A 72089-nucleotide genomic window follows, 5' to 3' on the forward strand; every position below is an offset into this window, starting at 1 on the left:
GGCGACAAAGGAAAAAGTCAAAAAGAGCAGAAGAGCAAGGCAAGTTGGAAATTGGCAAAGATAATTTACATAACAAAAGGCCCTTGGCCAGCATTCAACAGAGTTTGAATAAACCCCGAGCAGGTGGAACTGCACAAATCTAACAAGTCTGTTCCAAAGAAATTACAAAATAGGAAGAAAAAGATAACTTGGCCACCTAGGCCAGAGGAGCAGAAGCCAGATCGGAGGGGTCGGCGGAGGTCGAGGATCCGGGTGGTGGAGCGGCCGCCTGGTCGATCTCGGCCTGGTCAACACTAGCGGCAGTCGGCTCATCGGCATGTCGCCCATTGGTCGAGACTTGGTCAAGATGAGGCTGGCTGTCGCCTCCATCATCCGACACATCGTCTCCGCCGTCCTCGTCCTCCTCTTCTTCGCCTTCATCGCTGGAGGCGATCTCCTCCACCGAGTCCTCGCCGCCTTCAGGGTTCAGCCCAAACCAGTTGGGCGGCGCCTCGGCACCCTCCTCATTCAGCTCGGGGAGGAAGATGCTGGTTTCCGTGTACTCGGCTATCGCCGTGGCATGATGATAGGGGTCGGGTGCCACCACCGCTAGCTCTTCGACGGCTTCAGCACGGAGGGTGACTAGTTGGTCCAGGTTCAGCCCAGGGTACCACCCCTTGACGGACTCCAGGGCCTACCGTGCGACTGCCTAGGCTGCGGAGCCCTTCCATGCCTCGAAGCGGCCAATGGCCACCTCTAACTAGTCGGAGGTCTGACTGGGGGTGCGTAGAATCGGAGTACCTGGCCACAGGGCAGAAACCACCTGAGCTCCGGTGCACTGCAGACGGTGGAGCGCTCGGTGGGCCGGCTGAAGGCGAGCTTGAATGGCAAGCAGCTGCTTCGCGAGGGTCCGAGGGGTGTTGGGTGCAATTTCTGCAACAGCCAGCCTTCGCTCGTCACAGCGGGCCTCGATGGCTTGGCTGGCGGCGACGGCGTGACCAGGAAAATACTCTACACAAGAAGAAAAAGAAGCATGAAGTCGGAGGTCTGGTTTGAACAAGAAGTGGGCAGACGGAAGAAAGGGAAGAATGGCTTACCATCAAGCATGTCCTCAATCTCGCCATAGCCGTCGATTAGAGCCTTCTCCTTATCGACCCAGCTCGAGCGCTAGGTCTCGAACTCAGCCTCGAGCGCCTTCTCCATGTCTTGGAGCTTCTGCAACTCCACCTGGTGCTGGTCCGCCTGGTCAGCCAATTTCTTGGCCAGGCGGTCGCGCTCTTGCTCCATCCGGCTGCGCTCCTCCTCCTTGGCACACAACGTGGTTTGCGCCTTGCCCAGCCGGTGCTGCAAGTTGGCATTGGCTCCTGCGGAAGACAAAAAAGAAAAGACAGTCAGCAAGATAGAAAAAGAAAAAGAGTAGTCACTGGAAGATCCAGCCTGACTGCTCAATAGTCAGCTTGAATCTCGGGGGCTACTCCCCGCGGGTGCGCTGGCGCGCCCCTGCGTGAATAAGGAAGAAGCACTTACGCCGGCTATCGGTCAGTTCAGTAGTCCGCTTGGCCAGCTCCCGGACGTGAGAGTTGAAGGCGGACGCATGGATGTTGTGATAATCCTGCAACCAAGACAAGAGAAGAAAGAAGAAGATGTTAGCACTCGGAACTTGCCTTAAGTTCTGAGCTACCTGCTCAGCAGTCGGCCCGGAACTTGGGGGCTACACCCATTGGGTGTGTTGGTGCGCCCCCTCGTAAGATTTCAAGAAAAATACAAGGCTCGGGAGACATACCCGGATGGCGGCCCGCATTGCCAAGAACTCTTTGGTGTATTGTTGGAGGGCAGAGCTTTGGGCCTGGAGAAGGGCCTGGGCGTCGATAGTGGCACAGTTCAGCACATTTGTCCTGCTTCCGGGAGTACATTCTGACGAAGCAGTGCTGCTGGCTTCAGCGTTGGGGGCCGATGAGCTCGCGGCCCCAACTTCCAGCGGCCTTGGCGCCGACACTGCTTTCTCCGGGCGACGACGCCCCTGAGTGCGGACCACCGGGGCAGAGGCCACCACCAACTCATCGCTAGCTGGTGGCGCCGGCGACTCCTCTGGACGACTGCTAGGCGCGTATGCAGTCGGCGCTTGCGGAGGCTCCTCCGCCCCCAAGATGATGGCGTCGCCTCCTCCGCCTTCTGCGACTGGCTGGTCATTGTTGGCTCCTCCAGTCGGCGCCTCAACCCCTGGCGCCGGTGGGCTAGCGCGTAGGGGATGATTAGTTGCGGTGCTTGGACGGACGTGGCTTCTCTACCCGTGCTTTGGCGACCGCGTCCACTCGTTCCCTGGCTGTGATGTCGGCCTGGGCCTTGGTGGCTGCGTTGGCCTCGTCCTGCGCCGCCTTGGCTGCCACCGCCTTCTGCCACTCGGCCTCTTCCCGCTCCTCACATGCCTCCCGTGTGTCCCTCTCTGTTGCCGCCTAGAGCTTGGCGCACGGGTCTATGCGGCGGGTGTTGACAGAGCTCTCCATCCCCCCGATGATGGAAGCAAAGGCCAACTGCTCAAGAGAGAGTGGGGCCCTGATCAAAAAACACAAGAAGAAATTCAGAAAGAATCATGGCAAGAAAGGCAATGAAAAAAACGCGAGGGGAGTCAAAGTACTTACATTGGGCCTCCTTCGCGGCGGCTGGGTTCCTCGGTTTCTTTGGCTGGCTGCCAAACAACGGCTTGGCGGCTCGACGCTTCTATGAGCCGCCTGGCGCAGCCGGCGCGGCTGATGAGCTCCCACCCGCCTTGTCGGCTTCGTGAGGGCGTCGTGGCTCGTCTTCATCCTCATTGTCGTCCAGCCATGCCTCAACGCCGCCTCCTCCAGAGTCGCCTGCTCTGCTGCCACTGCCTGTGGCGTCGTCTTCCTCTAAGGCGTCCGCCCCCAAATTGGGGTCGTCCACATCGCTCACCGCCTGGTCTAGCTGGTATTCTTAGCCCTCCTCCAATGCGTCAGCTGTCGACTGGGACGTGAGGATCTGCACAATTGATTGATTAGTCGGCAAAAAGCAGAACTCGACACATGAGAAGAAAAAGAATCAAGGGCTTACCGCGGGCGGAGGGTTTGCGCGGAAGTATGGCCGCTTGCCGAACTACCACTCTCCCTTCGAGAGCTTGCAGTTCAAAATAAACTTTACCAGGCAGGCCCGCTCATCCGGCTGATCAGGTGAGCCCGGTTTGGTGGGGAACACCCGACGCACCACAAATGCGGTCAGCAGGTCCGAGGCCTTCAGGACTTCCGACTCCGTCATCTCCCAGAGCCGGGTAATGGCGGCAAGGGAGGCGACCGATAGTACCTTCGGCTCGAAGGTCCAGTTGGTGTGGGGTTCGGCTGGCGGGCTGGCCTTGTACGTGGGTAGGTTGACGAAGTCATACTCCGGGTGGACGTTCTTCATGTAGAAGTACGACCGCTGCAAAAGCTTGACCGACTGTGTCAGGCTGATGGCCGGGAAGCAGTTCACAGCACCCAAGCGATGAACTGCGACGAAGGCGCCGCACTGAGCCGCCTCGTTCTCGGTGGCGGTGCCGAGCTTGGTGGTGCGGCTGAACAGCTTGAGGGTGGGGGAAATGCCGAGATAACCCTTGCAAAGGGTGACAAAGGCCGAGAACAGCACCACCGTATTGGGCGTCAGGTGTTGCGGCTGAAGGCGGTAGAAGTGGAGGAAGGCTCGGAGGAAGTTGCTCGCCGGCAAGCCAAGGCCGTAGATGAAGTGCGAGCGGAAGACGACCCGATCGCCATCCTTCGGAGCCGACAAGATCTCCCCCTCGGGCGGCGGGCGTGCCCGGACATAGTCCTCGTCGGGCAGCCGCTGCGTTTGGCGGAGGAAGGCGATGTGATCTTCATGCACATTGGAGCCATCCCAAGCCCCGGCCCGCGCCATGAGGCTCAGACTTGATGGAGGCAAAGAACTTGGGCGAGCGAGCGGACCCGCGGTGGTGCGGCAGCTCCGCGGGCAAGACGCGCTCGACGACAAGGAGCTATGGCGGCGCTTTGGCAAGGCAACGGGAGCGCATCGACAGCAGCGAGAGGAAGAAGGAAGAGGGGAGAGTGGGGGCACGCGTGCGTCTGCCACCCCTCACCTCCCCCTACTTATAGCCCCAGGCGGCGAAGCCGAAGGGCCAAGAACGTGGGGGTCATGGGATTAACTGCGCCCACGCCCCCACGACCCCGCTTTAACCGCACAGTAACGACATGTAGTTACTGTGCGGCTAGATTCCAACCGTTCGCCTCGGCCGGACCTGATCCACGCACGCGCCGAGGCACGGTAGTGGCGGGCCCCAGCCTGCGGTGACGTCTCGTCACGCGTGTGGGCTGGTCGGCTAGCCCAGCTGGCTGGCGCCGCGTGGCGCGCAGGCAGCAGGTGGCCAGGCTGCCACCCGGCTTTTGTCGCGATGTTTCAAAATCATCAGGCAGTCCGCCAGGTTGCGGCCAGTTTGTAACAGTCGGCACTTCAAAGGGCGGATGGAACAAGATCATCAGACCACTCGGTGTAGGAAGCTGCTGAGGCTTCTCGCTTTCGCAGCAGCGGTGCCTCACCAGCTTCGGGGCCTACTGTCGGAGTAAACGACCACGTGTAGCCTCATCTGCTCCCCATGATGATTGAAGACATCGGGGCCGGCTACGCCCCTCAAACCTCAAGGATGAAGTACCGCCTTCTCGGGGTCGGCTGGTAGCATCGGCCGGCTGCTAGAGGGAGGCGCTCTTCAAAAGAAGCCATGAGATGGGCTGACTCCTGGCAGGCGGCCTCCAAAGAGGCCGGCTCCTAGCAGGCGGCCCCTCATGCCCTCAAAGTTTGCACCACATTAAGGTGAGGATACGGGTGTGGCTACAGTACTGTTTGCCACCCTAGAATCCAGGGCAGAGTGTGGACACAAAGCAGCGTGCCGGACGGACATCCCCGTCCGGCGCGGCACTATTGCCACACGGCCCGTGACATCACTCATGGCAGAGAAGGCCATGCCCCCACTACGGGCTGTCGGTACGGCTCACTGGCGACGAGCCCTACCTGTCCGTAAGAAGCCGGAGGGCGGCAAGCTTCGACCAGCCGGCACAAGGGGAGGCCGACTCCCAGCAGGCGGCCCTCCCCCTTCCTCAGAGTTTGTGCGCCATTAACCCGAGGAGATGGGGAATGGCTACAGTGAATGCCCGCCAGGCGGCGACACTGTAGCCACACCTTCCTCGAGAAAGCACACATCATCAGTGGCATCGCCATAGTGTTAAGCTGCCGACAGGACCCGCAAGTGGCGCGCACAACCTGTCAGCAAAGTACAAGACAGCCAGTGGGACCCACCAGGCGGCGGGCCCCAGCAGTGGGCGGAGAAGCCGGCGACCATAGATGCTGACAGCTGGGTCCTACACCTGGCCAGATTACCATTGTGCCCCTAGGGGGTAGGCCTATATAAATCCCCCATAGCACCCATGCAAAGGGTTTAGACTTTAGTCACACACACACCCATAGAGAGAGGGAGTGTCTGTGTGTGTGACTAAAGTCTAAACCCTTTGCATGGGTCCTATGAGGGTTTATATAGAGTGAGTGGTATGGGAATCCTTTTCTGGAAGTCATGTTACTAGACCATGACGAACCTACAAACTATGAGGAAGCGATGATGAGCCAAGATTCTGCGAAATGGCTTGAGGCCATGAAATCTTAGATGGGCTCCATATGAGAACAAAGTATGGACTTTTGTTGACTTTCTCGATGATCGGCAAGCCATAGAGAATAAATGGATCTTCAAGAAGAAGATTGACGCTGATGGTAATGTTACTGTCTATGAAGCTCGACTTGTTGTGAAAGGTTTTCGACAAGTTTAAGGAGTTGACTACGATGAGACCTTCTCACAGGATGCTTAAGTCTGTCTGAAACATGTTAGAAATTGCCACGTTTTATGATTATGAAATCTGGCAAATGGACGTCAAAACTGCATTCCTTAATGGCTTTCTTAAAGAAGAGTTGTATATGATGCAACCAGAAGGTTTTGTCGATCCTAAAGGTGCCAATAAAGTGTGCATACTCCAGCGATCCATCTATATATGGACTGGTGCAAGCATTTCAGAGTTGAAATATACGCTTTGATAAGGTGATCAAAGCATATGGTTTTATACATACTTGTGGTGAAGCTTGTATTTACAAGAAAGTGAGTGAGAGCTCTATAGCATTTAGGACACATGCATATGTATGTATGGAGTGACATGGCATTTTAATTCCAAAAAATTAAAAAAATATCAGAAACACATGAAACCTTGCATGATGTAATGCCATGCCACCAAGATGATGTGGTAAAAAAATTGGCATGTTTGATGAAAGTTTGGACACACACCCCTCACAAACCGGAGCAACTCACTAGAAGGCTGATGGTTCCAAGAGTGAACAATGCATGTTTGATGCCGAATGGGAGATAGCTTCTTCTTACGGCCTTCAAATTTTTTCTATGTTTAACGCGCACTACCACAATTGTAATGTGAAAATTAGGAAAATTCTATGGGTCATTTGACATTTTAAAGACATTTAAGTGATCTTCTAGCCATTTAATGACCGTAATTCAAATTTGAACTACATCTACATGCAACGGCTAACCATAACGGTTGAAAAATCATATTTGTGTACTTGTGTGCGAGTTAATTCCATGTGTAGTAAATGAGAAGGAATTTTCAAACATATTGGTCTCACGACATGGACACCTGCATATGTATGAATGGAGTGCCATGGCATTTTAATTCCAAAAAATTAAAAAAAATGATCAGAAAAACATGAAACCTTGCTTGATGTAATGTCATGCCACCAAGATGATGCGGTAAAAAATTGGCATCTTTCATGAAAGTTTAGACACACACCCCTCACAAACCGGAGAAACTCACTAGAAGGTTCGTGGTTCCGAGAGGGAACAATGCATGTTTGATGACGAACAAGAGATAGCTTCCTCTTACGGCCTTTAATTTTTTTTCTACGTTTAACGTGCACTACTACAACTATACTGTGAAAATTTGGAAAATTCTAGCGGTCATTTGACCTTATAAAGACATTTAAGTGATTTTCTAGCCATTTAATGACTATAATTCAAATTTGAACTACATCTACATGCAACGGCTAACCATAACGGTTTGAAAAATCATATTTGTGTACTTGTGCGCGAGTTAATTCCATGTGCAGTAAAATAGAAGGAATTTTCAAACATATTGGTCTCACAGCATGGGCACATGCATGGAGTGCCATGGCATTTTAATTCCAAAAAATGAAAAAATGATCAGAAAAACATGAAACTTGCTTGATGTAATGTCATGCCACCAAGATGATGTGGTAAAAAAATTGGCCTGTTTGACGAAAGTTTGGACACCCCCCTCACAAACCGGAGCAACTCACTAAAAGGTTCATTGTTCCGAGATGGAACAATGCATGGTTGATGACGAACGGGAGATAGCTTCCTCTTACGACCTTCAATTTTTTTTTCTACGTTTAACGTGCACTAATACAACTGTCATGTGAAAATTTGGAAATTTTCAGGGGTCATTTGACCTTTTAAAGACATTTAAGTGATTTTCTAGCCATTTAATGACTTTAATTCAAATTTGAACTGCATCTACATGCAAAGGCTAACCATAACGGTTTGAAAAATCATATTTTTGTGTACTAGTGTGTGAGTTAAAAAATCATTAGACGATGTAAATATCTGGAGTTCAAAAAAGAAAATGTAAAGATCTGGCAAGACAACCAGCCCCCACATGATTGTCACTCTATCTCGTGGCTCGAGGTTTGGTAGGTGAGTCGCGGGCATCATTAATCAGACACGGTTCTGTAGTGGAAACCATCAGCTATTACGTTCACACACGAATTTTTCTGCGGGAATCATGTGTAATTCAAACTACAATACTCATAAATTCTGGTGATCGGCGTGTGTACTGTTCCCGTCAATCTAGATTCTGGCCACCAATAAATACTACCTTGCTCACGTCGTCCTGCCTGCATTCTCATCTACATCCTCCCCTCGCTCGCCCTCTCTCTCTCTCAAATCTCTGCCATGGCGTCGCCGGTCTGCCCACGCGCCGACAATGACTCACCGCCCCGCGAGGACGCTCACTCGAATAGCTGCGATGAGGACCCCTATGCGCCGTTGGACAAGGTTGCGGTTTTGGGGCTAGTACAATCTTTGTCTGTGGAAGTCGCTGTCGTCGGTTGAGAAAGCCAGGCAAGTGGTGTTCAAGAAGGAGATGACGGAGGAGGAAGCCAGGTACCAGGCGGCCTTTGAAGCCCTTGATGCCACCTGGAAAAAGGAGGTGGCAGAGCTTTGGGAGCGGGCGCGTCATCGTGCGGAGGAGGGGTATGAAGACGAGTACTTCGCGAGGAAGGTCAAAGGCGCTGGGCGCCTCATCGCTGCGTGGAGGTGGGACGATAAGCTCCAGTGTGCCACCGATGAGGAGCTCCAGTGGGCGCCCAACAAAATGGCAAGATCGTTCGCGCTCGTCTGCCAGCAAGAGGCAGATAGGTACATCAAGCGCTGCGAGGTGGAGTACTGCCTCCGCACTGGGAAGACGTCGCGCACTAGGGGGCGAGGGGCTGCCGGAATATTGGCCCTAGGAGGGATTATTAGTTTTAGTATTGTTTGTTTTTAATTTTATGCATTGTACCTAGTAGTTAAGTATCATCATGTATATGTGATGATATTATATATATATATATATATATATATTCTATGATGAACTTATGAACAATTAATATATATATTATGAATTTCATTTTCTATCTGTTTTTGTATACTAATTTGAATCTAGCTGTTGTCATCCACATATACAGAATAGAAATCGTATATGCACACACTGAAACAGAACATATAAGAACGGAAAACAGAGTACACACATTGAAACATAGGAATAAACAGAGCAATACTACGATTGCTGTGAATACATAGCTATCCACATCGAAACGACTCAACAAAATAAAACACGTCCATGAGACCATGACCAGCAGCCCTTGCCTACGGTAGCTCTTGGCTCTGCGTGAACTCGTGCAAGCATTCGTCCAAGCGGTCAACACGCTCGCAGTACATCTGGAGCGCGATCTCAAGCTCCAAGTTGGCTATTTCATTGGAGATCACCAGCTCAAGGATGTGACGACCATGTTCCTCTACTATGCCCAATTGGACACCTGGGCCAAGGAGGCGGTCGAGCCTAGCGACCAGCGCGTTGGCATCCAGTGGGCCGCGGACAAGGCGAACGACGTGGCGGGCGTCCGGTGTAAGTACGGCGCGGCGGACCTCTAGTGCAAGTATGTTGCGGAGGGCCTCTGCCCACTCCTGGCGAGGAATGGGGGTACTGATGGGACGTGTACTCAGCTGCGACGCTGTGTCGACAGCAGGCAAGCGTCGGTGGATCTGCTCTTGCTGTGCGACGCGCCGCGTGCCTCTCGCTCCGTGGCGCTCCAACGGTCTCACCGTGCGGCAAGCCGCAGCCTATCGGTGCGGACGCGCCTAGCTTGCTCTGCGACGCGCCATCGATCATGTTGTGCGGTGAGCTATAGCCTGTCGACGCTGACATGCCTATCTTGATCTGCGGTGCTCAAGCGCCATGCGCCAAAGATCTGCTCAACCCTGGCGGTGACGCGCATCACGGCGTCGTCCATCGCATTGCCGAGGAGTGCCTCGGCCTTGATAGGCCATTGCGCCTGCTCATTTTCCTCGTCGATGAGGTTGATGGCAGAGGCGGCACTTTGGTGGGTTGGCGTGCTTGGAAAAGGTGGATGTGCTACAGGCTGCGCTTGCCGCCTCCGTGCATCACGCGCTTCCTAGGTTTATGCGTCGCTGGGTGGCGGGAAATAGGTGAGGAAATGGTGGGAAACAGTGGCGTGTTCATAAAATGCCATCAAATTAATGGAAAATTAGCATAGAAGGAACATCGAGCTAGCACAAGAAGTAGATGATGATTAGATGAACACGGACCACACTAGGGAACCCGTCGGTGATGAATTCATCAATCGCAAATGGTTGAATACTAGCAAGTGTTTTCCCACAACACACATGGCTTATTCCATCACAAACACGTCGGATGGATCAACTGTATGACATGCATCGCTCATTGTCAAAAAGTAAAGCGGTAGACCTTCTTTAACATGTGTTAAAAAACAAGGACCTCGAGGTTAAATTAACTCATGGGATGGGTCATATCAGTCATTTAATTTGAAAAATACGACCCATCCTATCATTTAATTTAACATCAACACAACTTCCCACCCAATCACCCATCTGATGGCTGCTCCTGCCTGAGCACCCTTAACTTGAGAGTTCTCTTACATGAGCTATTGGTGGAACGGCTAGTCCTTGCTAATATAGGATGCCTCTTCGCATCCTTATGGCGTATCCGGATGACTGCTCATCCCCCAATGGCCAATAGATGTTGTGTAGACAGAGCATATCACATACGTCTTATTAGAAGCAATCGTCTGTGTTATTATTGGTCTTCGCACACATTTCGGATTACAGACCTGTTTGTCGCGTATCACACACATCTTGATATATTGAACCATTTATGTTTGCTTGTCTCAACCCAAACAGTTCATCCGAGTGAAACGCATGCCGTATATCGCACACACCTTGATCTGGCTGACCGTTTCTTTTGTGTTGCCTAATCGCAAATAGTTCATCCGAGTGAACCGTATGTTGTATATTGCACACATGTCCATCTGGCTGCCCATTTCTTTTGTTCCTCCTCATCGAAACCATTAAATGAACTAAACCGTATGCCCTGCATCGCACACGCAACTAAAATCTAAACCATGTTTGATGCATCCTCCATCTCAAACGTTTTGCACCTTTTTTGATGGTTTTTTACACCACCGTTTTCAATTATTGCATCGCACACAGTTTCGTCGAAGGGTCTCTGATCCTAATTTCGCGTTAGCAGCATCCTTCAGTAGTGGATGTGCATTACCGAGAGGGCCCAGAGATACCTCTCTGATACTCGGAGTGCAAATCCTATTCTCGATCTATGCCAACCCAACAAACACTTTCGGAGATACCTGTAGAGCATCTTTATAATCAACCAGTTACATTGTGACATTTGATAGCACACAAGGTATTCCTCTGGTATTCGGGAGTTGCATAATCTCATAGTCGAAGGAATATGTATAAGTCATGAAGAAAGCAATAGCAATAAAACTTAATGGTCATTATGGTAAGCTAACGGATGGGTCTTGTCCATCACATCATTCTCCTAATGATGTGATCATGTTCATCAAATGACAACACATGTCTATGGTTAGGAATCTTAACCATCTTTCATCAACGAGCTAGTCTAGTAGAGGATTACTAGGGAGACGGTGTTTTGTCTATGTATACACACATGTATCAAGTTTCCGGTTAATACAATTCTAGCATGAATAATGAATATTTATCGTGAAATAAGGAAATATAAATAACAACTTTATTATTGCCTCTAGGGCATATTTCCTTCAGTCTCCCACTTGCACTAGAGTTAATAATCTAGTTCACATCGACATGTGATTTAACACCAATAGTTCACATCTTTATGTGATTAACACCCATAGTTCACATTGCCATGTGACCAACACCCAAAGGGTTTACTAGAGTCAATAATCTAGTTCACATCGCTATGTGATTAACACCCAAAGTGTACTAAGGTGTGATCATGTTTTGCTTGTGAGAGAAGTTTAGTCAATAGGTCTGCCACATTCAGATCCGTATGTATTTTGCAAATTTCTATGTCTACAATGCTCTGCATGGATCTACTCTAGCTAATTGCTCCCACTTTCAATATGTATCCAGAATGAGACTTGGAGTCATCCGGATCAGTGTCAAAGCTTGCATCGACGTAACCCTTTAGGACGAACTCTTTGTCACCTCCATAACCGAGAAACATTTCCTTAGTCCTCTTTAGGTACACAAGAATAATTTTGACTGATGTCCAGTGATCTACTCCTAGATCACTATTGTACCCCCTTGCCAAACTCATTGCAAGGTAAACAATAGGTCTGGTACATAGCATGGCATACTTTATAGAACCTATGGCTGAGGCATAGGGAATGACTTTCATTCTCTCTCTATCTTCTGCCGTGGTCGGGTTTTGAGTCTTACTCAACTTCACACCTTGTAACATAGGCAAGAACCCTTTCTTTGACTGATCCATTTTGAAGTTATTCAAAAACTTTATCAAGGTATGTGCTTTGTGAAAGTCCAATTAAGCGTCTTGGTCTATCTCTATAGATCTTGTTGCCCATTATATAAGCAACTTCACTGAGGTCTTTCATGAAAAAACTCTTATTCAAGTATGCTTTTATGCTATCTAGAAAATCTATATCATTTCCAATCAATAATATGCCATCCACATATAATATCAATATTTCCATAGCCCTAGGGGAGTCGACGAAATATTCATCCAATAGCCGCAGAGTCCAGAACCACCAGATACAATCTAGACACCATCTCGGATGGGGTTCACCACCTCCATTGGTGCCTCTCCGATGATGTGTGAGTAGTTCTTTGTAGACCTTCGAGTCCTTAATTAGTATCTAGATGGCTTCATCTCTCTCTCTCTCTCTCTCTCTCTCTCTCTTAATTCTCAATACAATGGTCTCTTGGAGATCCATATGATGTAACTCTTTTGCGGTGTGTTTGTTGGGATCCGATGAACTTCGAGTTTATGATCAGATCTATCTTTTTATATCCATGAAAGTATTTGAGTTTCTTTGATCTCTTTTATGCATAATTGCTTATAGCCTTGTATTTCTTCTCCGATATTTGGGTTTCATTTGGCCAACTTGATCTATTTATCTTGCAATGGGAAGAGGTGCTTTGTAGTGGGTTCAGTCTTACGGTGCTTGATCCCAGTGACAGAAGGGGACTGACACATATGTATCATTGCTACTAAGGATAAAATGATGGGGTCTATCTCTACATAGATAGATCTTGTCTACATCATGTCATCGTTCTTATTGCATTACTCCATTTCTCCATGAACTTAATACACTAGATGCATGCTGGATAGCGGTCGATGTGTGGAGTAATAGTAGTAGATGCAGGCAGGAGTCGGTCTACTAATCTTGGACGTGATGCCTATATAATGATCATTGCCTGGATATCATCATAATTATTTGAAGTTCTATCAATTGCCCAAAAGTAATTTGTTCATCCACCGCTTTGCTATTTTTCTCGAGAGAAGCCACCAGTGAAACCTATGGCCCCCCGGGTCTTCTTTCTCATATTATTTGCCTTTGGCAGTCTATTTTTATTTGCTTTTATTTTTAGATCTATTAATCCAAAAACCCAAAAATACCTTGATGCAATTTATTTTATTTGGTGTTTGATCTAACAATATTTACAACCTTTTTCCCGTCATGCACCAATTGTTGGCACCGTACCCGAAAGGAATTGACAACCCCTTTAACACGTCGGGTTGCGAGGATTTGTTATCTATGTGCAGGGGTTGTTTATGTTGTGTTGCTTGGTTCTCCTACTGGTTCGATAACCTTGGTTTCATATCTAAGGGAAATACCTACCGCCGCTGTGCTGCATCATCCCTTCCTCTTTGGGGAAATACTGATGTAGCTTCAAGAGACATCAAAAGGAATTTCTGGCGCCGTTGCCGGGGAGGATCAAGTCAAGATAGTCTCCCGGCCACGCACCATTTCTGGCTGCGTTGCCAGGGAGGATCCTCAACATATACCAGGTTCCTAATCACAAATCTCATCTCCATGCAATTTACATTATTTTCCATTTTCCTCTTGTTTTCCTCTCTCCCACTTCACAAAAATTTGTCGTTTTATTCGCCTCTCTTTTTCGCTCGCCGTTTTCTTGAGGATCTGTTTTTGAGTGCAATCTTGTTGTGTATTCATCATGACTCAAGAGAACACCAAGTTATGTGATTTCTCAAATACCAACAACAATGATTTTATCGGCACTCTGCTTGCTCCTCCCGCCACTAGTGCGGAGACTTCTGATATTAATACTGCTTTGCTGAATCTTGTTATGAAAGACCAATTTTCTGGTACTCCTAATGAGGATGTCGGGTTCCATCCTAATACCTTCGTGGAATTATGCGATATGAAAAATAAAAAACATGTGGTCAATGATGTGGTCAAGATTAAATTATTTCCGTTTTCCTTGCGTGATTCTGCAAAAATTTGGTTCTCTTCTTTGCGTCGCAATAGTATCGATTCTTGGAATAAGTGCAAAGATGCTTTTATCACTAAGTATTTTCCTCCTACAAAAATTATTTCCCTTAGAACCCAGATCATGAATTTCAATCAACTTGAACATGAGCATGTTGCACAATCTTGGGAAAGGATGAAAATGATGCTAAGGAATTTCCCAACTCATGTGTTAAATCTTTGGATGATCATACAAAATTTCTATGCGGGATTGAATATTTTTCTCGTAATCTTTTAGATTCCGCCACTGGTGGTACTTCTATGGAAATTACTTTTGGTGAAGCCACCAAATTTCTTGATAATATAATGGCAAATTATTCGCAATGGCATAATGAAAGAGCTCCTACTAGTAAAAAAGTTAATTGGGTTGAAGAAATTTCTTCTTTGAGTGAAAAAGTTGATGCTCTTGTGAAATTGGTTGCTAGTAGAAGTGCTCTGTTGATCTTAATGATATGCCTTTGTCTACTTTGATTGAGAAAAATAGTGATGCCATAGATGTGAATTTTATCTCTCGAAATAATTTCAACAACAATACTTATAGAGGTAATTTTAATCCTAGGCCTTTTCCTAGTAATTCCTCTAATAATTATGGTAATTCCTATGGAAATCAATCTTATAATAATAATAATAATAATAATAATAATAATAGGAACACCTCTGATCTTGATAATAATATTAAATAATTTATCAACACTCAAAAAGTTTTCAACACTTCCATAGAAGAAAAGTTGAGTAAGATTGATGATTTGTCTAGAAGTGTTGATAGAATTGCTCATGATGTGGAAAATCTCAAGATGAAAATTTTGTGCCAAAAGTAGATGAATCAATTAAATCTCTTTATGTTTCTATGGATGAAAGTAAGAAAAGAACCACAATGCTTAGAGCTAAAAGAGATTTTGAAAAAAAGCATTTTCTAACGATTTCTTTCGCAAAAGTGATGAAGATCTTAAAATGATTGGTGTTTCTTCTATTGATGCCTTGTTTAGTAAAGTTAAGATTGATGAAAAAGGGACTGGAGAAGAGTTAACTTTAGGTAGAAGGCGTCCCAATATTTCGTATGGTGAAAATCTTGTTGAAAAAATTGATGAAAGTGGGTTTGGAGAGGTCAAAACTTTAGCTAGTGATGTGCCCACTCTTTTGGATATGATAGTTGATCTTTGATTGATTTTATTTCTTTGTTTAAATCCCCATGCTTATGAACAAAATAAAGCTTTTACTAAACATATTGTTGATTCTATGATGAAAGCTCTTGAAGAAAAATTGGAATTAGAAGTTTGAATTCCTAGAAAATTACATGATGAGTGGGAACCTACTATCAAAGTCTAGATTAAAAATTATGAGTGTTTTGTTTTGTGTGACTTGGGTGCTAGTGTTTCTACAATTCCGAAATCTTTATGTGATGTGCTTGGTCTTACTAATCTTGAAAAATGTTCTTTGAATTTGCATTTGGCGGATTCTACTATTAAAAAGCCTATGGGAAGAATTAATGATGTTCTTATTCTTGCAAATAGGAATTACGTGCCCATAGATTTTATTGTTCTTGATATTGATTGCAATCCGTCTTGTCCAATTATTCTTGGTAGACCATTTTTACGCACTATCAGTGCCGTGATTGATATGAAAGAAGCCAATATTAAGTTCCAATTTCCTTCGAGGAAGGGTATGGAACACTTTCCTAGAACTAGAATTAATACACCTTATGAATCAATCATGAGGGCATCTTATGGATCTCGAAACAAAGATGACAAAACTTAGATCCTTGCTTTATGCCTAGCTAAGGGCATAAAACTATAACGCTCAACCCAATGAATAAAGTTTATTTTTGCTTTTTTCTTCCTGTTTTTGTGTGTCAACACAATTATGCTACTGTTATGATTCTGTTTTTATGTTTTAATTAGTATTTGTGCCAAGTAAATCCTTTAGGCTCTTCTTGGGTGATAGTTGTTTGATCTTGCTGAAAAACAGAAACTTTTACGCCCACGACATTAATTTTCATTGTTTTACCAGAGAGCGATAAAATACCCATTCCTCTTGCAGTAGATCAATATACAAATTGCTCAGGTCATCCTAAATTTTCAGAATTTTTGGAGTTACAGAAGTATTCGAAATAGTCAGATTGCTACAGACTATTCTGTTTTGACAGATTCTGTTTTCTTTGTGTTGTGTGCTTATTCTTGATGGCTCTACGGTTTTCTTTGATGAGTTTTTGCCATATAAAAGTTGGAATACATTATATATAATACAAAAAACAAAATATGAATTGGTTTGATACAGTACTTATAGCAGTGATTTATTATTCTTATACTAACGGATCTCATGAAGGTTTTGTTGAGTTTTGTGTGATTGAAGTTTTCAAGTTTTGGGTTATCTTACAATGGATGAAGGAAGGATGGAATAGCCTAATCTTGGGGATGCCCCGGAATCCCAAGCTATTACCCAAAAAATGAGCAACCAACTAAGCTTGGGCATGCCCCTGAGTGGCATCCCCGCTTTCTTCCAACGATCATCGGTATTTTACTTGAAACTATATTTTTATTCGTCACATGATATTTGTTTTGCTTGGAGCGTCTTGTATGATATGAGTATTTGCTTGTTTTACTTTGTGTCTTGAGTCATCAACCCTTGCTAGACACACCTATTTGAGAGAGCCAAAATGATGTCATGATTTGTTAGAATTTCTCTCTATGCTTCACTTAAAATTTTTATGAACAATCGACTTGCTCTAGTGCTTTACTTATATCTTTTTAAGCACAGTGTACTTTAGTATTTTTTGAAGAAATGCTCTCTTGCTTCACTTAGATTTATTTGAGAGTTAGTAAAATTTTCAAGAAATTCTCTCTTGCTTCACTTAAATTAATTTGAGAGAAAGAAAAATATATTATGCCCATGATCCTCACTTATATTTGTTTGAGCTTGTCAAAAGCAATACATGAAAATCAATCCCAAAGTGATAGATATCCAAGAAGGATATAATAAAAACTTTCATGAAGATCATTGGGAAAATAAACTTGATTCTTAGTAATAGTTTTGAGATATTATGATATGATATGTATAAAGTCATCTTAATGAGTAATTATGCTTTAGTAAGAATATTGGTGTTAAGGTTTGTGATTCCCTATGCAAGTACAAAAGTCAATAGTTATGCAATGAAATTATATCCTACTTATGGTGCATTATACGGTGTTATTTATGCTTAATGCTTGCTTATGAGATTATTTGTTTCTTAGTTGGTCGCTTCCCAATATTTTGCTAGCCTTCATTTTGCACTAAGTATGATCACTACTTGTGCATCCAAAAACCTTAAACCTGTTTTGCCACATGAGTCCACTATATCTACCTATATGTGGTATTCTTTTGCCGTTCTAAGCAAATTTGCATGTGCCATTGATAACCCACAAGTATAGGGGGTCGCAACAGTTTTCGAGGGTAGAGTATTCAACCCAAATTTGATGATTCGACACAAGCGGAGCCAAAGAATATTCTCAAGTATTAGCATCTGAGTTGTCAATTCAACCACACCTGAAACTTAATATCTGCAGCAAAGTGTTTAGTAGCAAAGTAATATGATAGTAGTGGTAACGATAGCAAAAGTAATTGTAGCAAAAGTGATGTTTTTGGTATTTTGTAGTGATGATAACAATAGCAACAGAAAAGTAAATAAGCGAAGAACAATATATGGAAAGCTCGTAGGCAATGGATCGGTGATGGAGAATTATGCCGGATGCGGTTCATCATGTAACAGTCATAACCTAGGGTGACACAGAACTAGCTCCAGTTCATCAATGTAATATAGGCATGCATTCCAAATATAGTCATACGTGCTTATGGAAAAGAACTTGCATGACATCTTTTGTCCTACCCTCCCGTGGCAGCGGGGTCCTATTGGAAACTAAGGGATATTAAGGCCTCGTTTTAATAGAGTACCGGAACAATGCATTAATACATAGTGAATACATGAAATCCTCAAACTACGGTCATCACCGGTAAGTATCCCGATTATTGTCACTTCGGGGTTAACGGATCATAACACATAATAGATGACTATAGACTTGCAAGATAGGATCAAGAACTCTCATATATTGATGAAAACATAATAGGTTCAGATCTGAAATCATGGCACTTTGGCCCTAGTGACAAGCATTAAGCATAGCAAAGTCATAGCAACATCAATCTCAGAGCATAGTGGATACTAGGGATCAAACCCTAACAAAACTAACTCGATTACATGATAAATCTCATCCAACCCATCACCGTCCAACAAGCCTAAGATGGAATTACTCACGCACAGCGGTGAGCATCATGAAATAGGTGATGGAGGAAGGTTCATTATGACAATGGCGACGAATTCCCCTATCCGGAGCCCCGAACGGACTCCAGATCAGCCCTCCCGAGAGACTTTAGGGCTTGGTGGCGACTCCGTATAGTAAAACGCGATGAATCCTTCTCCTCTGGTATTTTCTCCCCGAAAGTGAATATATGGAGTCCAGGTTGAGGTCGGTGGAGCGTTAGGGGGCCCACGAGGCAGGGGGCGCCCCCACCCTCATGGACAGGTGGGGCACCCCTAACGTGGATCTTTCTCCCAATATTCATTATATATTCCAATATAATTCTCCGTTGATTTTCATGTCATTCCGAGAACTTTTATTTCTGCACAAAAACAACACCATGGCAATTCTGTTGAAAACAGCGTCAGTCCGGGTTAGTTCCATTCAAATCATGCAAGTTAGAGTCCAAAACAAGGGCAAAAGTGTTTGGAAATGTAGATACGACGGAGACGTATCAACTCCCCCAAGCTTAAACCTTTGCTTGTACTCAAGCAATTTAGTTGATAAACTGAAATTGATAAAGAAAAACTTTTACAAACTCTGATTGCTCTTGCTGTTGTAAATATGTAAAGCTAGCATTCAAGTTTTCAGCAAAGATTATGAACTAACCATATTCACAATAACATTTAGGTCTCATGTTTACTCATATCAATGGCATAATCAACTAGCGAGCAATAATAATAAATCTCGAATGACAACACTTTCTCAAAACAATCATGATATGATATAACAAGATGGTATCTCGCTAGCCCTTTCTGAGACCGCAAAACATAAATGTAGAGCACTTTTAAAGATCAAGGACTAACTAGACATTGTAATTCATGGTAAAAGAGATCCAATCAAGCCATACTCAATGTAAACTAACAGTAATATTTTGAGCGGTATACTTTCATTGTCAACATAACAACCAAGAGATGGCGATATCTTCCATGCTACACACATTATAGGCGGTTCCCAAATAGAATGGTAAAGTTTATACTCCCCCTCCACCAGCAAGCATCATTCCATGGCTTGCTCGAAACAACGAGTGCCTCCAACTAACAAGAGTCCCGGGGGAGTTTTGTTTGCAATTATTTTGATTTGATTTGCATAAAGCATGGGACTGGGCATCCCGGTGACCAGCCATTTTCTCGTGAGTGAGGAGCGGAGTCCACTCCTCTTGAGAATAACCCGCCTAACATGGAAGATACGGACAGCCCTGGTTGATACATGAGCTATTCGAGCATATAAAACAAAATGTTTATTTGAAGGTTTAGAGTTTGGCACATACAAATTTACTTGGAACGGCAGGTAGATACCGTATATAGGTAGGTATGGTGGACTCATATGGAATAACTATGGGGTTTATGGAATTGGATGCACAAGCAGTATTCACGCTTAGTACAGGTGAAGGCTAGCAAAAGACTGGGAAGCGACCAGCTAGAGAGCGACAACAGTCATGAACATGCATTAAAATTAATCAACACCGAATGCAAGCATGAGTAGGATATAATGCACCATGAACATAAATATCATAGAGGCTATGTTGAGTTTGTTTCAACTACATGCGTGAACATGTGCCAAGTTAAGCCACTCGAATCATTCAAAAGAGGATACCACCCTATCATACCACATCACAACCATTTTAATAGCATGTTTGCACACAAGGTAAACCATTATAAACTCCTAGCTGATTAAGCATGGCATAAGCAACTATAATCTCAAATTGTCATTGCAAACATGTTTATTCATAATAGGCTAAATCAGGAACGATGAACTAATCATATTTACAAAAACAAGAGAGGTCGAGTTCATACCAGCTTTTCTCATCTCAATAAGTTCATCATATAATCATCATTATTGCCTTTCACTTGCACGACCGAATAGTGTGGATAATAATAATAGTGCACGTGCATTGGACTAAGCTGGAATCTGCAAGCATTCAATTCAAGAGAGAAGACAAGGTAATATGGGCTCTTTGTCAGATCAACGATAATGCATATAAGAGCCACTTTAACATTTTCATTATGGTCTTCTCCTATCGACCCCCAAAGAACAAGAAAAGAAATAAAACTATTTACACGGGAAAGCTCCCAACAAGCAAAAGAAGAACGAGAAATCTTTTTGGGTTTTCTTTTTAATTACTACTACAAGCATGGAAAGTAAACTAATTAAAAGCTACAACTAATTTTTTGTTTTTCTTAAGGTTTATTAAACACACAAGAAGAAAGCATAAAAAGGAAAATAAACTAGCATGGATGATACAATGAAAAAGTATGAGCATCGACAACTAGCAATGAGTGTGTGAACAAGAATGTAATGTCGGTGAGAAATACGTACTCCCCCAAGCTTAGGCTTTTGGCCTAAGTTGGTCTATGGCCACGGCTGGCCTGGCGGATATCCAAAGTTGTAGCTGGGGTCATACTGAGATGCAGCAACTATTGCCTCATGAGCTGCCGCTTGGAGACGGGCCGTCTCCGTCCTCCTCTTATACTCGTCCGCCTCCTCCCTGGTTATAACATATCTCCCTTTTGCCTGAAGTCAAAGAAAGCAGGAGCAGGGAGAGCGACGTGATAGGTGCGTCGTCTGTCAAAGATTAGTCAGTACTGGAGGAACCGATCGTTCCTCTCAACAAACTGATGACGAACCATGGCCTCATAATCCAAATAAACAGGAGGCAACTCAATATCATACCCACGTATGGGTACACCAAGAAAATTAGCTAGACGGGTTGCATAAATTCCACCGAAGAAATCTCCACTAAATCTATTATTATGCAACCTACGTGCAACAATGGCTCCCAAATTATAATGTCTATCTTCTAATACAGCACTCCTGAGAACACTGAGGTCAGGGACACACATGTGACATGCTTCATCCTTACCATTTATGCACCTACCTATGAAGAGAGCAAAATAATGTATAGCAGGAAAATGAATGCTCCCTATGGTAGCTTGTGTTATGTCTCTAGATTCCCCCACAGTTATACTAGCAAGAAAATCTCTAAATTCAGATTTGCGAGGTTCATTAGGACTACCCCATTGTGGAAGTTTGCAAGCAGTGTTAAAATCCTCTAAGTCCATAGTATAAGAATTTTCATAGAGATCAAACAGGACAGTTTGAGAATTGCGTGATGATGAAAATTCAAACCTCCTCACAAAGGAATCAGTGAGATAGTGGTACTGGCGGCATTTGTCTGCCTCGAAGCTCTCAAGATCAGCATTACGCACATATGCGTTAAATTCTTCCTTGATTCCTGCTCGATCCATAAAGTCCTCTGAAGGCCATTCACAAGCCCGCACTTGAGCTTCCCTCGGTGGTTCTTCATCGGCATCGCGCATTGCGAGCCTGGGTCCTTGCTTCCTTAAAGGACCACCTTGGTACATTTTCCTAAACATATTTCTTCCTCTGAAAAATTTCTGAAATTTTAGTAACTTCAAAATAAAAGTGAACCAAATTCAACAATATTGATAGCAACTACTCCTACAAGTGCCTAGAGGCAATATCATGCATCAAAACTACTTTTGACCATATAAATTTGACATGCAAGCTCAAGAACAGGGTCACCTAAGCAGCAAAAATATGCAATGAATAAAGCACTAGAACAAAAACTAATTGGACCATTGGAGGAGTCACATACCAAGGAACAATCCCCCAAAGCAGTTTTGTGAGAGGTGCTTTGAGCAAGGAGATCGAAAATGGCAGCAAAATGAGCTTGGACTCGGGTTTGAGCTGGTTAGTGGTGTTTGTGGGAGGAAGAAGGAGTGTGTGGTAGCTGGAATAAGTGGAGGGGAGGCACCATGGGCCCACGAGGCAGGGGGCGCGCCCAGGGGGTAGGGCGCGCCCTCCACCCTCGTGGCCAGGTGCTTGCTCCCCCTGCTGTGTTCTCGTGCCAGATATTCTCAAATATTCTAGAAAAAATCATATTTAATTTTCAGGGCATTTGAGAACTTTTATTTTGGGGTATTTTTTATTGCATGGATAATTCAGAAAACAGACAAAATTACTATTTTTGCTTTATTTAATATAAATAACAGAAAGTAAAAAGAGGGTACAGAGAGTTCTGTTTTCTAAATTAATCCATCTCATGCTCATCAAAAGGAATCCACTAACAAGGTTGGTCAGGTCATGTTAACAAACTCATTCCGAATAACATGGAACCGGAGAATTTTCGAATAACACTAGGTTACCTCAACGGGGATATGCACATCCCCAACAATAAGAATATCATATTTCTTCTTGACAGTAGGAAGAGGAAATTCAAAACCTCCAAAAATAATCGATGGAATTTTTCCAATAGAGTTTATACTATGAACTTGAGGTTGTTTCCTCGGAAAGTGTACCGTATGCTCATTGCCATTAACATGAAAAGTGACATTGCCTTTGGTGCAATCAATAACAGCCCCTGCAGTATTCAAAAAGGGTCTTCCAAGAATAATAGACATACTATCGTCCTCGGGAATATCAAGAATAACAAAGTCCGTTAAAATAGTAACGTTTGCAACCACAACAGGCACATCCTCACAAATACCGACAGGTATAGCAGTTGATTTATCAGCCATTTGCAAAGATATTTCAGTAGGTGTCAACTTATTCAAATCAAGTCTACGATATAAAGAGAGTGGCATAACACTAACACCGGCTCCAAGATCACATAAAGCAGTTTTAACATAGTTTCTTTTAATGGAGCATGGTATAGTTGGTACTCCGGGATCTCCTAGTTTCTTAGGTATTCCACCTTTAAAAGTATAATTAGCAAGCATGGTGGAAATTTCAGCTTCCGGTATCTTTATCTTATTAGTAACAATTTCTTTCATATACTTAGCATAAGGATTCATTTTGAGCATATCAATCAAACGCATACGCAAGAAGGTAGGTCTAATCATTTCAGCAAAGCGCTCAAAATCCTCATCGTCCTTTTTCTGGGACGGTTTAGGAGGAAAAGGCATGAGTTTCTGAATCCATGGTTCTCTTTCCTTACCATGCTTCCTAGCAACAAAGTCTCTCTTATCATAACATTGATTCTTTGATTGTGGGTTATCAAGATCAACAACAGGTTCAATCTCTACATCATTGTCATTACTAGGTTGAGCATCAATATGAACATCATCATTAACATCATTACTAGGTTCATGTTCATTAGCAGATTATGTTTCAGCATCAGAAATAGAAATATCATTAGGATTCTCAAGTGTGTCAATAACAGGTTCACTAGAAGCATGCAAAGTCCTATCATTTTTCTTTTTCTTCCTTTTAGAAGGACTAGGTGCATCAATAATATTTCTCTGAGAATCTTGCTCAATTCTCTTAGGATGGCCCTCAGGATACAAAGGTTCCTGAGTCATTTTACCACCTCTAGTCATAACTCTAACAGGATTATTTTTTTCTTACTATTTAATTCATTGACCAAATCATTCTGAGCTTTAAGTACTTGTTCTACTTGAGTTGTAACCATAGAATCATGTTTACTAATAAGTTTAAGTTCACCTTTAACATTAGCCATATAATCACCCAAGTGTTCCAGCATATCAGCATTGCATTTTACTTCTCTACCAAAATAAGCATTGAAGTTTTCTTGTTTAACCATAAAGTCATCAAACTCATCCAAGCATGGGCTAGCAAACTTAGTAAATGGGATTTCAGCTTTATCATATCTATAGAGAGAATTTACCTTTACTACTTGTGTCGGGTTATCAAGACCATGTATTTCTTCAACAGGCGGTAAATTAAGACCATGTATTTCTTCAATAGGAGGTAAATTCTTAACATCTTCAGCTTTAATACCTTTTCCTTCATAGATTTCTTTGCCTCTTGCATATCTTCAGGACTGAGAAATAGAATACCCCTTTTCTTCGGAGTTGTCTTAGGAGTTGGTTCAGGAATTGGATCAGGAAGTGTCCAATTATTTTCATTAGTCATCATATTATTCAATAGAATTTCACCTTCATCTGGTGTTCTTTCCCTGAAAACACAACCAGCACAACTATCCAGGTGGTCTCTGGAAGCATCGGTTAGTCCATTATAAAAGATATCAAGTATTTCATTTTTCTTAAGAGGATGATCAGGCAAAGCATTAAGTAATTGGAGAAGCCTCCCCCAAGCTTGTGGGAGACTCTCTTCTTCAATTTGCACAAAATTATATATTTCGCTTAAAGCAACTTGTTTCTTATGAGCGGGGAAATATTTAGCAGAGAAGTAATAAATCATATCTTTGGGACTATGCACACAACCAGGATCAAGAGAATTAAACCATATTTTAGCATCACCCTTTAATGAGAACGAAAATATCTTAAGGATATAATAGTAGCGAGTTTTCTCATCATTAGTGAATAGGGTGGCTATATCATTTATTTTAGTAAGATGTGCCACAACAGTTTCAGATTCATAGCCATAGAAAGGATCAGATTTAACTAAAGTAATTATCTCCGGATCAATAGAGAAATCATAATCCTTATCAGTAACAAAGATAGGTGAAGTAGCATAAGCAGGATCATATTTTATTCTAGCATTCAAAGTTTTTTGTTTCAGCTTAGCTAATAATTTCTTAAGATCACTCCTATCATTGCAAGCAAGAAAATCTCTAGCAGTTTCTTCATCCATAACATAGCCCTCGGGCACAACAGGTAATTCATATCTAGGGGAGAGTCTTCATCATCACTTTCATCAATATTATCAGTTTCAATAATTTCATTCTCTCTAGCCCTAGCAAGTTGTTCATCAAGAAATTCACCAAGTGGCACCGTAGTATCAAGCATAGAAGTAGTTTCATCATAAGTATCATGCATATAAGAAGTGGCATCATCAATAACATGCGACATATCAGAAAGAATAACAGGTGTAGGTGTCGCAAGCTTACTCAAAACAGAAGGTGAATCAAGTGCAGAGCTAGATGGTAGTTCCTAACCTCGCCTCGTAGTTGAGGGATAAATTTTTGTTTTAGTGTCTTTCAAGTTCTCCATAATGATAAGTAGATATAAATCCCAAGTGACTCAAAGAATAGAGCTATGCTCCTCGGCAACGGCGCCAGAAAATAGTCTTGATAACCCACAAGTATAGGGGGTCGCAACAATTTTCGAGGGTATAGTATTCAGCCCAAATTTATTGATTCGACAAAAGGGGAGCCAAAGAATATTCTCAAGTATTAGCAGCTGAGTTGTCAATTCAACCACACCTGAAACTTAATATCTGCAGGAAAGTATTTAGTAGCAAAGTAATATGATAGTAGTGGTAACGATAGCAAAAGTAACGGTAGCAAAAGTGATGTTTTTGGTATTTTTGTAGTGATGATAACAATAGCAACGGAAAAGTAAATAAGCGAAGAACAATATATGGAAAGCTCGTAGGCAATGGATCGGTGATGAAGAATTATGCCGGATGCAGTTCATCATGTAACAGTCATAACCTAGGGTGACACAGAACTAGCTCCAGTTCATCAATGTTGTAGGCATGCATTCCGAATATAGTCATACGTGCTTATGGAAAAGAACTTGCGTGACATCTTTTGTCCTACCCTCCCGTAGCAGCGGGGTCCTATTGGAAACTAAGGGATATTAAGGCCTCCTTTTAATTGAGTACCAGAACAAAGCATTAACACATAGTGAATACATGAACTCCTCAAACTACGGTCATCACCGGTAAGTATCCCGGTTATTATCACTTCGGGGTTAACGGATCATAACACATAATAGGTGACTATAGACTTGCAAGACAGGATCAAGAACTCTCACGTATTGATGAAAACATAATAGGTTCAGATCTGCAATCATGGCACTCGGGCCCTAGTGACAAGCATTAAGCATAGCAAAGTCATAGCAACAGCAATCTCAGAACATAGTGGATACTAGGGATGAAACCCTAACAAAACTAACTCGATTACATGATAAATCTCATCCAACCCATCGTCGTCCAGCAAGCCAACGATGGAATTACTCACGCACGGCACTGAGCATCATGAAATTGGTGATGGAGGAAGGTTGATGATGACGATGGTGACGGATTCCCCTCTGTGGAGCCCCGAACGGACTCCAGATCAGCCCTCCCGAGAGAGTTTAGGGCTTGGCGGCGGCTTTGTATCGTAAAACACGATGAATCCTTCTCCTCTGGTTTTTCTCCCCGAAAGTGAATATATGGAGTCCAGGTTGAGGTCGGTGGAGCGTCGGGGGGCCCACGAGGCAGGGGGCGCGCCCAGGGGGCAGGCGCGCTCCCCACCCTCGTGGATAGGTGGGGCACCCCCTGACGTGGATCTTCCTTCCAATATTCATTATATATTCCAAAATAATTCTCCGTTGATTTTCAGGTCATTCCGAGAACTTTTATTTCTGCACAAAAAATAACACCATGGCAATTCTGTTGAAAACAGCGTCAGTCCGGGCTAGTTCCATTCTAATCATGCAAGTTAGAGTCCAAAACAAGGGCAAAAGTGTTTGGAAAAGTAGATACGACAGAGACGTATCAGCCATCTCTAATTTTCAAAATAAACTTCTCTTTTGTGTGTTTGTTTCACTCGCGGAGCGATGAGGGGTGGCTAATATTTTCCATGCTAGATGTGTTATTCTCAAGATGTGTGTTTATTCACTTGTCATTACACGAGAGTAAGGCAAAGGTATTAGGGATGCCCAGTCCCGAAATGCAAAAAAAAAATGAATTTACTTTATGTTGTCAAATAATAAATTCCTTAGAAAGTGTTGGTATGGAGGGAAACCGTGGATACGGCTAGCCATGGAAAGTGAAAATTATGGTGGGAAAAGGTATAAACTTTATTTTCTATTTGGGAACCGCCTATGATATATCTATGCATGGAAAGTATTGGGAACTCTAAGTCATTTTCATTGGTGGGATGGATACACCTCTCAAAATGTTTTTATCTCTAAGTTTTTCGCTTTGAGCTCTGGCACCTCTACAAATCCCTACTTCCCTCTGCAAAGGGCCTTTCTTTTTTACTTTATGCAATTTTTATTTTTGAGTCTCCATCTTCTCTTATAAAAGCACCAACTAGGAGGCAATATGATCGTACTTAAGCATTGGGTGTAGCTAATAATCGAGTGTGTTTCATGAATGGATCAATGTTTGAGCATGATGGGCTAGGGATAGCTTATTTTTGCGTTGATATTTTGGAAATACATGGTTGCTTGTTGATATGCTTAAGTATCTAAATTATCATGTCAAAACTAGACTATTGCTTTGAACAACTAAAAGTCCAATTGTCCATGCTATAAAGAAAACAATATGATATAGCATGATAGGCAGCATTCCACATCAAAAATTCTGTTTTTATCACTTACCTACTCGAGGACGAGTAGGAGATAAGCTTGGAGATGCTGATACGTCTCCAACGTATCTATACTTTTTTTATTGTTCCATGCTATTATATTATCAATCTTCGATGTTTTATAATCATTTTATATCATTTTTTGGTACTAACCTATTGACATAGTGCCAAGTGCCAGTTCATGTTTTTACCTTATTTTTTACATCGCTGAAAATCAATATCAGACGGAGTCCAAATGCCACAAAACTTTAAAGATATTTTTATGGAGTAGAAGGAACATGTTGGGCCCTGGTTGCACCTGGGGGGAGTCCTGAGGAGGGGACAACCCACCAGGGCACGCCAGGAGGCCCAGGCGCGCCCTGGTGGGTTGTGCCCACCTCGGGTGCCCCCGGACTGCCTCTTTGCTCTATAAATACCCCAATATTTCCAGAACCCTAGGGGAGTCGATGAAATATTCATCCAGCCGCCGCAGATTCCAGAACCACCAGATCTAATCCATTGGTGCCTCTCCGATGATGCGTGAGTAGTTCTTTGTAGACCTTCAGGTCTATAGTTAGTAGCTAGATGTCTTCATCTCTCTCTCTCTTGATTCTTAATACAATGGTCTCTTGGAGATCCATATGATGTAACTCTTTTGCGGTGTGTTTGTTGGGATCCGATGAACTTTGAGTTTATGATCAGATCTATCTTTTTATATCCAGGAAAGTATTTGAGTTTCTTTGATCTCTTTTATGCATGATTGCTTATAGCCTCGAATTTATTCTCCGATATTCGGGTTTTGTTTGTCCAACTTGATCTATTTATCTTGCAATGGGAAGAGGTGCTTTGTAGTGGGTTCGGTCTTACGGTGCTTGATCCCAGTGATAGAAGGGGAACCGACACATATGTATTGTTGCTACTAAGGATAAAATGATGGAGTCTATCTCTACATAGATAGATCTTGTCGACATCATGTCATCGTTCTTCTTGCATTACTCCATTTCTCCATGAACTTAATACACTAGATGCATGCTGGGTAGCAGTCGATGTGTGGAGTAATAGTAGTAGATGCAGGCAGGAGTCGGTCTACTAATCTTGGACGTGATGACTATATAATTATCATTGCCTGGATATCGTCATAATTATTTGAAGTTCTATCAATTTCCCAACAGTAATTTGTTCATCCACCGCTATGTTATTTTTCTCGAGAGAAGCCACTAGTGAAACCTATGGCCCTCGGGTCTTCTTTCTCATATTATTTTCCTTTGCGATCTATTTTTATTTGCTTTTATTTTCAGATCTACTAATCCAAGAACCCAAAAATACCTTGCTGCAATTTATTTTATTTGGCATTCAATCTATCAATATTTACAACCTTTTTCCCGTCACGCACCAATTTCTGGCACCGTACCCCAAAGGGATTGACAAACCCTTTAACACGTCGGGTTGCCAGGATTTGTTATCTGTGTGCAGGGGCTATTTACGTTGTGTTGCTTGGTTCTCCTACTAGTTCGATAACCTTGGTTTCATATCTAAGGGAAATACCTACCGCCATTGTGCTGCATCATCCCTTCCTCTTTGGGGAAATATCGATGTAGCTTCAAGCGACATCAGGGAGCGAATGGTTGCCACAGAGGTCACACACCGACAACATGGCCGAGTGAACCGCATGCCGTATATCGCACACACCTTGATCTGGATGACCATTTCTTTTGTGTTGCCTAATCACAAATAGTTCATCCGAGTGAACCGTATGTTGTATATCGCACACACCTTCATCTGGCTGCCCGTTTCTTTTGTGTTGCCTCATCGCAAAGAGTTAATTGAACCGAACTGTATGACCTACATCTCACACTCAACTAAAATGTGAACCGTGTTTGATGCATCCGTCATCGCAAATGTTTTGCACCTTTTTGACGGTTTTTACACCATCCTTTGTGATTATTGCATCGCACATAGTTTTGTCGAAGGGTCTCTGATCGTAGTGTCGCGTTAGCAGCATCCTGCAGTAGTGAAAGGTCAAATGACCCCTAGAATTTGCCAAATTTTCACATTACAGTTGTAGTAGTGCACATTAAACATAAAAAAATTTGAAGCCGTAAGAGGAAGCCATCTCCCATTCGTCATCAAACATGCATTGTTCCCTCTCGGAACCACGAGCCTTCTAGTGAGTTGCTCCGATTTGTGAGGGGTGTGTGTCCAAACTTTTGTCAAACATGCCAAATTTTTTCCACATCATCTTGGTGGCATGACACTACATCAACCAAGGTTTTATGTGTTTCTATTTTTATAATTTTTTTGGAATTTAAATGCCATGGCACTCCATGCATACATATGCAAGTGTCCATGTCGTGAGACAAATATGTTTGAAAATTCCTTCTAATTTACTGCACATGGAATTAACTCGCACACAAGTACACAAATATGATTTTTCAAACCCTTATGGTTAGCCGTTGCATGTAGATGTAGTTCAATTTTGAGTTACCGCCATTAAATGGCTAGAAAATTACTTAAATGTCTTCAAAAGGTAAAATGACCCCTGAAATTTTCCAAATTTTCACATGACAGTTGTATTAGTGCATGTTACACATAGAAAAAATTTGAAGGTTGTAAGAGGAAGCTATCTCCTGTTTGTCATCAAACATGCATTGTTCTCTCTAGGAACCACGAGCCTTCTAGTGAGTTGCTCCAATTTGTGTGGGGTGTATAGCCAAACTTTCGTCACACATGCCAAATTTTTTACCACATCATCTTGGTTGCATGACATTACATCAACCAAAGTTTCATGCCTTTCTGATTTTTTTTATTTTTTGGAATTTAAATTCCATGGCACTTCATGCTTAATTATGTCATAGCCGTTAGACCAATATGTTTTAAGAATCCTTCCAATTTACTTTACATGGAATTAAATCACACACAAGTACACAAAATATGACTTTTCAAGCCGTTATGGTTAGCTGTTGCATGTAAATGTAGTTCAAATTTCAATTATGGTCATTAAATGGCTAGAAAATCACTTAAATGTCTTAAAAGTTCAAATGACCCCTGAAATTTTCCAAAATTTGACATGACAGTTGTATTAGTACTACAAAATTTCTCGTTCATTTAAAACACCATCCGTTGCCACTTAACTCCAAATTCGTCTTTCACAACTAATAAAAAATATCTACAACATCATACACAATTGTTTTCTAGGAACCGTTTGCAATGAAAATATCTGGGTCTATTTAAGTCTCCCACCTTAAGCTTCGCCGGCTCGTCTGCTCCAGTGCCGGCAACCCCCCAATCGACGAATCCCGATCCCCATTCCTGCACCCCCTTCTTGTAAAGATGATGCCATGGAAACACTTCGTGAAGGCCCGTACGATGGCCGCGTCCCCCCCGAGCGCTGCCGCCTGCGTCGAGAGCATGGCCGCCTACGCCGAGAGCGTGGCCACCTACGCCGAGAGTGCCACCGCGTCCGCATTGAGCGCGACCGCTTATGCCGAGAGGGCGGTCGCGACAGCCGACAGGGCAGCTGCAGCAGCCGAGACGGCTGCAACGACGGCTGCAAATGCCAAGAGTGCTCGAGCTGCAGTCCGTGCTGCCGATGTCGCCCTGGCCCGGGTCGAGGCCATCCACGCGAAGATCGAGGATGCCCACGCCAAGATATTCTAGGCCACCTCGAACTCCAGCATGCAACACAAGTCCGAAAAGGCGGCGGTGGCCATGGAGCACCTGCTTCCTCATGAGGTCGTCGGGCAGGAGCTGGAGATGTAGGAGGCGGTGGAGATCGAGGAGCACCGGGAGGAGGAGTTGCGCGTGGCCGAGGTTGAGGTAGAGAAGAGTCTGTCCATCGAGGAATCGATGGTGGAGTACCAAGAGCGAGCTCTGGCACAACCACTACTATGAGTACTACAACATTGAGGGCGGCGTCGAGGACGAGGACGAGGACGAGGACATGGTCAACCTCAGCAGGGGGGCGCGGAGTCCACCAATGGCGGCATGTCGCCAGGACAAGTCATCGACGTATCATCTCACACCGGCGATGCATAGGCCGGCGCGGCGGCGGATTTGTTAAAATTATGCGTACTTAGGCTTTGTTTTTAATGCTGGTCTTTTGTTAGAGCAATGTTTAGGTCAACTGGCTCTGTTTAATTACTAAAATTGCTCGATTCAGTAAGTGTGGTCTGTTTGTTGTACGCTCTTTTGTGTGTGCAAATTAGCAAGCGATGTTAAATTATGCAATGACGTACCCGGGGAAATTTCCACCAAAATTTGAATTATCAAACTCATCACATGCGCTTAAAGCAGAAGAATCATTTGTGATGCACACACTCATTCAAAGTGAATGGTCCAGCAGCACCGCGCGCAAAGTTTCCCTTCACATTTCCAAAATTTTGGCCTACCGCCAAAATATCTACCCCCGCCCCCTTGCCCCTTCCCCACCCCCTTTTCTCCCCGACCACAAGTCACATTTCCCATGTTTCCTCCTTCCTTCCTAAGCTATAACCGCTTCCTCGCTCTCACCATCTTGCATCCTACCGCCGGGGTCGCCATGGTATTCTTCAAAGACCTCTCCAGCGGTTCCTCCTTCGGCGACGACTCCTTCACCACCCGGGTATGCCTCTCTTCTCTCTCTCGGGCTATGACATGGAATGAACGATTTTTGCCCGGCGGTCGATTTGAGTCATTTCTTCCACTTGTAGCTCCCTAGGACCTTAAGTGGCAACGAATGGAGCGGGGTGGCTGAAGATCTATCTGCTCGTTGTCACCATGAATCTCCATGCGTGAATCTAGTTGCGTTTGAATCTATAGATAGTGGGAGGAAGTTTCTGGCATGTGCAGAGAAGGTTAGACCCTCTTTCGTTGTTAAAAATCATTTGTTAGATGTGATTCAGACACTGTCACGGTCCCAACCCATTCATACCGCACCTTCAACCAAACGCATCCTAAGATAGTGTCACAGTTTGTACCTAAAATCTAAAATTGTTTCCATCTCATCAGCGGTGCCATTAGAAAATTATTTGGCACCGCTTCAGCAGTTTGTGCAGCCAACTTTGGTCCACACATCCGAGCAACAAAGTAGTAAAATACTAAATCTTTATGGCACGAAGGAACTGGGCATCAGAGCAACTAGGTGCTCCCGAGTCCGGGTCCCTGATTTTTTTCTGTTGCATCGGCTCGCCAGTGCAGGGCACCGGTGCGAGATGTAGCAATAGTTGTCTTTACACCAGTTTTGTCCTACATAGTGGACGGCCTTAGTGCTATTAGTTCTATGTTACTCAATTTGTGCATGTACACACCTGTTAGTATCAATTTGCTGTCATCCAAACACTGCCGATATGTTGTTGCAGTTATATTTACCTTCCTCATAAAATGTTCAATTTCTTATTTATTGTACATGAGTAAGAACTTGTAGCGTTGTTGTAGTTAATTATAGCTTCTGATATTCCAGAATTTGGTTGTTGTCTCAGTAGCAATTAATTCATTTGCAGATTGATATTTTTGAGAAGATATGTCATAATTAAAATGTTTCTTCAGTTTTTCAAAAAAAAAGCATAGGTGATTTTCTATGTTGCTATAAACCCATTTCCCCTACAATTGTTACTGATCTAGTTTTAAATATTATAGGATGAACGGAAGTGTTCTTACTTGGAGTGGGTTGATCAAGAGTGGCCATAATCTTTGAAGATGTGCCTAGCGAAGCTCTGGAGCATGTATGAGGAAGAGAACAAAGAAATTGTGGTCAACGCTGAAGAATATTTGAAGATGTGGGATAAAATGAGGAAGGTGAAGAATGAGCTCAATTTTTTTAAATCGGAGTTTGCTAAGATGGTGTTGGCGAAGGAGGAGGCACTTTCCCAGTTGGCCAGTGAAAAACAGGTTCTTACTAAACTGAAAGCAGAGGTGGATAAGACGAGCCTGGATGATCTCGATTAGGGAAATGAATATATTGTTCTTATGAAGTTCAACTAGCTATATGTTGTACTGTGTTGTTTCCATGTAGCTATCGTATTGTGATGTTATAATATATTTATGTGCCTATTATGAAATTGGAAAATAGTTGTTCGATATGAAATGTGAATTTGCGTAATACTAGAATTATTAATTGTAAACTAATAAACCTGCTAAATGTGTCATGGAACTTTGCAAACGATTCTAGCAGTAAAAACGCTTGTGATGGATAGCCCAATGCCACACAATTTTCTTCATCAAATCGTGTGTGATGTAGTTGATAAAAGCAAACAGTTAACCAAGGCAAAGCGTGTGTGATAGTTACACCTTTCACACACGATCCTACACATAAAACTGTGTGGGATATACATACGAACGGAAACGTATTCCCTGGATTGACCGTGTGGGATGTACATAAGAACGGAAACATTTTCCCTAGATTGACTGTGTGGGATGTAGATAAGAACGGAAATGTATTCCTTGGATTGACTATGTGTGATATACATACGTACAGAAATGTTTTTCTGGGATTCACCATGTGGGATGTACATACCTACGGGAATGATTGGATTGCACACGAGCTCATTTGGTGTCCTAGGAGGGCCTATCCTCGACGATTTCTAGGTCGTGTGGGAAGGACCCCCCTATCGCCCACACTCACTTGGTGACGGTTCCAAATGCCGTCGTGGAAAGGGGTTAAAAACTGTCTGTATAGCGCTGACGCGTACCACTGATCATAACAAGCCTTGCAAGCAATGTGACTAATGAGTTAGTTACGGGATGATGCATTACGGAATGATTAAAGAGACTTGCCGGTAATGAGATTGAACTAGGTATGAAGATACCCACGATCGAATCTCAGGCAGGTAACATACTGATGACAAAGGGAATAACGTATGTTGTCATTACGATACGACCAATAAAGATCTTTATAGAATATGTGGGAACCAATATGAGCATCCATGTTCTGATGTTGGTTATTGACCAGAGAGGAGTCTCAGCCATGTCTACATAGTTCTCGAACTCGTAGGGTCCGCATGCTTAACGTTCGATGACGATTTGTATCATGAGTTATGTGTTTTCGTGACCGAAGATTGTTCAGAGTCCCGGATGAGATCACGGATATGACGAGGAGTCTCGAAATGGTCGATAGGTAAAGAATGATATATTGGACGATAGTATTCGGACACCGGAATTGTTTCAGAGTGTTTCGGGTATTTATCAGAGTATCGGGGGGTTACCGGAACCCCCCGGGGGAAGTAATGGGCCACATGGGCCATAGGAGGGAGGCAAGGCAGCCCACAAGGGGTGGCTCCCCCCCCATGGGGACTCCTAATTGGACTAGGGGAGGGGGAGCGACCCCCCTTTCCTTCTCCCTCTCCCTCTCCTTCCCCCTTTCCCCCTCTGATAGAAGGAAAGGGGGGCGAATAGGGCTAGGAGTCCAAGTGGGATTCCCCCCACTTGGCGCGCCCCTAGGCCGGACTCCTCCCCTCTCCCTCCTTTATATATGGGGGCAGGGGGCACCTCTAAGACACATCAATTATTCTTAGCCGTGCGCGGTGCCCCCCTCCACCATTTACTTCTCCGGTCATATTGTCATAATGCTTAGGCAAAGCCCTGCGTGGATCACATCACCATCACCGTCACCATCCCATTGTGCTGATGAAACTCTCCCTCGACACTTTGCTAGATCAAGAGTTTGAGGGACGTCATCGAGCTGAACGTGTGCAGAACTCAGAGGTGTCGTACGTTCGGTGCTTGATCGATTGAATCAAGAAGATGTTCGACCACATCAACCGCATTAAGCTAACGCTTCCTCTTTCGGTCTACAAGGGTACGTGGACACACTCCCCCCCTCTTGTTGCTAAGCATCTCCTAGATAGAACTTGCGTGATCGTAGGAATTTTTTTTGAAATTGCATGCTACGTTCCCCAACAATTTTCTCTTATTGGTGTTGATGTCATTCTTGTACTTTGCATAAGGAGGCGTTTTTAAGATGTCGGTCAAGCGAGTATGCAAAAATACTGGCGTCAGCATTTCATCAAAGCGTTCAAATTCTTCATCATATTTCCTTTTAGTTGTCTTAGGTGGAAAGGGCATAGGTTTTTGAACCCATGGTTCTCTTTCCTTACCCAGTTTTCTAGCAACAAAGTCTCTTTTATCATATCTTTTATTCTTGGGTTGTGGGTTATCAAGATCAACCGCTGGTTCTATCTCAACATCATTGTCTGGTTCTTTATTATTTATTTGAGTATTTTCATGAACCTCTTCATTATCTTTTTCATTATAAAAAGGTGAGTGTTCATTACCAGAGTGAGTTTCAGCATCACAGATAGAAACTTCATTATCATTATCAGGAGGTTTTTGTACTTCAGGTTCACTTGAAGCATGCAAAGTCCTATCATTTTTGTTCTTCTTTTTCTTTTTAGAAGGACTAGGTGCATCAGTGTTAACCCTTTTAGAGTCTTGTTCAATTCTTTTTGGGTGTCCCTCAGGATAAAGTAGTTCCTGAGTCACCTTACCTCCTCTAGTGGCTACTCTAACAGCAAAGTCATGTATATTGTTATTCATTTCATCTAACAACTCTCTTTGAGATTTAGCAACTTGTTCTAACTGAGTTTGAATCATAGAAGCAAGCTTTCCTACACCTCTAACATCATTTGAAATTCTAAACAACAAGTCACTCAGGCGAGCAATCATATCAGAATTGTATTTCAATTGTTTCATAACATTTACATTGGAGTGATCTTGTTTTCTAATGTAGTTTTCAAACTCATAAAGGCATGGCTAGGGTTCATATTGTGAGGATTATCATTATCATTGAATTTCATTAGAGAATTTACCTCTACCACCTAGGGTGGTGGCGGCGTATCAAGCCCATGTATTTCTTCAATAGGAGGTAAATTTTTGACATCCTCAGCTTCAATACCATTTTCCTTCATGGATTTCTTTGCCTCTTGCATATCTTCAAGACTGAGATATAAAATACCCCTCTTCTTTGAAGTGGGTTTAAGCGGTGGTTCGGGAAGAGACAAATCATCATAATTCTTCAATATGTTGTTCAATAATTCTTCAGCATGTCCAATAGTCCATTCCCTGAAAACACAACCAGCACAACTATCTAGGAAACCCCTAGACGCATCGGTTACTTCATTATAGAATATATAAAGTATTTCATTTTTCTTAAGAGGATGATCAAGCAAAGCATTAGGCAATTGGGGAATCCTCCCCCAAGATTATGGGAGACTCTTGTTGCGGCTTGAAGCTACATCGGTATTTCCCCAAAGAGGAAGGGATGATGCAGCATTGCGACAGTAGGTATTTCCCTCAGTGATGAAACCAAGGTTATCGAACCAGTAGGAGAACAAAGCAACACTATGTAAACAACACCTGCGCACAAATAACAAATACTCGCAACCTGACGTGTAAAAGAGGTTGTCAATCCCTTTCGGGTAACGGTGCCACAAATTGGCAAACGGATGTGAGAGAGTTGTAAATATTGATAGATTGAATGTCGGATAAAATAAATTGCATCAAGGTATTTTTGTATTTTTGGTTTAATAGATCTGAAACATAAAAGTCAAATAAAATAGATTGCAAAGGCAAATAATATAAGAAAGAGACCGGGGGCCATAGGTTTCACTAGTGGCTTCTCTCGAGAAAAAATAGCAAACGGTGGGTAAATTAATTAATGTTGGGAAATTGATAGAACATCAAATAATCATGACGATATCCAAGCAATGATCATTATATAGGCATCACATCCAAGATTAGTAGACCGACTCCTGCCTGCATCTACTACTATTACTCCACACATCAACCGCTATCCAGCATGCATCTAGTGCATTAAGTTCATGGACAACCGAGTAATGCAATAAGAACGATGACATGATGTAGACAAGATCCATTTATGTAGAAATAGACCCCATTGTTTTATCCTTAGTAGCAACGATACATATGTGTTGGTTCCCCTTCTGTCACTGGGATCAAGCACCGTAAGACCAAACCGACTACAAAGCACCACTTCCCATTGCAAGATAAATAGATCAAGTTGGCCAAACAAAACCCAAATATAAGAGAAGATATGAGGCTATAATCAATCATGCATATAAGAGATCAAACAAACTCAAATAACTTTCATGGAAAGAAAGAGACAGATCTAATCATAAACTCAAAGTTCATCGGATCCCAACAAACACACCGCAAAAGACTTACATCATATGGATCTCCAAGAGACCATTGTATTGAGAATCAAATGAGAGAGAGGAAGCCATATAGTTACTAACTACAGACCCGAAGGTCTACAAAGAACTACTCACGCATCATCGGAGAGGCACAAATGGAAGTGATGAACCCCTCCGTGATGGTGTCTAGATTGGATCTAATGCTTCTGGACTCTGTGGCGGCTGGAATTGATTTTCGTCGAGTCCCCTAGGGTTTCTGGAATATTGGGGTATTTGTAGAGCAAAGAGGCAGTCCGGGGGGCACCCGAGGTGGGCACAACCCACCAGGGCGCGCCTGGGGCCCAGGCGCGCCCTGGTGGGTTGTGCTCCCCTTGGAGCACCCCCCCTGATACGTCTCCAACGTATCTATAATTTTTGATAGTTCCATGCTATTATATTATCCATCTAGGATGTTTTATATGCATTTATATGCTATTTTATATGATTTTTGGGACTAACCTATTAACCTAGAGCCCAGTGCCAGTTTCTGTTTTTTCCTTGTTTTTGGGTATCGCATAAAAGGGAAACCAAACGGAGTCCAATTGACCTGAAATTTCACGGAGATTATTTTTGGACCAGAAGAAGCCCACGGAGTATCGGAGATGGGCCAGAAAAGTCCCGATGCACCCAAGAGGGTTGGGGCGCGCCCTACCCACTGGGCGCGCCCCTACCTCGTGGCCGCCTCGGGTACCCCCCTGACTTGTTCCCGACACCAACACCTCTTATATATACCCATACTTCCAAAAAGAAACCTAGATTAGGAGTTCCACCGCCGCAAGCCTCCGTAGCCACCGAAAACCAATCTAGACCCGTTCCGGCACCCTGCCGGAGGGGGGAATCCCTCCCCGATGGCCATATTCATCATCCCGACGCTCTCTCCATGACGAGAAGGGAGTAGTTCACGCTTGGGGCTGAGGGTATGTACCAGTAGCTATGTGTTTGATATCTCTCTCTATCTATCTATCTCGTGTTCTTGATTCGCACGATCTTGATGTATCGCGAGCTTTGCTATTATAGTTGGATCTTATGATGATTCTCCCCCTCTACTCTCTTGTAATGGATTGAGTTTTCCCTTTGAAGTTTTCTTATCGGATTGAGTCTTTAAGGATTTGAGAACACTTGATGTATGTCTTGCATCTGCTTATCTGTAGTGACAATGGGATATTCACGTGATCCACTTGATGTATGTTTTGGTGATCAACTTGCGAGTTTCGTGACCTTGTGAACTTATGCATAGGGGTTGGCACACATTTTCGTCTTGACTCTCCGGTAGAAACTTTGGGGCACTCTTTGAAGCTCTTTGTGTTGGTTGAATTGATGAATCTGAGATTGTGTGATGCATATCGTATAATCATACCCACGGATACTTGAGGTGACATTGGAGTATCTAGGTGACATTAGGGTTTTGGTTGATTTGTGTCTTAAGTTGTTATTCTAGTACGAACTCTAGGATAGATTGAACAGAAATAATAGCTTCGTGTTATTTTACTATGGACTCTTGAATAGATCGATCAGAAAGGATAACTTTGAGGTGGTTTCATACCCTACATTAATCTCTTCGTTTGTTCTCTGCTATTAGTGACTTTGGAGTGACTCTTTGTTGCAGGGATTGTTATATGATCCAATTATGTTATTATTGTTGAGAGAACTTGCACTAGTGAAAGTATGAACCCTAGGCCTTGTTTTAACGCAGCTCACTTTTATCATTAGTTACCTTGCTGTTTTTATATTTTCAAATTACAAAAACCTATATCTAGCATCCATATTGCACTTGTATCACCATCTCTTCGCCGAACTAGTGCACCTATACAATTTACCATTGTATTGGGTGTGTTGGGGACACAAGAGACTCTTTGTTATTTGGTTGCAGGGTTGTTTGAGAGAGAATCTTACGCCTCCCACAGATTGATAAACCTTAGGTCATCCACTTGAGGGATATTTGCTACTGTCCTACAAACCTCTACACTTGGAGGCCCAACAACGTCTACAAGAAGAAGGTTGTGTAGTAGACATCAAGCTCTTTTCCGGTGCCGTTGCCGGGGAGGTAAGCGCTTGAAGGTATATCTTTTGATCTTGCAATCGAATCTTTTAGTTTCTTGTTTTATCACTAGTTTAGTCTATAAAAGAAAATTAAAAAATGTAATTGAGGTTACCTCATATGCTTCATCTTTTTAATGTCTTTCGTGAGAATAAGGATTCCAATAATTGTGCCAAAGTGTTAGAAGAAGAATGCATTAAAATGTTTGGTACTAAATCTTTGAATGATGAGCATGATTGCAATGTTGTTAGTATGAATTCCTTGAATATCCATGATGCTAATGATATGCAAAGCCACAAGCTTGGGGATCCTATGTTTGATGAAGATGATATTTTTTGTCCCCCAAGTTTTGATGAGCAAATTTATTACGATGAAAGCATCCCTCCTATCTATGATGACTATTGTGATGACATGTATGCTATAAAGAATAATGATATCCATGAAACTTGTCATCATGATTTGAACTTTCAATTGGATTACGCCTCACATGATAGTTATTTTGTTGAGTTTGCTCCCATTACTATTCATGAGAAGAAATTTGCTTATGTGGAGAGTAATAAAAATTCTATGCTTGTAGATCATGAAAAGAATGCTTTTATGTGATGGTTATATTGTTGAATTCATTCATGATGCTACTAAAAATTATTATGAGGAAGGAATATATGCTTGTAGGAATTGCAATAATATCAAGTTTCCTCTCTTTGTGTTAAAAGTTTTGAAGTTATGCTTGTTTTGCCTTCCTATGCTAGTTGATTATTGTTCCCATAAGTTGTTTGCTCACAAAATCCCTATGAATAGGAAGTGGGTTAGAATGAATGTTCTAGTCATATGTTTCATGATGCTCTCTTTATGTTTAAATTCTTATCTTTTTATGTGAGCATCATTGAAATCATCATGCCTAGCTAGGGGCATTAAACGATAGCGCTTGTTGGGAGGCAACCCAATTTTATTTTTGTTCTTTGCCTTTTGCACCTGTTTAGTAATAAATAATTCATATAGCCTTTGTTATGATTGTGTTTTTTTATGTTTTAATTAGTGTTTGTGCCAAGTAAATCCTTTAGGATCTTCTTGGGTGATTGTTGTTTGAACTTGCTGATAAAAACAGAAAGTATGCGCTCACAGGAATAATTTTCATTTTTTACCAGAGAGCGATAAAATACCAATTCCAACTGCAATAGATCAATATACAAATTGTCCTGATCTTCCTAATTTATCAGAATTTTTGGAGTTACAGAAGTATTCGAAATATCCAGATTACTACAGACTATTCTGTTTTTGACAGATTCTGTTTTTCGCGTGTTGTGTGCTTATTTTGATGCATCTATGGCTAGTATCGGAGGGTATGAACCATAGAGAAGTTGGAATACAGTAGATATTACACAAATATTAATAAAGAATGAGTTCACAACAGTACCAAAATTGGTGATTTTATTTTCTTATACTAACGGAGCTTACGAGTTTTCTGTTGAGTTTTGTGTTGTGAAGTTTTCATGTTTTGGGTAAAGATTCAGTGGACTATGGAATAACGAGTGGAAAGAGCCTAAGCTTGGGATGCCTAAGGCACCCCAAGGTAATATTCAAGGACAACCAAGAGCCTAAGCTTGGGGATTCCCATGGCATCCCCTCTTTCGTCTTTGTTCATCGGTAACTTTACTTGGAGCTATATTTTTATTCACCACATGATATGTGTTTTGCTTGGAGCGTCACTTTATTTCCTTTTTGCTTTCTGTTTGAATAAAATACCAAGATATGAAATTCTTAAATGTTAGAGAGTCTTCACATAGTTGGATAATTATTCAACTACTCTTTGATCTTCACTTATATCTTTCGGAGTAGTTTGTTGTTTGCTCTAGTGCTTCACTTATACCATTTTAGAGCACGATGGTGGTTTTATTTTGAAGAAATAGATGAACTCTTGTGCTTCACTTATATTATTTTGAGAGTCTTTAGAACAGCATGGTAGTTTGCTTTGGTTATGAAATAGTCCTAATATGATGGGCATCCAAGATGGGTATAATAAAAACTTTCATATAGAGTGCATTGAATACTATGAGAAGTGTGATACTTGATGATTGTTTTGAGATATAAAGGTGGTAATGTTAGAGTCATTCTAGTTGGGTAATTGTGAAATTGAGAAAAACTTGTGTTGAAGTTGGCAAGTCCAGTATCATGCACGTATGGTAAACGTTGTGTGACAAATTTGAACCATGGGGTGTTCTTTGAGTGCTTTCCTTATGAGTGGCGGTCGGGAACGAGCGATGATCTTTTCCTACCAATCTATTCCTATAGGGGCATGCATAATAGTACTTTGCTTCGAGGGATAATAAACTTTTGCAATAAGTATATGAGTTCTTTATGACTAATGTGAGTCGATGGATCATACGCACTCTTACCTTTCCGCAATTTGCTAGCCTCTACGGTACCGTGCATTGCCCTTTCTCACCTTGAGAGTTGGTGCAAACTTCACCGATGCATCCAAACCCCGTGATACGATATGCTCTATCACACATAAGCCTCCTTATATCTTCCTCAAAACAGCCACCATACCTACCTATTATGGCATTTCCATAGCCATTCCGAGATATATTGCCATGCAACTTTCCACCGTTCCGTTTATTATGACATGTTCCATCATTGTCATATTGCCTTGCATGATCATGTAGTTGACATCGTATTTGTGGCAAAGCCAACACTCATAATTTTTTATACATGTCACTCTTGAATCATTGCACATCCCGATACACCGCCGGAGGCATTCATATAGAGTCATATTTTGTTCTAGTATCGAGTTGTAATTTTTGAGTTGTAAATAAAAAGAAGTGTGATGATCATCATTATTAGAGCATTGTCCCGTGTGAGGAAAAAAAGGAGAAAGGCCAAAAAAAGAGAAGGCCCAAAAAAACAAAAAAAAACAAAAACAAAAAAAATGAGAGAAAAAGAGAGAAGGGGCAATGCTACTATCCTTTTACCACACTTGTGCTTCAAAGTAGCACCATGGTCTTCATGATAGAGAGTCTCTTATTCTATCACTTTCATATACTAGTGGGAATTTTCATTATAGAACTTGGCTCATATATTCCAACAATGGGCTTCCTCAAATGCCCTAGGTCTTCGTGAGCAAGAAATTTGGATGCACACCCACTTAGTTTCTTTTGTTGAGCTTTAATACATTTATAGTTCTAGTGCATCCGTTGCATGGCAATCCCTACTCCTTGCATTGGCATCAATTGATGGGCATCTCCATAGCCCGTTGATTAGCAGCGTCAATGTGAGACTTTCTCCTTTTTTGTCTTCTCCACACAACCTCCATCATCATATTCTATTCCACCCATAGTGCCATGTCCATGGCTCGCGCTCATGTATTGCGTGAAAGTTGAAAAAGTTTGAGAATACTAAAGTATGAAACAATTGCTTGGCTTGTCATCGGGGTTGTGCATGATGGGAGCATTTTGTGTGACAAAAATGAAGCATGGCCAAACTATATGATTTTGTAGGGATGAGCTTTCTTTGGCTATGTTATTTTGAGAAGACATAATTGCTTGGTTAGTACGCTTGAAGTATTATTACTTTTATGTCAATATTAAACTTTTATCTTGAATCTTTTAGATCTGAACATTCATGCCACAAATAAAGAGAATTACATTGAAAATTATGTTAGGGAGCATTCCACATCAAAAATTCTGTTTTTATCATTTACCTACTCGAGGACGAGCAGGAATTAAGCCTGGGGATGCTTGATACATCTCCAACATATCTATAATTTTTTATTGTTCTATGCTATTATATTATCCATCTAGGATGTTTTATATGCTATTTTATATGATTTTTGGGACTAACCTATTAACCTAGAGCCCAGTGTCAGTTTCTGTTTTTCCTTGTTTTTGGGTATCGGAGAAAAGGAAAACCAAACGGAGTCCAATTGACCTGAAATTTCACGGAGATTATTTTTGGACCAGAAGAAGCCCACGGAGTATCGAAGATGGGCCAGAACAGTCCCGAGGCACCTACGAGGGTGGGGGCGTGTCCTACCCCCTGGGCGCACCCCCTACCTCATGGCCGCCTCGGGGACCCCCTGACTTGTTCCCGACTCCAACACCTCTTATATATACCCAAACTTCTAGAAAGAAACCTAGATTGGGAGTTCCACCGCCGCAGGCCTCCATAGCCACCGAAAACCAATCTAGACCCATTCTAGTACCTGCCGGAGTGGGTAATCCCTCCCTGGTGGCTATCTTCATCATCTCGACGCTCTCCATGACGAGGAAGGAGTAGTTCACCCTCGGGGCTGCGGGTATGTACCAGTAGCTATGTGTTTGATCTCTCTCTCTCTCTCTCTCTCTCTCTCTCTCTCTCTCTCGTGTTCTTGATTCGCATGATCTTGATGTATCGCGAGCTTTCATATTATAGTTGGATCTTATGATGCTTCTCCCCCTCTACTCTCTTGTAATGGATTGAGTTTTCCATTTGAAGTTTTCTTATCGGATTGAGTCTTTAAGGATTTGAGAACACTTGATGTATGTCTTCCATGTGCTCATCTATGGTGACAATGGGATATTCATGTGATCCAATTGATGTATGTTTTGGTGATCAACTTGCGAGTTTCGTGACCTTGTGAACTTATGCATAGGGGTTGGCACACGTTTACGTCTGGACTCTCTGGTAGAAACTTCGGGGCACTCTTTGAAGTTCTTTGTGTTGGTTGAATAGATGACTCTGAGATTGTGTGATGCATATCGTATAATCATATGCACGGATACTTGAGGTGACATTGGAGTATCTAGGTGACATTAGGGTTTTGGTTGATTTGTGTCTTAAGGTGTTATTCTAGTACGAACTCTAGGATAGATTGAACGGAAAGAATAGCTTCGTGTTATTTTACTACGGACTCTTGAATAGATCGATCAGAAAGGATCGCATTGAGGTGGTTTCGTACCCTACAATAATCTCTTCGTTTGTTCTCTGCTATTAGTGACTTTGGAGTGACTCTTTATTGCATGTTGAGGGATTTTTATATGATCCAATTATGTTATTATTGTTGTGGGAACTTGCACTAGTGAAAGTATGAACCCTAGGCCTTGTTTTAACGCATTCCAATACTGTTTTCGCTCACTTTTATCATCAGTTACCTTGTTGTTTCATATTTTCAGATTACAAAAACCTATATCTACCATCCATATTGCAGTTGTATCACCATCTCTTCGCCGAATTAGTGCACCTATACAATTTACCATTGTATTGGGTGTGTTGGGGACACAAGAGACTCTTTGTTCTTTGGTTGCAGGGTTGTTTGAGAGAGACCATCTTCATCCTACACCTCCCACAGATTGATAAACCTTAGGTCATCCACTTGAGGGAAATTTTCTACTGTCCTACAAACCTCCGCACTTGGAGGCCCAACAACGTCTACAAGAAGAAGGTTGTGTAGTAGACATCACCCCCACTCGCTTCTCCGGCCCATTGGGTGTCTTCTGGTCCAAAAAATATCCCACAAAAAGTTTCGATGCGTTTGGACTCTGTTTGATATTCATTACCTGCGATGTAAAAAACATGCAAAAAACGGCAACCAACACTTGGCACTATGTCAATAGGTTAGTACCAAAAAATGATATAAAATGACTATAACATGATTATAAAACATCCAAGAATGATAATATAACAACATGGAACAATAAAAAATTATAGATACGTTGGAGATGTATCAGCGTCCCCAAGCTTAATTCCTGCTCGTCCTCGGGTAGGTAAATGATAAAAACAGAATTTTCTATGTGAAATGCTGCCTAACATGTCATCTCATATTCTTTTCTTTATTGCATGCACATTTGGACTTTTATATTGTTCAAAGTAATAGTCTAGTTTTGACATGATAATTTAGATACTCAAGCATACCAACAAGCAACCATGTCTTTCAAAATATCAACGCTGAAAAAAGTTATCCTTAGCCCATCATGCTCAATCATTGATCCATTCATGAAACACACTCGCATATTAACTATAGCCAATGCTCAAGTACGATCATAGTGGCTCCTAGTTGGTGCTTTATAAGAGAAGACGGAGACTCAAATTCAAAATAAAAATTGCATAAAGTAAAAGAAAGGTCCTTCGCAGAGGGAAGTAGGGATTTGTAGAGGTGCCAGACCTCAAAGATAAAATTGAGAGATAAAAGAATTTTGGGAGGCATAATTTTCCCACCAACGAAAACAACTTAGAGTTCCCAACACTTTCCATGTTAGATATATCATAGGCGGTTCCCAAACAGAAATTAAAATTTATTCCTTTTTCCATCATACTTTCACTTTCCATGGCTAACTGTATCCACGGGTGCCTTCCATACCAACACTTTCCAAGGAATTTATTATTTGACAACATAAAGTACATTAATTTTTCATTTCGGGACTGGGCATCCCTAATACCTTTGCCTTACTTTGTGCAATGACAAGCGAATAAACACTCATCATGAGAATAACACATTTAGCATGGAAAATATTAGCCACCCCTCACCGCCTCGCGAGCAGTACGAGTGTCGATGTCAAAACTGGCCGATCTCGGGTAGGGGGTCCCTAACTGTGTGTCTGAGGGTCGAAGGTAACAAGGGACACAGGGAACACGATGTTTTTACCTAGGTTCGGGCCCTCTTGATGGAGGTAAAACCCTATGTCCCGCTTTATTGTATTTGATGAGTATAGGGGTAACAAGAGTTGATCTACCTTGAGATCATAATGGCTAAACCCTAGATGTCTAGCCTGTATGAATTCTAATAGCCTTTACGGACTAAATCCTTTGGTTTATATACACATTGGAGGGGCATAGGGTTGTACATAGTCGGTTCACAGAGGAAGGAAATTACATATCCGGACACTAATATTGCCATCCACGCATAGGGGAGTCCTACCCGAACACGTGGGAAAGTCTTTCGCTTTATATCTCCACGGACCATTAGTCCGGCCCACACCAAATAGCTTGGATACACGAGAACCCCTGAATCCAGGGCTCCCTCAGTAGCACCTGAACCTGTCTTCAATGACGATATGTTCGGCACGTGGATTGTCTTCGACATTGCAAGGCGGGTTCCTCCTCCTAAATACTTCAAAGCAATCTTCTGAATAAAAGAACTGTATCCGGCTCTGTATAATTGTTACAACCCTTAGCCATGAAGGCAAGATATCAAACAAAACAGTGTCCTTCCACTGACAACTTTTTTCGGTGAAATGTCACGTCTGGCCTCTTAATATTTGGAACCATTTTACACCTCCCGCTTCACGTTTCGAGGCACAACCTCTATTGGCACGTCTTGTCAAAACAGAGATCATGTCTGCCCATTACGGGATCCTCATCAATATGGTTTTTGGGTAATCCAACCGTGCCATTCGCACGACCCCTCGAGAACAGGCGAGTTTTAAGGCTTGAGGAGGGGGGGGGGGGCGTTTGATATTCACTGCCTATATAAGAGGATAAAGATCCCTCTTTTTCCCCACGCCCTCTTCCTTCTCCTGCTTTCTCATCCTCAAGCTCCAGCGCCCAATCTTCAATATTTCCCACTGCCACCAGTCTCCCTAGCCATGTCAGGATATGGCTCAAAGGGCAAGTGGGAGGCCTCCTCCGTCAGCGAGAAGGACCTCAAGGAGCTCCGGGAGGCGGAATACCTGTCTGCGGACAATGGGCACAGGCTCCTTGCCAAGGATCAAGTCATCCCCACTCCGGAGCCCGGCGAAAGGGTTGTATTCATCCCCCACTTCCTCCGCGGGCTAGGGTTTCCCCTCTACCCCTTCGTCCGGGGCCTCATGTTCTACTATGGGCTAGATTTCCATGATCTACCCCCAAATTCCTTCCTCCACATCTCGGCATTCATCGTCGTGTGCGAGGCGCTACTCCATATCCCCCCACACTTTAGCCTATGGCTCAAGGTCTTCAATCTGAAGCCGAAGGGGGTCGACGAGTAGCATGTGGACTGCGGCAGCGCCATGGTGAGCAAGCTCCCAAACTATGTTCGACTAAAGGGGGCCTTCGTGGAGACTATCAAGGTGTGGTAGCAGGAGTGGTTTTACATCACCGAACCCCGCGACGCCAGGTGGGTGGCCACTCCTGAATTCAGATCCGGGCCCCCTATGTGGCTCACCTCATGGACCACTAAGGGTCTGGACTAGGGATCCACATCAGAAGTGTTGATGCTGCAAAAGCGCATCACAAACATGATAGGCAAGAACACCCACTGGTGCACGTCGGTCCTAAACAAACGGTTTTAACCCCTTTCCGTGACGGCATTTGGAATCGTCGCCAAGTGAGTGTGTGCATAGGGTGTCCTTCCCACACAACCCAGAAATCGTCAGGGATAGGCCCTCCTGGGACCCAGGCAGGGGCCGTGTGCGATCAGGTGAGGCATCGAAACCCAATTATTTTCGTAGGTATGTACATCCCACACGGTAATCCGATAAAATCATTTCCGTAGGTATGTACATCCCACATGGTAATCCGAGAAAATCATTTCCGTAGGTATGTACATCCCACACGGTGAATCCCAGAACAATGTTCCCGTTCGTATGTATATCACACATAGTCAATCCAAGGAATACGTTTCCGTTCTTATGTACATCCCACACAGTCAATCTAGGGAAAACGTTTCCGTTCGGACATACATCCCACACTGTTTTATGTGTAGGCTCGTGTTTGAAAGGTGTAACTATCACACACGGCCTTCCTTGGTTCACTGTTTGCTTTTATCAACTATATCACACATGATTTGATGAAGAAAACTGTGTGGCATTGGGCTATCCATCACAAGCGATTTTACTGCTAGAACCGTTTGCAAAGATCCATGACATATTTAGCAGGTTTATTAGTTTACAATTAATAATTTCAGTATTACGCAAATTCACATTTCATATCGAACAGTTGTTTGCCAATTTCATATCAGGCACATAAATATATTATAACATCATAGTACGGTAGCTACATGAAAACAACACAGTACAATATATAGCTAGTTCAACTTCATAAGAACAATATATTCATTTCCCTAATTGAGATCATCCAGTCTCGTCTTATCCACCTCTGCTTTCAGTTCAGTAAGAACCCGTTTTGCACGAGCCAACAGGGAAAGGGCCTCCTCCTTTGCCAACACCATCTTAGAAAAGTCTGATTTAAAAAAATCTGAGCTCATTCTCCACCTTCAACTTTTTATCTCGCATCTTGAAATATGCTTCAGCATTGACAAGACTTTCTCTTAGCCTACATGTGTTCTCTTCCTCATACATGCTTCAGAGCTTCGTTAGGCACATCTTCAAAGACTGTGGCCACTCTTGATCAACCCACTCCAAGTAAGAACACTTCCATTCATCCTATAATATTTAAAACTAGATCAGTAACAATTGTAGGGGAAATGGGTTTATAGCAACATAGAAAATCACCAATGCTTATTTTCAAAAACTAAAGAAACATGCTAATTAAGACATATCTTCTCAAAAATCAATGTGCAAATGAAATAATTGGTACTGAGACAACAACCAAATTCTGGAACATCAGAAGCTATAATTAACTACAACGACACTGCAAGTTCTTACTCATGTACAATAAATAACAAATGAACATTTTATGAGGAAGGTAAATATAACCGCAACAACATAGCGACAGTGTTTGGATGACATCAAATTGATACTAACAGGTGTGTACATGCACAAATTTAGTAACGTAGAACTAATAGCACTAAGGTTGTCCACTATGTATGCCAAAACTAGGGTAAAGACAACTATTCCTATATCTCGCCCCGGTGCCCTGCACTAGCGAGCCGATGCAGTGGAAAAAAATCAGGGACCCAGACTCCGGAGCACGTAGTTGCTTCGTGCCATAAAGATTTAACATTTTACTGCTTGGCTTCTTGGATGTGTGGACCAAATTTGGATGCACAAACTGCTGAAGCGGTGCCAAATAATTTTCTAATGGCACCGCTGATGAGATGGCAACAATTTAAGATACTAGGTACAAACTGTGACACTGTCTTAGGATGCGTTTAGTTGAAGGGTGGTATGAATGGGTTGGGACCGTGACAGTGTCTGAATCACATCTGACAAATGATTTGTAACAACGAAAGTGGGTCTAACCTTCTCTGCACATGCTAGAAACTTCCTCCCACTGTCCACAGAATCAAACGCAACTAGCTTCACGCATGGAGATTGATGGTGACAACGAGCAAATAGATCTTCAGCCACCCCACTCCATTGATTGCCACTGATGGTCTTAGGGAGCTACAAGAGGAAGAAATGACTCAAATCGACCTTCGGGTAAAAATCCTTCATTCCAAGTCATAGCCCGAGAGAGAGAAGAGAGGCATACCCAGGCGGTGAAGGAGTAGTCGCCGGAGGAGGATCCACTGGAGATGTCTTTGAAGAAGACCATGGCGACCCTGACAGTAGGATGCGAGACAGCGAGAGCGAGGAAGCGACTATAGCTTAGCAAGGAAGGAAGAAATGAAGGAGGAAATAGGGGAAATGTGACTTGTGGTCAGGGAGAAAAAGGGGTGGGGAAGGGAGGAAGGGGGCGGGTAGATATTTTGGCAGTAGGCCAAAACTTTGGAAATGTGGAGGGAAACTTTGCACGTGGTGCCGCCGGACCATTCACTTTGAACTATTGTGTGCATCGCAAACGATTCTTCTGCTTTACGCGCATGGGATGTGTTTGATAATTCAAATTTTGGTCTCAAGGCATGGGCACATTCACTTTGAACGCGCGCGGTGCCGCCGGACCATTCACTTTGAACGATTGTGTGCATCACAAACGATTCTTCTGCTTTACGCGCATGGGATGAGTTTGATAATTCAAATTTTGGTGGAAATTTCCCCGGGTACGTCATTGCATAATTTAACATCACTTGCTAATTTGGGCACACAAAAGAGCGTACAGCAGACAGACCACACTTAGTGAATCGAGCAATTTTCGTAATTACACAAAGCCAGTTGACCTAAACATTGCTCTAACAAAAGACCAGCATTAAAAACAAAGCCTAAGTACGCATAATTAGAAATCCGCCGCCGCGTCGGCCTATGCATCGCCGGTGTGAGATGAGACGTCGATGACTTGTCCTGGCGACATGCCACCGTTGGTGGACTCCACGTCCCCCTGCTGAAGTCGACCGCATCCTCGTCCTCGTCCTCAGCGCCGCCCTCAAGGTTGTAGTACTCGTAGTAGTGGCTGCGCCAGAGCTCGTGTTAGTACTCCACCTCCGATTCCTCGATGGACAGACTCTTCTCTACCTCGACATCGGCCACGCGCAACTCCTCCTCCCGGTGCTCCTTGATCTCCGCTGCCTCCTGCATCTCCAGCTCCCGTTGGGCGACCTCATGAGGAACCAGGTGCTCCATGGCCACCGCCGCCTTTTCAGACGTGGGTTGCAAGCTGGAGTCCGAGGTGCCCTGGAATATCTTTGCGTGTGCATCCTCGATCTTGCCGTGGATGGCCTCGACCCGGGCCAGGGCGACATCAGCAGCACGGACGGCAGCTCAAGCGCTCTCGGCGTTTGTAGCCGCCGTCGCAGCAACTGCTGCAGCTGCCCTGTCGGCTGCCGCACATGCCTTCTCGGCAAAAGCGGCCACGCTCAATGCGGATGCGGAGGCACTCTCGGCGTAGGTGGTTGCGCTCTCGGCGCAGGCGGCGGCGCTCAGGGGGGGACGCGGCCACCGTATGGGCCTTCACGAAGCATTTCCACGGTGTCATCTTTGTAAGAAGGGGGTGCGGGAATGGGGATTGGGATTCGTGGATTCGGGGGTTTCCAGCACTAGAGCAGACGAGCCGATGAAGCTTAAGGAGGGAGACTGAATTTTTCCCAGATATTTTCATCGCAAACGGTTCCTAGAAAACAACTGTGTGATGTTGTAGATATTTTTATTAGTTGTGAAAGACGAATTTGGAATAAAGTGCCAACGGATGGTGTTTTAAATGAACGAGAAATTTTGTACTACTAATACAACTGTTATGTCAAATTTTGGAAAATTTCAGGGTCATTTGACCTTCTAAGACATCTAAGTGATTTTCAAGCCATTTAATGACCATAATTGAAATTTAAACTACATATACATGCAACAGCTAACCATGACGGTTTGAAAACTCATATTTCGTGTACTTGTGTGCGATTTAATTCCATGTGCAGTAAATTGGAAGGAATTTTCAAACATATTGGTCTAACGGCTATGACACAATTAAGCATGGACTGATATAGCATTTTAATTCCAAAAAATGAAAAAAAATCAGAAACACATGAAACCTTGGTTGATGTAATGTCATGCCACCAAGATGATGTGGCAAAAAATAGGCATGTTTGACCAAAGTTTGGACACCCACCCCTCACAAACCAGAGCACCTCACTAGAAGGCTCGTGGTTCCGAGAGGGAACAATGCATGTTTGGTAACGAATGGGAGACAGCTTCCTCTTATGGCCTTCATTTTTTTTCTACGTCTAACGTTCACTACTACAACTTTAATGTGAAATTTTCGAAAATTCTAGGGGTCATTTGACCTTTTAAAGACATTTAAGTGATTTTCTAGCCATTTGATGACCGTAATTCAAATTTGAACTACATCTACATGCAACGCCTAACCAAAACGGTTTGAAAAATCATATTTGTGCACTTGTGTGCGAGTTAATTCCATGTGCAGTAAACTAGAAGGAATTTTCAAACATATTTGTATCACGACATGGACACATATGCATGAATACGTATGCATGGAGTGGCGTGACATTTTAATTCCAAAAAAATCAGAAACACATGAAACCTTTGTTGATGTAATGTCATGCCACCAGGATGATGTGGTAAAGAAATTGGCATGTTTGACGAACTTTTGGACACACACCCCTCACAAACCGGAGCAACTCGCTAGAAGGTTCGTGGTTCCAAGAGGGAACAATGCATGTTTGATGACGAACGGGAGATAGCTTCCTCTTACGGCCTTTAAATTTTTTCTACGTCTAACATGCACTACTATAACTATAATGTGAAATTTTGGAAAATTCTAGGGGTCATTTGACCTTTTAAAGACATTTAAGTGATTTGCTAACCATTTAATGACCGTAATACAAATTTGAACTACATCTACATGCAACGCCTAACCAAAATTGTTTGAAAAATCATATATGTGTACTTGTGTGCGAGTTAATACCATGTGCAGTAAATTAGAAAGAATTTTCAAACATATTGGTCTCATGACATGGACGCATGCATACGTAAGCATGGAGTGACATGGCATTTTAATTCAAAAAAGTAGAAAAATGATCAGAAACACATGTAACCTTGGTTGATGTAATGTCATGCCACCAAGATGATGTGGTAAATAAATTGGCATGTTTGACGAACGTTTGGACACACACCCCTCACAAACTGGAGCAACTCGCTAGAAGGTTCATGGTTCCGAGAGGGAACAATGCATGTTTGATGACGAACGGGAGATAGCTTCCTCTTATGGTCTTCAAATTTTTTCCTACGTTTAACGTGCACTAATACAACTGTCATGTGAAAATTTGGTAAATTTCAGGGGTCTTTTGACCTTTTAAAGACATTTAAGTGATTTTCTAACCATTTAACAACTGTAATTCAAATTTGAACTACATCTACATGCAACGCCTAACCATAACAGTTTGAAAAATCATAGTTTTGTGTACTTGTGTGCGAGTTAATTCCATGTGCAGCAAATTAGAGGGAATTTTCAAACATATTGGTGTCAAGGCATGGGCACATGCATGGAGTGCATGCCATGGCATTTTAATTCCAAAAAATTAAAAAATGATCAAAAACATGAAACCTTGCTTGATCTAATGTCGTCCACCAAGATGATGTGGTAAAGAAATTGGCATGTTTGATGAAAGTTTGGACACACACCCCTCACAAACCGGAGCAACTCTCTACAAGGTTTGTGGTTCTGAGATGGAACAATGCATGTTTGATGATGAACGGGACATAGCTTCCTCTTACGGCCTTCAAATGTTTTCTACGTCTAACATGCACTACTACAACTGTAATGTGAAATTTTGGAAAATTCTAGGGGTCATTTGACCTCTTAAAGACATTTAAGTGATTTTATAGCCATTTAATGACCGTAATTCTAATTTGAACTACATCTACATGCACCGCCTAACCAAAGCGGTTTGAAAAATCATATCTGTGTACTTGTGTGCGAGTTAATTCCATCTGCAGTAAATTAGAAGGAATTTTCAAACATATTGGTCTCACGACATGGACACATGCATACGTATGGATGGAGTGACATGGAATTTTAATTAAAAAATAGAAAAATGATCAGAAACACATGAAACCTTGGTTGATGTAATGTCATGCCACCAAGATGATGTGGTAAAGAAATTGGCATGTTTGACGAACGTTTGGACACATGCCCCTCACAAATCGGAGTAACTCGCTAGAAGGTTCGTGGTTCCGAGAGGGAACAATGCATGTTTGATGACGAACGAGAGATAGCTTCCTCTTACGACCTTCAATTTTTTTCCTACGTTTAACGTGCAACTGTCATGTGAAAATTTGGTAAATTTCATGGGTCATTTGACCTTATAAAGACATTTAAGTGATTTTCTAACCATTTAATGACCATAATTCCAATTTGAATTACATCTGCATGCAACGCCTAACCAAAACGGTTTGAGAAATCTTATTTTTGTGTACTTGTGTGCAAATTAATTCCATGTGTAGTAAATTATAAGGAAATTTCAAACATATTGGTGTCAAGGCATGGGCACATGCATGCAGTGCATGCCATGGCATTTTAATTCCACAAAATTAAAAAATAATCAGAAGAACATGAAACCTTGCCTGATTTAATGTTATGCCACCAAGATGATGTGGTAAAAAAATTGGCCTGTTCGATGAAAGTTTGGACACACACCCCTCACAAACCGGAGCAACTCACTAGAAGGTTCATGGTTCCGAGAGGGAACAATGCATGTTTGCTGACGGATGGGAGATAGCTTCCTCTTACATCCTTCAATTTTTTCCCATGTTTAACGTGCACTAATACAACTATCATGTGAAAATTTGGAAATTTTCAGCGGTCATTTGACCTTTTAAAGACATTTAAGTGATTTTCTAACCATTTAATGACCGTAATTCAAATTTAAACTACATCTACATGCAACGCCTAACCAAAACGGTTTGAAAAATGATATTTTTGTGTACTTGTGTGTGAGTTAAAAAATCATCAGATGATGTAAATATCTGGTGTTCAAAAAAGAAAATGTAAAGATCTGGCAAGACAACCGGCCCCCACACGATTGGCACTCTATCTCGCGACTCGAGGTTTCGTAGTTGATTGGCGGGGATCATTAATCAGACACGGTTCTGTATTGGAAACCGTCAACTATTATGTTCACACATGGATTTTCTGCGGGAATTGTGTGTAATTCAAACTATAGTACTCGTAAATTCCGGCGATCGGCGTGTGTACTATCCCCGTCGATCTAGATTCCGGCCGCCAATAAATACTACCTTGCTCACGTCGTCCCGCCTGCATTCTCATCTACATCCTCCCCTCACTCGCCCTCTCTCTCTCTCAAATCTCTGGCATGGCACCGCTGGTCTGCCCACGCACCATCGAGGAGTCGCCGTCCCCCGAGGACGCTCACTCGATTAGCAACGACGAGGACCCATACGCGCTGCCTGACGAGGTTGCGCTGGACCCCCAACTTTGGATTAGTTTTGGGGCCAGTACAATCTTTGTCTGTGGAAGTCACTGCTGCCGGCTGAGAAAGCCAGGAAAGTTACTTTCCAGAAGGAGATGGCGGAGGAGGAAGCCAGGTACCAGGCGGCATGGGAAGCCCGTGATGCCGCCTGGAAAAAGGAGGCGGCGGATCTTTGGGGGCGGGCGCGTCATCGTGCCGAGGAGTTGTACGAAGACGGGTACTTCGCGAGGAAGGTCATAGGTGCTGGGCGCCTCGTCGCTGCGTGGAGGTGGGCCGATAAGCTCCAGCGTGCCACCGACAAGGAGCTGTGGTGGGCGTCCAACGAAATGGCAAGATCGGCCGCGCGCGTCCGCCAGCAAGAGGCAGATCGGTATGTCAAGCGCTGCGGGGCGGAGGAGTCGGAGTACTGCCTCCGCACTGGGAAGACGCTGCGCACCAGGGAGCTACTAGCGAGGTGTGATAGTCTGGTTTTTTCTCTATTCTCTTTGCCTGATTTTCAGTTGGTTTGGACTTGAATTTGAAATTTTTTGAATCACTTCAGATGGACTTAAACACTTGGGTACCCCCTTGACTTTCACCCAAGTGACTTATTTCTCTCCCTAAGCCATCATTTCTTCTCTGGTCCATCACAAAATAATATTATGAATATTTTTCTAATAAAAATATTCATTTTCTCTCTAAAACCCTAACTAGCCCCTTGTGTTCCAAAGAAACCCCAATTTTTCTTGCCCACAAAAATCTGAGAAAATTCCCAAATATTGTTTGAACCCTAAGCCACCTTCCTGAGCAAAAATATTTCATCACTTTTTGGAATATTTTTGGTACAGAAAATATTTTCTGTTCTAGACAGAAATGGTAGTTTCTACAGCAACTACCATTTTACTTGCTCATTTGTGGCTGAATTTTCTTATGCATCATCACCTTAGTAGATGATTGTTAACCTCCAAAGCCTAGCTTCCAACTCTCAGTATTTTAACCACAGTAAGCTCTCAAAGCTACTGTCCAAAAACTTACCAGGAAGTTGAAATCCATGTCACTGCGCCTGAGCTCAAACCAAAGTGTGGTAACCTCTCAATCTACCACGGACTACACGCCAGACATGAAGTTTAGGCTTAGCTCGGCCTGAGGACAGAGTTCATGCGGTGACCGCGTTTGTCCAGGCATGCTGGCATACGGCCGACACATTCTGCGTCGCGCCCACGCCTCTGTTGCTCGCGTGCTTGCTTCCCCGCCTGCCAAACCTTGCCAAACTTCGCCCCGATCATCGTCCCGACCCTCATAACCCTCTCCTGGCACTCGCCGATGCCGGAGCTCACCATAACAAGCATGCGCGCGGTCCGAACAACCCAACAGTGCGCTGCGCACTGTGTTCGTCACCACCCCTCGCTCATGTGCTCATCTCCGCTCGCACATAGTGCCCACGTGAGCTGCGTCGCCTTCCCCCTTGCTCACTGGCGCCGTTCATCGACAGGTGCCGTCTTCAAGTGTCCTCCGGCGGAGCCCGAGCCCTCTCATCGCTCGGCTATAAATAGAGCTCTCCCTAGCCTCCTCGAGCATCATCCACTCCTCACACACACTCCACAAACTCGTAGAAAGCCGTAACCCGACCGGGTAGGCCGCGGGCCGCCGTCCCCGAGCTCGAGCTCGCCGGCGATCCCCTCGGGTCGTCTCCGCAGATCCAGCCCCTGCCAGGTTCGGGCCACCCTTCCAGGGCCTCCGTCGTGCCTCGGTGGTGCCATTCTGCCCCGTTGGAGCCCTTGGTGCTGCCTCTAGTCGCCGCCAGCTCCAACTCCGGCGACCTCTGCTTTCTGTCACCACTGGAGAGGCATTTCCGACGCTGTACGACCACCCCTAGCTAACATACGGGTACTGGCAGGTGCGCCTCTGTCTCCTCTTTTGATCCCTCCCTCCAGTTCTAGCCAAGGAGCCCTTCTCATCGGCCTGTGCACCGGCGAAGCCTCGTGGCCCTGTTTCCCTCTCCCCCTCCATCTCACCTGACTAGCGGGGCCCGCTAGTCAGCCAGTCTGTACACGCCTGAAGCGGTACGAGTGGTGGCGCCCGCGAGGTTTACGGCTTCGACGTCAATCCCCCAGTTTTGTTTATTTAAATTCAAAATTCAATATTATCTAGAGAGCTTCAAACAGCCAAAACTTTTAACCATAAGTCCAAATAAATTGATTCTTTTTTGCATTGTGTTCTTTATGAAGAAATCTAGCAGCTCACCAAAAATGAGATTTCTCTGTTGTCTAGATTTTTTGGTGAATTTCAGAAGGGTTCTTGATGTTTTATTTTTGTGTTTATAATTGCTTTCGGAAAGTGGAGCTTGTCTTGAGGATCACCAGGAGGATTGTGAACCTCATCTGCACTAAGGCAAGTGTCGGTGTCAAAACCGGCGGATCTCGGGTAGGGGGTCCCGAACTGTGCGTCTAGGCCGGATGGTAACAGGAGGCAAGGGACACGAAGTTTTACCCAAGTTCGAGCCCTCTTGATGGAGGTAAAACCCTACGTCCTGCTTGATTAATATTGATGATATGGGTAGTACAAGAGTAGATCTACCACGAGATCGGAGAGGCTAAACCCTAGAAGCTAGCCTATGGTATGATTGTTGTTCTATATGTTGTCCTACGGACTAAAACCCTCCGGTTTATATAGACACCGGAGAGGGTTAGGGTTACACAAAGTCGGTTACAATGGTAGGAGATCTACATATCCGTATCGCCAAGCTTGCCTTCCACGCCAAGGAAAGTCCCTTCCGGACACGGGACGAAGTCTTCAATCTTGTATCTTCATAGTCCAGGAGTCCGGCTGAAGGTATAGTCCGGCCATCCGGACACCCCCTAATCCAGGACTCCCTCAGTAGCCCCTGAACCAGGCTTCAATGACGACGAGTCCGGCGCGCAGATTGTCTTCGGCATTGCAAGGCGGGTTCCTCCTCCAAGTACTTCATAGAAGATTTTGAACACAAAGATAGTGTCCGGCTCTGCAAAATAAGTTTCCACATATTGCCATAGAGAGAATAATATTTACACAAATCTAATCTGCTGACGTATTCCGTAGTGTGACGCACCACGGCCAAGCCTTTATTCGAATTGTTTTATTATCCCACCTCAGTGTGTCATGCGAGGCGGTTTCCTTGGCACGTCTTGTCGAAGCAGAGATCGTGTCCCCTTATTCCGGGATTCTCATCAATACGGGCGTGGGTAACCCAACCGCGCCATTGATTACGGCGCTTGGGGATAAGCGAGTTTTACCAGGCTGGTGGGGACACGTAGTTGCGTCCACCCATATAAGGGGATAAGGATCCACCTTTTCACCTACGCCTTCTTCCTCCTTTGCCTATCCATTTTCGCGCACTCGAGCTCCAGCGCCCAAGTCCGCACTCCCCACCTCAACCTTCTCCAGCCATGTCCGGAGCGGGAGGCAAGTGATGGTCTCCTCCGTTACGGAGGGACACATCAAAAGACTAAGGAAGGCCAGATACTTGTCTAACGACATTGCGCACCGGCTTCCTGAAGAGGGACAGCTCGTCCCCACCCCTAGGCCCCATGAGAGGGTGGTGTTCCTCCCCCATTTCCTCCGCGGACTGGGCTTCCCTCTCCACCCATTTGTCCGGGGGCTCATGTTCTACTATGGCCTGGATTTCCACGATCTGGCCCGAACTTTGTCCTCAACATATCGGCGTTTATCATCGTGTGCGAGGCTTTCCTCCGCATCCGCCCCCATTTCGGCCTATGGCTCAAGACTTTCAATGTCAAGCCGAAGGTGGTGCGCGGCAACCAGGCGGAGTGCGGAGGCGCCATGGTGGGCAAGATGCCCAATGTCTTATGGCTCGAGGGCTCCTTTGTGGAGACCCTGAAGGGGTGGCAATCGGGGTGGTTTTACATCACCGAGCCGCGCGACCCTGAATGGGTCGCAGCCCCCGAGTTCCGATCCGGACCCCCTACGCGGCTTACCTCCTGGAAGGAGACGGGCCTGTCGTGGGGTAAAAAAGGAGAGCTGACCGGACTCCAAACATGCGTCCAAACCCTGGTGGACAAGAAGCTCAAACTTGTCAACGTAGTCCAGGTTATGCTCATCCGCCGGATCCTCCCGTGTCAACAACGGGCTTTCAACCTGTGGGAGTTCGACCCGGCGCGGCACCGAACTCTGAGCAGGCTCTTCGACACGACGTACGAAGATGCCTGGAAGGTGCTTTTCAAGGGCGCCGAGGCCCCCGCATCCGCTACCGAGGATCGCGGATTCAGTACGCAGCGTCACGCTCATGCGGTAAGCTGTTTTTACCTTTTACAGGGTATCAGTTTTTCATAGTTTGACTCCATGCGGGATCTAAGCTCCCTTACCTTTGACAGGATTGGCAGGAGACGTCCGGACAGATCAACTGTCCGGCTCCTTTGCCCGAAGGCCCAGCGGACGCTCGTTTGGCGAAGCTGCTGGTTCCGGCACCCTATGTGGTGCCGGAGAAGAAGGCCAGAAGAAGGCCACGGGGACTCGAAAGAGTGCCCGGCGCCAGGAGGTGTCGGATTCATCATCCGACGACTCCAAGACGCACTCCTCCCATGAAGACGAGGAGGAGGAAGAAGAGACCTCTCCCCCTCCAGCGGGGGAAGGGAAGAAAAGGAAGGCCGCCCCAACTGAGGAGGCCGAAGGGTCCAAGAAGGGGAAAACCCTTCCTCCGGACTACTCCACCGACGCCGACGACGGCGGAGAGGAGTGGCCGCTCAGGGCCAAGCCCCTGGCGAAATCGTAAGTATCCGGATACCAGAGTAATTCATAGTATTCCTTTATTGCACAGCTTTCCCTTATGTCGAATATGTTTATGCAGCCCACCCAAAGACCGGCTCGACGCGTCGTCGAGCGGTTCACTGGACTCGTCAGATGTGAATTCGCTTCCGACGGCTTCCTCCCCCCACCCTACGGACGACGCCGAAGTGTTGTCCCAACAGGTTCCAAGCCAGGAGGAGGTGGTCCTGGAGGCGCCGCAAGGCGACCTCCCGGACTCCAGGAGTAAAGGGGATAAAACCCCCAGGGCTCCAAGTCCGGCTCTAGGCCGGACACCGCTCCAGAACCTTCAAAGGTTCCAGAGTCCGGCGGGCGACCTCCTTCCAAGAGGAGCAAGCCCTCCGTGCCGGTGACCCCCGTCCAACGGAAGGCGCCGGACAGTTTGTTGGAGGCGCTCAAAGGCGCCTCCATCGACGAGGAGCACCGCACCATTATGAGTGCGGTGGTCCAGAAGGTTCAGTCCGCCAAGAGCGGACTGACTGAAGCTTGTACTAGCCTTTTAACAGGCTTTGAGGTAAGTAAAGAATGTGTAAATAATATTACCGCATAGACAGTAGCCCCTGATGCTCTGTTTGGCGTTCGGGAAGAATAGCCGAATAGAGGATCAAATAAAATTCGCAGGAGTCTAACAAAAAGGAGTCAATATGCGTATGCAGGCTTCTCTGCTGGCGTCCGCCGCACTGACTGCGGAAGTGGACACGCTAAAGCAGAACCTCGAGCAGTCCGAGCAAGAGCTCGGGCGTGCCAAGAAGCAGCTCGAGGACAAGGAAGGTAAGAAATACCTTGTTTAAATATATATATATATATATATATATATATATATATATATATATAAGGTGCAATTGCAAAAAATGACAGGATTATCGTGGCTATTGTAGGGGCCACGTCTGAGGTGGCGACCCTTAAGCAAGCGCTGCTCGAGGTTGAGAAGAGGGCGGCCACGGAGTGCACCGAGCGGGAGAAGTATGAGGCCGAGGTTGGCAAGGTGCGGCAGGAGCTCCAGGCTCTCATGAAAAAACATGAGAGTTTGGAGCTTGACTCAAAGACGTGAGCGTCCAAGCTTGCGGTGGCTATTGAAAATGCCAAGTCTGCCAAGGCCGAATCCCAAAAGACCCTCCAGGAGTTGGATGAGGTGAAAAAGATAGCGGCGGGTAAGGCATTCTTTATGCAAAGAAAACACGTATACGTAAGTTTCTTGTTACTTACTCGAATCCGGAGCTCTCCAGGAGCATTCGCAGATCTTCCCCGTAGCGTGTCCAATGCCGCCGCATTCTATCGAGCCAAGGAAGGAAGCTCGACAGAGAAGGTGTTCTGGTCTCAGTATGCTGAGGCCGGACACCCCGTGCCCCTGAGCGACCAGCTGAAGCAACTGGTCGAGCTTCACAAGGCGGCCGAACAGGCCATGAAGGGCCTCATAGTTCGGCCATGGCCTGGAGAGGCTCTGCCTGGGAGCTATTTTGGGCTGGTGCGGCGGTTGATGGGGGCCTGTCCAAGGCTCGAAGTCATCAAGCGCTCCGTCTGCATTGAAGGCGCCCGTAGGGCCCTTGCCCGTGCTAAGGTGCACTGGGCAAGCTAGATGCTGTGAAGCTTGTGAAGGACGGGCCACCGCCGGGGAAGGAGCATTGCCAGCCCGAGAATTATTACAAGGATGTTCTGAAGGGTGCCTTCCTTATGGCGGATGAATGTTCCAGGGATGTAATTTTTGAGTAAAACTCGCTCGTTTTGTCCTGTGCGCTGAAAACTTGTTCATGTTCGCTAAGCAATGCTGTAGGAATTTAAAATATTACCTTATGTGCGGCTGTTTATCAATTCTGAGAGATGGCGAGTTGTCAGCTTCTGCCCCCGTGCCGCTAGTGCTGGGGTGTTCGGGGATAAACCTGAGCGCTCTTTTTCCCATGTTTGGGTCCTTTGAGGGAGGCGCTCAGCACAACGAACAAGGCAATCGGACTATAATGCGTGAACACTCTCACTTAGCCATAGAATTCTATAATTTTAAATTTCGGCGAAGCCCCTGGTATTCGGAAGACCGAGTTCGGGGCGCTATCCACGCCTTGGCCGGACAGAGCCGACTCCTCGCTCTAAGCGGCATAAGTCTTTAGGGACTCGAAAAACCTCTCGAACAGCGACCAGCTCTCGCTTCATCATGACAGTCAGTTTTAGCTTTCTCTACTGAGGTGCTCGACCCAGCTCAACTGGGGCACAATCGCAGTAGTTCTCCTAGTGCTACCTTAGCCGATATAGCGGAACGTAAGGCACCAAAACATAGGAGCCGGGCAAACCCAACTATTGACCCAAGACATGATTCGGAGCCGATGCATATAATGCTATAAGTTCGGGGTGCCGCACTTGTTAAAGTGTTCGGACTTCTCACACCATATTGAGGGGTACTAAAGCCCCTGGCGTATTTTGGCCGTACCAAAGTGTACGGGTGCAACATGTCGTTAAGGAACATATATTTGTAAAAAAAGAGTAATGCAAAAATAGACAAAAGCTATGCATTGTTTATTAAAAAGGGCTGCGATCAAAGCAGAACGATACAAATAATGCGATAAGCAAAAGGTTGGACTATTTAACATGTCCGTTCCAGGGGCAGGCTGCGGAATGGTATGCGAAACAGGTATACTGCTCGTGATAGAGACCACCTGGGAGTTCCGTAATGCGGCATGGCTTGTCTGCTTCCCTGGTTCTTGCATCGTTTGTGCGGCAATTGAACTGCCGAACAGGCCTTCCGAAGAATGGAGTCCTGAAAGTAAGAGAAAATTAAAAAATCGGCAGCCCCTGGTGCGGTTTAAGCCGTGTTTCGGGCGTGCCGTGATGGTGCCCCTCCCCCTGTACCCATGGTATTTCTAGAGCGTAGTTATGTACGCGAAGCACTGGTGTCGCATTTTTGCGAGGGCTGGGGTTGGGGCCGCATTGCTACGCCTGCTCGGAACGTGCCAGGCGGTCTTGTTGTAGGTTACTCCGGGCGCGCTTGACGGTGTCCGGACGTTTAATGGCCGGACTGGAGAACTGCCTGGAGAGGCTGCTTTGTACTTCCGCTGCAAGGGCCGCCGTGTGCTCCTCCGTTCGGAGGGAGCGTTCGGTGTTTCCATTGACCGTAATTACTCCTCGAGGGCCTGGCATCTTGAGCTTAAGGTATGCGTAGTGCGGTACCGCATTGAACTTGGCGAATGCGGTTCGCCCGAGCAGTGCGTGATAGCCACTGCGGAATGGGACTATGTCGAAGATTAACTCCTCGCTTCGGAAATTATCCGGAGATCCGAAGACCACTTCAAGTGTGACTGAGCCTGTACAGTTGGCCTCTACACCTGGTATTACGCCTTTAAAGGTCGTTTTGGTGGGCTTAATCCTCGAGGGATCTATGCCCATTTTCCGCACTGTATCCTGGTAAAGCAGGTTCAGGCTGCTGCCGCCGTCCATAAGGACTCTAGTGAGATGAAATCCGTCAATAATTGGGTCTAGAACCAATGCGGCGAATCCGCCATGACGGGTGCTAGTGGGATGGTCCCTTCGATCAAAGGTGATCGGGCAGGAGGACCATGGGTTGAACTTTGGGGCGACTGGCTCTACCGCGTATACGTCCCTTAACGCGCGCTTCCGCTCCCTCTTGGGGATGTGGGTTGCGTATATCATGTTCACCGTCCGCACTTGTGGGGGAAAACCCTTCTGTCCACTGTTGTTCGGCGGCCGGGGCTCTTCGTCGTCATCGCTATGCAGCCCCTTGTCAGTATTTTCGGCATTTAACTTGCCTGCCTGCTTGAACACCCAACAATCCCTGTTGGTGTGATTGGCCGGCTTTTCGGGGGTGCCGTGTATCTGGCACAAGCGGTCGAGTATTCGGTCCAAACTGGACGGGCCCCTAGGATTTCTTTTGAATGGCTTTTTCCGCTGACCGGATTTATAGCCTCTGAATCCGGCATTAACTGCCGTATCCTCAGCATTGTCGCCGTTAATGCGGCGCTTCTGCTTGTTGCGACGCGACCTGCCACTACTGTCCCTGGTATCCGAATTACCAGGGTTCTTGGTCATATTGTTGCTACGAGCAAGCCAGCTGTCTTCTCCCGCGCAAAAGCGAGTCATGAGTGTCGTGAGTGCTGCCATAGATTTCGGCTTTTCCTGTCCAAGGTGCCGGGCAAGCCACTCGTCACGGATATTGTGCTTGAAGGCTGCTAGGGCCTCTGCGTCCGGACAGTCGACTATTTGATTTTTCTTTGTTAGGAACCGTGTCCAGAATTGCCTGGCCGATTCCTCTGGCTGCTGAATTACGTGGCTTAGGTCATCTGCGTCTGGTGGTCGCACATAAGTGCCCTGGAAATTGTCGAGGAATGCGGCTTCCAGGTCCTCCCAACAACTGATTGATCCTGCTGGCAAGCTGTTAAGCCAATGCCGAGCTGGTCCTTTAAGCTTGAGTGGGAGGTATTTGATGGCGTGGAGATCATCGTCGCGGGCCATGTGGATATGAAGGAGATAATCCTCGATCCATACCGCAGGATCTATTGTGCCATCATATGATTCGATGTTTACGGGTTTGAAACCCTCGGGGATTTGATGATCCATTACTTCGTCTGTGAAGCATAGTGGGTGTGCGGCGCCTCTGTACTGGGCTATATCACGACGTAGCTCCAATGAGCTTTGTCTACTGTGTTCGGCCCTGCCGGATTTGTGTCCGGCGTGACGGTTACCGTCTCGAGTCGTGGGGCGCCCACGCGATCCGTAGATCGATCTTGTTTGCCTTGCCTTGTCCTCCAACATATCTCGCAGGTCAGGCGCATTTTCCCGTGCCTTGGTACGGGGTGCGGCTTGAGTGGAGGGCCGAGAGGCCTCTCTGTCGCGGCCACGAGGTGGCCGGTCGGCCGTATCAAGTGCTGGTGATGTAGGTTTAAGTGCTTCCTCCTCTAATCGGGGTAGCAACCTGCGCTTTGGGTAGCTCTTGGAGGGGCGTTCGAGTTTATGCTCTTCGGCCGCAAGGACTTCAGTCCATCTGTCGACTAGCAAATCTTGATCAGCTCTAAGCTGTTGCTGTTTTTTCTTGAGGCTTCTTGCCGTGGCCATAAGCCTGCGTTGAAAACGCTCTTGCTCGACGGGATCCTCTGGCACGACGAATTCGTCGTCGTCGAGGCTTGCCTCGTCTTCGGAGGGAGGCGTATAATTATCGTCCTCGACCTCTCTGTCTACCGCTCTCTCATGAGGGCTGGCTTCTCCATCCTCCTGTGCTGAATCTTGCTGGAGGGGGTTTTCTTCGGCACTCTCCGGAGTATTATTATCTCCCGTGCCGGAATCGCCGTGTTTGCTTTGGCGGGATTTTGAGCGGCGCCGCTGACGCCGGCGCTTAGGCTGTTTCTTGGAGGGGTCATCCTCCGCTGTTCCATCGCCATCTCCTTCTTTTGGGGTGTCCACCATGTATATGTCATACGACGAGGTGGCTTTCCAGGGCCCAATAGGCGCTGGTTCTTCATCGTCTCCTGCATCGGCGTCCATACCGTCGATGTCTTTGGAGTCGAAGTCGAGCATGTCGGTTAAATCGTCGACAGTGGCTACAAAGTGGGTGGTGGGTGGGCTTTGAATTTCTTCATCGTCCGTATCCCAACCTTGCTGACCGTAGTCCGGCCAGGGCTCTCCTGATAAAGAGAGAGACTTTAGTGTTTTCAGAATATCGCCGAAAGGCGAGTGCTGAAAGATGTCCGCGGCAGTAAACTCCATGATCGGCGCCCAATTGGATTCGATCGGCAGGGGCGCGGAGGGTTCGGAGTCCGGAGAGGAGTCCGGCTCCTTGGAGTCACGAGTCTCGCGGAGTGCAGGGCTGGTGTTCGGCTCGATCGCCGTTGGGATCGCAGCCCCCGAGGCGGCGTCCAACCACCCATCCTCGATCGGCGCAGTTGGCTCCGAATTAAGGGTCGAAGCCGATGCGGGTGCGGCCTCCAGGGCACTGTTCGGCGGCAGAGCTAGATCATGCTCGTCGTGACAGTGCGGCGCGCTCGGCAGTGGCTCGAATCCGTCGAGGATCAAGTCCCCGCGGATGTCAGCCGTGTAGTTTAAACTTCCAAATCTGACCTGACGGCCAGGGGCATAGCTTTCGATCTGCAGTGCGAAGCCGCCGAAGACGAAGATCTGTCAGGGGAGGAAGGTCTCACCCTGGACTGCATCGCTATTGATGATCGTAGGAGCCATCAAGCCTAACGGCGACGACACAGAGGAACTCTCAATGAAAGCACCAATGTCGGTGTCAAAACCGGCGGATCTCGGGTAGGGGGTACCTAACTGTGCGTCTAGGCCGGATGGTAACAAGAGGCAAGGGACACGAAGTTTTACCCAGGTTCGGGCCGCCTTGATGGAGGTAAAACCCTACGTCCTGCTTGATTAATATTGATGATATGGGTAGTACAAGAGTAGATCTACCACGAGATCGGAGAGGCTAAACCCTAGAAGCTAGCCTATGGTATGATTGTTGTTCTATATGTTGTCCTATGGACTAAAACCCTCCGGTTTATATAGACACCGGAGAGGGTTAGGGTTACACAAAGTCGGTTACAATGGTAGGAGATCTACATATCCATATCGCCAAGCTTGCCTTCCACGCCAAGGAAAGTCCCTTCCGGACACGGGACGAAGTCTTCAATCTTGTATCTTCATAGTCCAGGAGTCCGGCTGAGGGTATAGTCCGGCCATCCGGACACCCCTAATCCAGGACTCCCTCAGCAAGCCACAACAACATTTTCATGGTGCCATTACAATATTTGTGGTTTTTCAAACTTGACTTAATGGTTTAATCCATGCATTTAAATCACTAGAATAATATTTATATTCTGTTGGTTGCTTGTTTGAGTTGATATGCTTAGTTTATAGAAGTTTGAAGCTAATTTGGTTGATTAAGTAACTAGAAGTAATATTTGTTAGGAAGAAGTAATATGGTTATGGATATAAGTAATTATTTTTGGGTTATTTTCTTAAATGAGATAAATGATAAATTTGCTAAGTAAAGATTCTGTCTAAAGTGATGATAAATCATAACCAGAGGGGTGTTATGAGCTGTTGATGTCTATGCTTTGTGTGGATATGGTTGACCCAGTTATTTCTGTTGATATATGATGCATATGTTTGTGATGCATTTTCATGGCATATCATGACACCGGTTATTTTCACCTTAAGTTGAACCTGATAATAACTCAACTTGAACATATCGTTGATCGGGTCATGGTGCCACTGAATCGAGTTTTCCTAGTGCAACTACATTCGCCTTTATGGGAAGGCCTTTATTCGGTCTGTTGTCATCCCTCTGGTTGGTGCCTCCAACGAGGGAAGGTTATGGGCATGCGGTACCCTGGCCTAGTAAGCAGACATAACCTTGTGTGCCCGTTGTTGTTGTTATGGTACCTTGTCCCCCTTTGGGACCGTTTATGTTTTGCCACGATGGTGGCCATTGGTGTCTTTGGTTGACACGGGGCCACCCAGGACCAGCCCAGTGGAGAGTGAGTCGGAGTGGTCGGGAGAGTGTCATGACAATGGAGGGTTTCGTCGGAATGCCGTTGGTCCACCCAAATGGGAGTGCGAGGCCATGGGTTCCGTGGTGTGGGTACAGTGCGCTACCTCTGTAGAGTGTATTAAATCTATCGATAGCCGAGTCCACGGTTACGGACATGCTCGAAAGTAGGTCACACCAAGGGTCAACGTTTTATTAATTTTGCACACTAAGATATGAACTTTGCACCGTTGAGAAGATGATGTTTGGGAAAACATTGTGTTGATGGAGACCAAGTTGTTGGTTCGTTTGTGATCTCGGTAAGATCACTGTTTGGTTATGAGGTAACCCGATCGAAGCCCATGAGGTTGGTCCGTTTGTGATCCGAGAGCGACCACCGTTTGGTAAGCAAGTCCGAGGGACTTATATCACAAGATCATGATCACTTCATGTATGATATGATGTTGCATTAGTAAAGCAATGGGTTAAATATCATGATATTGCTTCTCATTATGTTTATGTTAGTTGTGAGCTTGCAAGTACATTCAATGTACTGACCTGGCATGTCATGCCAGCTTTCAGGAAAGTCTCGTTGGAAAGGAGTGCTGTCTGAGTCTAGATCATGTCCACATGGGTGTCGCTGTGCTATGGAGTTCCGCTATGACGTCGTTCAACTGCCGCGTAGTTGTTACGATCGGGGCCCCCTTTATGTTCACTAAATAATGTACATATGGTTCAGCTGCACCGTGTGTGCCGCTTGGCCCCGCCACCTGTTGTAATATAAACTATGATCCACTAGCATCAATAAAGCGGTTGTTTTCTGTACCAAGATGTTGTGTGTTGCCAGAAGACATGGTCTCTGGGCTTGCAATGCATGGTAAACCAGTTGCTCTAAGCAGGGGTGCCACAACGCTTGGTATCAGAGACACGCTGACTGTAGGCCACGCTAGACTTCGACGTGTTAACTGGACGTTAGTTACGAGTTTAAGTTGAGTGACGGTAGCATTTGTAGCTGATTGTTGCATTGTATGCACTCATTTTATTTTTATGCTAACCTACTCATGGTTGTGAGTGTAGATTGCTCTGGTGTCGTATCCGTGCCAGTTGCAGCTGATCCTGTACACGTCGCCGCATCTCCTTCGTAACATGTGGCGTCGGTTGTACCCCCTCGGTGACGACCCAGTCTATCGTGTGTACCGGGAGCGTCTAGCAGACTCAGTGTATGAGTATCACACAGTGGTTACTCTGCGCACCAGTTATGATTCCAGCACTTACACTCGTACCTCTCGGATAGGTTTTGCTTCTACCGCTTCCCAGGCCGTCCAGTTTGCTGCATTCGAGGTCCTTGTCGAGCTTCGTTATAACGAGGTCCAGATGTAGAACCACCCAGGTTTCCACTACTATCCCTCTCTGGACGACAATGTCGTGTCCATTTTCCTATCATTGATCTAGAGTCTGATAGTGTAGCTAGCCACCTTTCTCATTATATCATTGCTAGCTACCTTATGATCCACGAGCTAGCTCGAGAGCTGACTCATGCTCGTACTGCTTTAGCCACTACTAGATCTTTCACTACTCCATCCTCTACGGGATTTACCCCTTATATTCCATCCAGTTCTAGTTCACCTATTTCACGGTTAGTCCTCCGAGTAGCTCGGGCACCTCGACCGTGAATCCTCTCAGTGCTCCTGCTGAGTGGGTTTCCCTTCTCACTACTCATGTAGCCCTGATGCTTCACCCTGCACCTGCCCCGGAGGGAGAGCCCTCGAGGCAGCATCGTCGTGTTACCTTTAACCCAGAGGTTTTAGTTAACGTCGTCAGTTTAGGATCCAAGTCCGCTTCAGGAGAGGACCCCGCAGCACCAGCAGAGAAATAGAGCGTTTGAGTATCCGCAGTCGTCAGGATGATGTACGGATGTAGTCGTATGAGTCATGATGCTCCGCTTCATGTATGAGAGTAGTTGAACTTGGCATGTTGTTTATCTTTCATGTATGAGTCTATGTATAATTATGTTGGAACTCTATTTTATTCGTTGTATTTTCTTTGTTATTTCACTTTTTCTCGGGCTTTGTTCCTGGCTTTTCCCCAATTTATTTTGGGTGTTTCTCATCTCGGTTGTGTTGTCTTGGGAAAAAAATCCACAATAGGATGACGCCAGGGGGCAGCAGTAGCGACGCTCATGAGGATGCTCCTGTTCGTTGTTCCGCACGACAGGCAGGACACTCCCCCGAGCCGTACGTTCCACCACCGCCTCCACCGAGCAAATTCTGCGAATGTTTGAGGAAAGGAGGAATAATGATCTGATTGAAATTTTAAGGAGTGTGCAAGCTGTGGTTGGACAGAATGGAAATCAGAACGGTCATAACTCCAAGCTGTCAGATTTTTTAGAGAACCAAGCCTCCTAGTTTCAGTCTGGTTATTGATCCCTTGGATGCAGACGATTGGTTGCGAACCATTGAGAGGAAGCTTGAGATTGCTCGTACTGAAGAAGATGATAAAGTTCCGTTTGCAACTCATTATCTTGAAGGCGCTGCCGCCATATGGTGGGAAAATGCAAAAGCCATGTGGCCTGCCGATGAAGAAATCACCTGGGCAAAATTCAAGGATCAGTTCCGGAAATATCATATTCCTACTGGAATTATGAAGGTTAAGTGGCGTGAATTTCTCGCGCTCCTCCAAGGAAGTCAGTCTGTTGGTGAATATTTACAAAATTTCAATCATTTGGCCCGTTACTCCCTTTATGACGTGGCCACCGAAGAAAGAAACATTGACATGTTTCTTGGAGATTAAACCCGCAAATCTGATGTACCCTCAGTATGTTTGATTTCCCAGATTTCCAAACTCTGGTAAACAAGGCTTTCATTGCTGAAAGGGATAACAAGCTCGTGTTGGACAATAGGCCTGCTAATAATGATCACAAGCGCAAGTTCGAGCCAAGGAAGGAAGTGTAGCCAGTGCAAAAGGCTCGTACCTGGAAGCATACTCAGGTGGAGTACAAGCCCAATTTGCAGCAGAATGTTAACAAAACCACCACCCAAGTCAAGAATGTTGTGACCAACCCGGTGCGAGAAGAGTGCCAGCGCAAGAAATCTTGCTTCAATTGTGGGCAAACCGGACATTATGCCAGACAATGTCCCAAGAACGGCTAGGAAAATGCTCTATTCAGGCCACAAGTCAACTTTATGGAGTCATACCCTACCCAACAAAACATCACTGGGCACGTTCATCATCTCTCCGCAGACGAAGCCCAACAGAACCCCAGAGTTTTCATTGGTATGTTTTCTGTTAATAACATACCTGCCGTAATTTTATTTGACTCTGGGGCTTCCCACTCTTTTATTTCGTGGAGTTTTGTTGCCCAAAACAAATTTCCTTGTTTGCTTTTGTGCAAGAATATACTGGTACAATCCCCGGGATCTTTGATCAGGAGCAATCTGGTCTGCTGTAATCTAGAAATCAATATCAATGGAGCCCGTTTTCCAACTTCCTTGATAATCATTGAGTTATAAAACTGGACATTATTTTGGGAATGAATTGGTTGACCCAATATCAAGTATGCATAAATTGTATGACCAGAGAAGTCACTTTGACTAGTCAAGAGGGGCATACTACCAAATTCTATGCTCGCAGGAGCATACCCAAGAAAAAAATGGTCTTCACCGCTGTGGCTGATGAGTTGGAATTAATTCTTGTGGTCAGTGAGTTTCCTGATGTATTTCCAGAAGAACTACCAGGCATGCCACCCGATCGAGAGCTTGAGTTTGCAATAGATCTTGTGCCCAGAACCGCACCGTTATACAAGAAGTATTACCGGATGCCTTCATCAGAATTAGTGGAGCTAAAGAAACAACTTGATGAAATGCTCCAGAAAGGGTATATCTGTCCCAGCTCTTCACTATGGTGATCACCTGTTATCTTCGTGGATAAGAAGGATGGCAGCCTCCGCATGTGTGTGCATTACCGTCAGCTGAATGATGTCACCATAAAAAATAAATATCCACTGCCCAGGATTGATGACTTGTTTGATTAGCTCAGTGGGGCCAAGGTATTCTCCAAAATTGATTTAAGGATAGGATATCATCAACTCAAGATTAAAAAGGAAGATATTCCTAAGAATGCATTCACTACTCGGTATGGTCTTTATGAATATATAGTTATGTCCTTTGGCCTCACCAATGCCCCTGCCTTCTTCATGCATATGATGAATAAAGTATTTATGGACTTCCTCGATAAATTCATGGTGGTCTTCATCGATGACATACTTATATACTCAAAAAGTGAAGAAGAGCACAA

This window comes from Triticum aestivum, chromosome 4A (genome assembly GCF_018294505.1).
Source record: "Triticum aestivum cultivar Chinese Spring chromosome 4A, IWGSC CS RefSeq v2.1, whole genome shotgun sequence".
In the NCBI taxonomy this organism is placed as follows: Eukaryota; Viridiplantae; Streptophyta; class Magnoliopsida; order Poales; family Poaceae; genus Triticum; species Triticum aestivum.